We start from the raw sequence: 72,089 nt of genomic DNA on the forward strand, positions 1-72,089 counted from the left end.
GTGGCAATTTGCAGTTCAGGGTGGTGTTTATGCATGTGACTGAATAGATAGTGTACTAATGTTGAAGAGAAAGGGCTGTCTGTATCAAATTGCAGGCCCACACACCTGCACACACACAAAGAGAGAGAGAGAGAGAGAGAGAGAGAGAGAGAACGAAATTGGCCCTTTGTGACATCACAGAACTATTGACTGACAAAAATACTTTTAATGGGTGTCTATTATAAAAAATAAAAATTTAAACTTTAAATTTTATAATCTTAAATAATTTAATCAGGCCCCAAAAATGTATAAGATACTGTGACAGAACAGGAGTTTGGGAGATTGAAGAGGTGAGGTAGTGTTCTGACACAGCTCTGGCAGTGTGTGCACACATGTATATGTATGTTAATCAGGAAGACAGTGGAATAGCTGTAAATGCAGCTTGCTCAGAAAATAAAAATGACAATCCAACCTGATTAAAACCCAGGTCCACCAGGGCCACGTTAACCCTTGCCAAGGCCCTGGGCAGACACCCCCCGAGGCCCCACCCCCACCTGTTGTTAACTGCGCTCAGCAAATTTACCCCCTCAGACGTGCCTGTCTAACACAGAAACTTAAATAATGACAGTGGCACAATTAGAAATACTATTGAACGATAAAACTTTATATCCATCAACACCTATTTAATCGAGAAAAAGCAATGGTGAAATAGGCAATTGCATGGTGAAAAAAATCCATCAGACATCACGGTTAACAAGTCTGGTTAACTAAAGTTTAGCCTCAAGAAGCCTTTGAATGAGTGAGTCAATGAACAACATGTCAAGAACATAACCTAGGCCGACAACAGTTTCTTTAGTATTCAGAACAAGAACATTCATTTGGTATATAACCGTTCGTTTTCATTTTGGAATCCAGGCGACTTTTAACTTGTGAAAACAAAGAGCAATAACAAAGAAAGAAAAATATCTTGCTTCTCAGAAATAAATCTCAAAATGTTAGGCTATGTGAAACATTTCATCCTTTCACACACGTAATGTCCCAAACAGCAGTGGCACACAGCTTTGCGCATTCAGTTTGACAGCCATGGGTCAACTTACAAGGGCACTTTCCTACTTTTCTGGAAAGCGAAGTCTCATCCCATCTCATTATCTCTAGCCGCTTTATCCTTCTACAGGGTCGCAGGCAAGCTGGAGCCTATCCCAGCTGACTACGGGCGAAAGGCGGGGTACACCCTGGACAAGTCGCCAGGTCATCACAGGGCTGGGAAAGCAAAGTCATTAATTAAATCACTGAACTCAAGCTGGCGTAGCGTGTGAAGACATGGTGGACAGTGATCATATTGACAATGACGGGTGATTTATGCGACGGGACAAGGTGGGCTTCCTTACGGGTGGCAAAATGCATCAAAAATGTTATCAATATGATCAAAACTTCTGAAAATATAATTTCATATTTTCCGATCCCGCTACCTCCTAGGCCTCCTAGTGGCCAAGGCCCTGGGCAGCTGCCCATGAAGCCCATTAGGATAATGCAACCTTGAGGTCCACACCTCGAGCTTAATAACTGCCCAACAGCAACACTGCTTTAAGCAAGAAAAAAAAAAAGGCACAAGACCACCATCTGACATCAAAACAAAAAATTCCAGCAATTTGTTGTGACTGACTAGTACAATACTGTTCATCTCACAGATCTCACATGCATGTGTGCAAGTGTATGTATTCATGCACATATGAATCTGCCTGTGGAATCATGGTGGTTTAATGTTAAACTAGATAGTCAGTGAAGCTCCACCTGACATGCTAGCAAAATCTTTTCAAACTCGAAATCATATTGGGTAGTTAACATTACTAAAAAAGAGAGATTTCTACGTTTTGTTTATTTGGCAAGATTATGCTAAAACATTTCTGAAAGCACTACAGATAAGTTAATGTTATTCATGTTAGCATAACTCTGTTTTTACATGCTAACTAACAGTATCCAATTAACTAGCTGTGTGTTATCATTAGCTGTGGACAAGGTTAGGGCAACTTGGTGGGAAAATCCATAGAAAGTCATTTGACTAACCAGACTGCTATTGCAACATTATCGCTAGCTCTAAAAACACCTAAAACTTCATTGCAAGCTTTCTTTTGGAATAAAATGTTTACATACCTAAATACCGTATGCTTCTGCAGGTTGGACGGCAAGTTTTTGTAGGCTATGATGCGCTCCATTTTAGGCAAACAAAGCAAACAAACATTTAAAACAAAACCACTCTTTATTCCTTTCAGAAAACTGAAACATGGGTTCTAGCTGTAGAACCGTGGGTGCATGCATTCCCAAGAAGAACCGCCTCCTTCCGTTCTCCCATCAACTGATCATATTAAATAATGCTGTGGAGAAATCATTGATCTTGATTTTATCCAGTCTATGGACGTGACATGACCTGACCCTATTGATAGGCTGTCTCAGTGTCACCTGCGAAAAAACCAATCACGTTTTAGAAAAGAAAAGGAAAAAAAAACATCCACTTTCAAAACCACTTCATAGTAACGAGGACCTTGATAGAAATGTAGTGGAGTAAAAAGTATGATATTTGTCTTTCAAAGGTAGTGAAGTTAGAGTCATAAGTTGCCAAAAAATTAATACTCAAGTACAGATACTCAAAGTGTACTTAAGTACAGTACTCAAGTAAATGTACTTTGTTACTGTCCACCTCTGCTTTTGCTTAACTCTGTGCTTTTCAGTGGCTTTACTAGACAACAATCTCAGTCTGAGACACAACAACTTTAAAACACAGACATAGCTCTGTGCTGGATCACGACATCCCTTCTCTCTCTCTGGCTTTCAGCACTCTCCCCCTGTTATGCCTTCTGCCATTCACTGCAACACAGAGTACACGCATTAATGAGCCTTTTCCACTACCCTTTTTCAGCTCACTTCAGCTCACTTCAGCCCAACACGGCTCGCGTTTCAACTACCTCAGAGCAGCACGACTGAGCTCACTTCAGCCTTACTCAGCACCCAAAACTCGCACGGTTTTGGAGTGGGGCTGAAGTGAGCCCAACCGAGCCGAGTGGGGCTAGGGGCGTGAGGAGACACTCCCCTGTGCACTGATTGGTGAGGAGGAGTGTCCTCACATGCCCACGCATGCCCCGCGAGCACGCTGGGATCTGTAAACACCGTAAACCTGGAAGAAGAAGAATTACGACAAAGAAGAAGAAGAAGATCAGAAAACTAGAAGATGGAAGACCAACCCAACAAGCCACAGCACCAAGACCAGCAACACTAACGACTCCATGTCCTCCATGTTTATTGTTTACTATCCGGGTTGTGAGACTACTGCTTAAAAGGTCACTGATGTCACTGTTTGCACCACCTAACGACATCACGTGACGTCCACCCACTTTCGCTAACTCCACCCAATGTGTCCACCCACTTCCAGCCAGCACGGTTCAGCGCGGTTGTAGTCGAAATGGAACCCCAACAGCCCCACTCAGCTCGACTCAGCCCAACTCAGCACCGCATGGCTCAGCCCAACTCAGCCGTGTTGGTAGTGGAAAAGCCCCATAATTAAATCCATTGCAGGTGTCCTATATAGTAAAAAAAATGCAACTGTGTAACCAGGAAATTCATTCCAATTTTAATTTGAAGTCTATGTTTTTTAAGTTATCAACTGGTCATTGATGGTGACTTGAAATTATATTTCAATGTGCTGTATACTTGTACAGTATAGGGAAGTATTGACAAAGTTCTCTTGAATCATAGCAAAACTGCAAGTGTCCAGAGCCATCTTCTAATGGTATCTTTAGACTGTCCATATGGGGCCATCCTCCAGAGGAGTGAAGTAATGAGAACCTCAGCCAAAAGCAGGGCATCAAGATGGATCAGTATATATGGGGCCATCCACAGAGGAGCAAATGATAAACTCCAGCCAGAAGTAGGGCATAAGGTTGCATCAGGCCAGTCCAAAGAGCAGGAGAGGCCAACATTACTGGTATCTCAGAATTGACATATAACTTGACAGAGAGAGACAGAGAAAAACACCAGTAGTTAGGTATGCCTGTTGTCACTTGGTTGCCAATGGTTAAGAACAGTGTATATTGTGTGCTGAGTGTAAGCAGGGACTCTGGCAAGACTAACTATGACAGCATAACTGAAAAGGAGAACCAGAAGGTGACAAGGGTGCCATGGGACATAAAACAGTCAGCTACTTCACCATCAACAAAACTGAATGAATGTATGAGACTGGGGGGGGAGACAGCATCAATACATCCCAGTTTATCAAAGTACTCTATGCCCAAGAACCCTCCAGATCTGCCCCTTTACCTCATCTCATTCTCATCTCATTATCTCTAGCCGCTTTATCCTTCTACAGGGTCGCAGGCAAGCTGGAGCCTATCCCAGCTGACTACGGGCGAAAGGCGGGGTACACCCTGGACAAGTCGCCAGATCATCACAGGGCTGACACAGAGACACAGACAACCATTCACACTCACATTCACACCTACGGTCAATTTAGAGTCACCAGTTAACCTAACCTGCATGTCTTTGGACTGTGGGGGAAACCGGAGCACCCGGAGGAAACCCACGCGGACACGGGGAGAACATGCAAACTCCGCACAGAAAGGCCCTCGCCGGCCCTGGGGCTCGAACCCAGGACCTTCTTGCTGTGAGGCGACAGCGCTAACCACTACACCACCGTGCCGCCCGCCCCTTTACCTAATAAGCTATTAACAAAAGGCTTCAGTAAACTAATGTTTTCAGCCTAGACTTAAACACTGAGACTGTGTCTGAGTCCCGAAAACTATTTGGAAGGCTGCCACTTAACTGTGGGACTTTGTAAGTGAAGGCTCTGCCCCCTGATGTACCTTTCAGTCCATGAGGTACCAACAAATAGCCTGCACCTTTTGGTCCAAGTAGGTATGGCAGCTCATAAAAGACCAGAAGTTTGCTCAGGTACTGTGGCGTGAGACCATTCAGTGTTTTATAGGTAAATTGTAGTAGATTATAGCCAATGAAATTTGATTGGGAGCCAATGCAGTGTGAATAAGATGGGGTAATGTGGTCATATCTTCTAGTTCTAGTAAAGACACTTATTGCTGCATATTGAACTAACTGGAGCTTGTTTGTGCACCTTCTGGAATATCTAGACAGTAAGGCATTACAATAATTCAACCTAGGAGTAGCAAAGGCATGAACTAGTTTTTCTGCATCATGTAGTGACATATTTTGTGTCTTCGCAGTGTTTCTGAGATGAAAGAAGGCTACCCTCATAATATTATCGACATGAGTTTCAAATGAAAGACTGGAGTCAATGATCACCCCAAATTCTTTTACTGCTGCACATGAAGAAACAGAAAGGCCATCCAGAGTTAGTATGTAATCAGAAAATTTACTTCTAGCCGCATGTGGTCCAAGTGCAAATACTTTGTCTTGTCAGATTGAAGTAGAAGGAAATTAATTTGCATCCAATGTCTAATGTCCTTTACACATTCTTCAGTTTTATTAAGCTGGTGTATCTCATCTGGCTTTGCAGAAATGTACAACTGTGTGTCATCAGCATAACAGTGGAAGCTAATACCATGCTTACAAATAATATCACACAGAGATAGCAATATGTAAAGAAAAAAAGTCATGGGCCAAAGACAGATCCTTGCAGAACACCAAACTTTTCCTTAGTATGCATAGAAAAGCCACAATTTACATCAACAAACTGCTTATCAGTTAAAATGTGATGGGGAAGCCATGGCCTAAAGATTAGAGAAGCAGCTTTGGGATTAAAAGGTTGTCAGTTTGATTCCCTGGACCAACAGGAACTGCTGAAGTATCTTTGAGCAAGGCACCGAACCCCCAGCTGCTCCTCAGGCTGCCCACTGCTGTGGGTATGTCAGGGTCCTGTTGTACATTGGTCTTAATTACATTACATCTTAATTACTGTCTGCTAAATGCCTGTAATGTAATGTTAAATAAGACCCGAGCTAGAAAAGGGCTGTTCCCTTCCCTCCAAGGACATTTTCTACTCAATCAAGGAGTAGATGAACAATGTATGAAGTATGGAAGCAAGGAGTATGAACAATGGTATCAAAAGCTGCACGAAGGTTAAGCAATACAAGTAAGGAGACAGTCCTGTCAGAGCGCTGATCTTTAATCAGTGTTGTCTCTGTGGTATGATGAGGTCTAAATCCTGACTGATATAGTTCATGAACATAATGCCTATGTAGATATGAGCATAACTGCTCTGCCACAGCTTTCTCTAGGATCATGGAGATAAAGGAGTGGTTTGATATTGGCCTATAATTGGACAGCTGACAGGAGTTGAGGTCAGGTTTTTAATCAGGGGTTTGATTAAAGGATTTAGGTACATAGCCGGTATGAAGGGAAGAATTTATTATTTTATTAAAAGAGGTTTAATTGCGGGTGGCACGGTGGTGTAGTGGTTAGCGCTGTCGCCTCACAGCAAGAAGGTCCTGGGTTCGAGCCCCGGGGCCGGCGAGGGCCTTTCTGTGTGGAGTTTGCATGTTCTCCCCGTGTCCGCGTGGGTTTCCTCCGGGTGCTCCGGTTTCCCCCACAGTCCAAAGACATGCAGGTTAGGTTAACTGGTGACTCTAAATTGACCGTAGGTGTGAATGTGAGTGTGAATGGTTGTCTGTGTCTATGTGTCAGCCCTGTGATGACCTGGCGACTTGTCCAGGGTGTACCCCGCCTTTCGCCCGTAGTCAGCTGGGATAGGCTCCAGCTTGCCTGCGACCCTGTAGAAGGATAAAGTGGCTAGAGATAATGAGATGAGATGAGGTTTAATTGCTTCTGGCATTATCTGTTTGAAGAGTCATGTTGGTAAAGGATCTAGTACACAAGTTGAAGATTTTGAGTAGTAAATTAGTGAAGATTGTTTGATTTCTCTAAGAGGAGTAAAACATTCTTATTGCTGATTTGATAGAGTTAGGGTTTTTTTCTTTTTTAATATAAAATTTTTTTATCTGATTTTACAAGTAAGGTGGGAGAGAAACAGCATTTTGATTCTCCTATATGTCCTGGATATATCGTGAATTGACAATAAAAATCTTTGAATCTAAAGAGTGACTTATCAAAAACTGTCTGGCTTTTTTTTACCAGATGTTTTCAATTTTGCCATTGAAAATAATTAATGGTCTTTGCTACTACATATTGAAAGTGTGTGTGGCAGGATGATTGGTGGAGTCATCAATGGAAGAGGCAGAAACTGTTTTCCAGTAAAAAGTGCTCTTTTTTAATTGTCATTTTCTAATTTTTCTTGAAAAGGTGCAAATACATGCAGTGCAATGACAACAAAAAAAAACATCAGAAAAAATGACAAAACAACTGTACAAAACACAAAATAAATAGGCATAAAATTGCCAGGCTATGCTGCTAAAGGACCCTGCAGAAACTTTTCACCACCTTACAGACAACAGTACCTTCTTATTTAGCCACATCACACAGACTGGAGCCATGGCGTCTAATACAGCCTAAAGCTAGCTGTAGCCCCTCCCACTGGCTTACACCATTCACAAAAATAATCAATTAACCCAATGTCAACAAAATCCTCACAAAGTAACAAATCAAATAAGAAAACATAAAATAAACTAACAAGCAATATCATTTTTCACTCACCCAAAACATTTCTGTACAGTTAGGATCCCTACTATGGCAATAACTATGAAAACACCCCTTCCAAAATGGATCGTACCCTCAGGTCCCTGCCAAACACCCCTATTTCAGTGAATTGCATTGTCCTTTGGTTTGCCCCCAGAACCAGGAAGTGGATGCTGGAATGAACGTGAATGAACTGTTTAACAACTAGTATGAATATTTGCATTTGTGGAAACCAGCCAAAGTTAATACAGATGAGTGGTGAACATATTTCAGCAGAATATTATGACAAACAAACTGGTTGATTCAAATGCTGGTAGACTTTTCCTCACATTCATACACAACACAGTTGTTAGAATGGTAATGAAGTTATGGCAATTAGTGATAAATGAGAAAATGACCAGAAAACCAGTAATATGAAACAATGCAAATAGTATTTATAATATGAGGAGAATGCCAGTGACACTAGTGGCAAGTCAGCTTAGATGTTAAAGCACCAGCAGATGACTGACTGCACGCTAGGTGCGCAACTTGTAAGGGTCACAGTTCACTCCATGACAGTATGCATGTTTCTATGGTGGTCTTATTCCTAACTCAATTTGCTACAGTATTAAATAAGAATCAAGGATTATTTTGTTATCTTGTATTTGGGTGGAGAGATACATTGATCTAGCAGCACTAAAAGCTTTTCTGTAATTGCATAATCCAGTAGGACTTATACAAAATCATATCTTCATGCGGTCCAGTCTAATGGCTGGACAAGAGCCATGCTGATTTGTTCGAAGGGGCTCTCCTCAACAACACCTCACCTTCACATGATGTGCTGCCCCCAGTGCCTCACTTTGAGCCAGGTTTTGGTGAATTGAGGTCAGGTTGCAGCTTCGATTCATTCATCCATCCATTATCCATAAACGCTTATCCTGTGCAGGATCATGGGCAAGCTGGAGCCTACCCCAGCTAACTATGGGCAAGAGGTGGGGTACACCCTGGACAAGTCGCCAGATCACCGCAGGGCTAGGTTGCAACTTGAATTCATCAATGCATGGTATGTACCTCATTGAATACACACAGCTATGCAATACAGCTTGGCTCAAACAGGGATGGCATGTGGTGCATATGGGATCTGGACCAATGCCCTCACCTCCATCATCTGACATTAGTCTTGGAAGTACTCTTCTTCCCTGCAGTGCCAGCATACTGGCCGAGTCTTTCCTTTTGCAGTTGCAGTCACTCACCTGTGAGGCAGGGAACACAGACAAAGAAGAGAGAGAGAGGAACCCCAGGTTTGGGGAGCTGGCTTCAGGGGAGTGGGCCCACGCATCTCTGAGGAAAGGACAGGGGAGGAGCAGGGTGCCTGCCTACCTGCCTGCCTGGCAAGTGGTCCTCAACCAGCTGGATTGCCTCATTCAGTGACACTGGGCAATGGCCTTAAACCCACTCTGTTGATCATATTGGTAGCTGGGAAATGAATTGTTCCAATACAACCACATTGATGACCTCTATCCATGCTGCAATCTACTGCCAGTAAATCACCATTGACAGGTGTCCCGGAGCTGTTGCAGAAATGTGAATGGGCCAGTCTCCTTGATTGAAGGCCACTGTCTAGAACTGCTGCTGCTGATGTTCTGGGGTGTGGCCAACCCACTACATAATGGCCCATTTCAAACCCAGGTACAACAGCTGGTTAGCAGTGGGCAGCTGCTGCAGGGGCGGATCCAGAAAAATGGAACTAGGGGGCATCAACCCAGTAAGGCCAGAGGTCTGTGGGTCCACCAGAGGCCCCCAGAAACTCTGCAGTTTTTAAATGCATGGAGAGGCATTTTGAGCTGTCAGAGACATGTTGTAAATGAAATCTCTGAAAGAAAATTACCAGATCAAAAAATGTTTTAAAACTAGGAGCTTGCATTCCATCCATTATCCATAACCACTTATCCTATGCAGGGTTGCAGGCAAGCTGGAGCCTATCCCAGCTGACTGTAGGTGAGAGGCAGGGTACACCCTGGACAAGTTGCCAGGTCATCACAGGGCTGACACAGAGACACACAACCATTCATACCTATGGTCAATTTAGAGCCAGCAATTAGCCTAACTTGCATGTCTTTGGACTGTGGGGAAAACCATGCAGAGAAGGGGAGAACATGCAAACTCCACACAGAAAGGCCCCCCCATTGGCCACTGGGCTCAAACCCAGAACCTTCTTGCTTTGAGGTGACAGTGCTAACCACTACACCACCATGCCGCCACTAGAAACTTTCAAAACCATTTTATCAGTCACTGAAAATGATATTGTCAGAGTTGCAGGTAAATTCATAAAACATAATTACAACTGATACTGTATATGGTAATATCGATAAGTTGCATTGTCATATAATACATTACCACATGACACACTACAGTGTAGTACAGTGACCACAAAACACCTTATATCTCATCTCATTATCTCTAGCCGCTTTATCCTTCTACAGGGTCGCAGGCAAGCTGGAGCCTATCCCAGCTGACTACGGGCGAAAGGCGGGGTACACCCTGGACAAGTCGCCAGGTCATCACAGGGCTGACACATAGACACAGACAACCATTCACACTCACTTTAGAGTCACCAGTTAACCTAAACTGCATGTCTTTGGACTGTGGGGGAAACCGGAGCACCCGGAGGAAACCCACGCGGACAACATGCAAACTCTGGATAGAAAGGCCCTCGCCGGCCCCGGGGCTCGAACCCAGGACCTTCTTGCTGTGAGGCGACAGCGCTAACCACTACACCACCATGCCGCCCACACCTTATATCAATAAATTATTACTATTTTAGCAACTGCAATTTGAGCTCCTTCTCAGGACATTCAATGCACATATAAGACAGTGAAGATACTCAAATAAACTCATGGAATGTAAGTGGTCATTTAAAACAGAGCTTAATACCAAGATAAATATACAACCCCGATTCCAAAAAAGTTGGGACAAAGTACAAATTGTAAATAAAAATGGAATGCAATGAAGTGGAAGTTTCAAAATTCCATATTTTATTCAGAATAGAACATAGATGACATATCAAGGCAAGGCAAGGCAAGTTTATTTATATAGCACATTTCATACACAATGGCAGTTCAATGTGCTTTACAGAAGTAAAAACAAAAACAGTAAACAATAGAGAAAAAAAAATTACATAAAATAATTTTATTTTTAGGCGGCACGGTGGTGTAGTGGTTAGCGCTGTCGCCTCACAGCAAGGCCGAATCCCATTTCACCCCTTGGACCAACCCCTTGGCCCTTCCCCTCCATTTTGCGCATTCACGTGAAGGGGTAGGGGTATCCCAATCCCAGTTAACGCGGAGGGGTAGGGGAAGGGGGAGGGCTTCTGTACCCCTCCAAACGGAGATTTTCCTGGAGCTGACTCCGAACGAAGGGGTTTGAGTGATTTCCCACAATGCCATGCGGATTTCAGCGAGATTTCATGCGGATTTCAGAAAGATGGCGGTTCCCGCGGCGAAAGATTGTCATAAATGTATTTTCTCCATTATTTACGTGTTTTAAGTTGTTATCCAGAGGAAACACGCCGCTTGATTCGCTTTCGAGCTGAGAATGAGCAGCGATTTCTGAAATCCAAGCTGCTGCTAAAAAGCTTTGGGAGTGAGTATTGTTTTCGGTTGCTTGACTGCGTACGTTTTGTTCTGTTATTCTCGCTTTTATTGTTTACATGAGTGTTCTGACACCTCATTCTGTCGGATGTGGTGCACGAAGCGCCAAAGATATCCCATTCAGTGGTGTTAGCTCACAAATCACACCCTGCCAGCAGAGATCTCTGGCTCTGACTGTAGCGGCTGGTCGCAGCCAATGACGCATTTGGTCACGTTTTGCTAACGTAAACGCTGACGGAGGTACGCGATGATGTATGCGATCGTTGAAGGGCTATCCCAATACGTAAGGGTTGAATTTCAAGCCCTTGTAGCTCAGTTTCAAGGGGAAGGGCCAAGGGGAAGGCGGAGGGGAAGGCGGAGGGGTAGAAATTAGAATTGGGATTGGGCCCAAGAAGGTCCTGGGTTCGAGCCCCGGGGCTGGCGAGGGCCTTTCTGTGCGGAGTTTGCATGTTCTCCCCGTGTCCACGTGGGTTTCCTCCGGGTGCTCCAGTTTCCCCCACAGTCCAAAGACATGCAGGTTAGGTTAACTGGTGACTCTAAATTGACCGTAGGTGTGAGTGTGAATGGTTGTCTGTGTCTATGTGTCGGCCCTGTGATGACCTGGCGACTTGTCCAGGGTGTACCCCGCCTTTCGCCCGTAGTCAGCTGGGATAGGCTCCAGCTTGCCTGCGACCCTGTAGAAGGATAAAGCGGCTAGAGATAATGAGATGAGATGAATTTTATTTTTATTCTAAAACAATTAATTAAAAGAATTAAAAGAATTAAAAGAAAATAATAAGAATTAAACAATAGTAGAAATAAAATAATAAAATGCCAAAAAGAAAAAGGAGAAAAAGAAAAAGAAACCAGCGGAATAAAATAGAATAAGTTAAAGTAAAGTTAAAACATGCAGAGAAAGTAAAGATTATAAAAAATGTAAAAATATTAATTATTTAACAGAAAGCATCTGAAAACAGATGCTTTCTTTAACCTAGATTTGAAGCTGCCAACAGCAGAAGCATTTTTAATGTCCTCTGGCAGTTGGTTCCATAGGTGTACTGCATAGTAGCTAAAAGCTGCTTCACCACACTTTGTTTTAACAACTGGTTTTAATAGTAAATTTTTCTGTTGCGATCTGGTAGATCTGATTGGGTTAGGCCGCTGCAACATATCAGAGAGGTAATTGGGCCCTGTACCATTTAGAGATTTGTATACCAGCAGCAATACTTTAAAGTCAATATCAAATGTTTAAACTGAGAAAATGTATAATTTAAAGAGAAAAATTAGGTGATTTTAAATTTCATGACAACAACACATCTCAAAAAAGTTGGGACAAGGCCATGTTTACCACTGTGAGACATCCCCTTTTCTCTTTACAACAGTCTGTAAACATCTGGGGACTGAGGAGACAAGATGCTCAAGTTTAGGGATAGGAATGTTAACCCATTCTTGTCTAATGTAGGATTCTAGTTGCTCAACTGTCTTAGGTCTTTTTTGTCGTATCTTCCGTTTTATGATGCGCCAAATGTTTTCTATGGGTGAAAGATCTGGACTGCAGGCTGGCCAGTTCAGTACCCGGACCCTTCTTCTACGCAGCCATGATGCTGTAATTGATGCAGTATGTGGTTTGGCATTGTCATGTTGGAAAATGCAAGGTCTTCCCTGAAAGAGACGTCATCTGGATGGGAGCATATGTTGCTCTAGAACCTGGATATACCTTTCAGCATTGATGGTGTCTTTCCAGATGTGTAAGCTGCCCATGCCACACGCACTAATGCAACCCCATACCATCAGAGATGCAGGCTTCTGAACTGAGCGCTGATAACAACTTGGGTCGTCCTTCTCCTCTTTAGTCCGAATGACACGGCGTCCCTGATTTCCATAAAGAACTTCAAATTTTGATTCGTCTGACCACAGAACAGTTTTCCACTTTGCCACAGTCCATTTTAAATGAGCCTTGGCCCAGAGAAGACGTCTGCGCTTCTGGATCATGTTTAGATATGGCTTCTTCTTTGAACTATAGAGTTTTAGCTGGCAACGGCGGATGGCACGGTGAATTGTGTTCACAGATAATGTTCTCTGGAAATATTCCTGAGCCCATTTTGTGATTTCCCATACAGAAGCATGCCTGTATGTGATGCAGTGCCGTCTAAGGGCCCGAAGATCACGGGCACCCAGTATGGTTTTCCGGCCTTGACCCTTACGCACAGAGATTCTTCCAGATTCTCTGAATCTTTTGATGATATTATGTACTGTAGATGATGATATGTTCAAACTCTTTGCAATTTTACACTGTCGAACTCCTTTCTGATATTGCTCCACTATTTGTCGGCGCAGAATTAGGGGGATTGGTGATCCTCTTTTCATCTTTACTTCTGAGAGCTGCTGCCACTCCAAGATGCTCTTTTTATACCCAGTCATGTTAATGACCTGTTGCCAACTGACCTAATGAGTTGCAATTTGGTCCTCCAGCTGTTCCTTTTTTGTACCTTTAACTTTTCCAGCCTCTTACTGCCCCTGTCCCAACTTTTTTGAGATGTGTTGCTGTCATGAAATTTCAAATGAGCCAATATTTGGCATGAAATTTCAAAATGTCTCACTTTCGACATTTGATATGTTGTCTATGTTCTATTGTGAATACAATATCAGTTTTTGAGATTTGTAAATTATTGCATTCCATTTTTATTTACAATTTGTACTTTGTCCCAACTTTTCTGGAATCGGGGTTGTAAATAAAGACTGCAAGAGTTGCAGGTCTATAATACAAAGTCAGTAACTGCAATCTGAGCTCCTGAGTCTAAAAGACTGAGATAACTATGCAATGATTGTGTGAACTGCATGTGAACAAGTCCTATAATAAGCCTTAGGCTACTATCACACTGTCTCGTATCTTGCCATGTAAGTGGCGTGTTGGTCAAATGCCAAGAAATGAGGTGTATTTTGTCCAAATTAAAGTCCTGTGATGTACAAGGCGTATGTGTGGCGTTTCTGCGGCATTTCTGGGGTTTGTATGGGGTTCAAGGGACGTAAAGTTATGGTGTACTGAGGCATATGCATGGCATATAATATGTTGCCACAGCGTAACCATTTCGTTGCTTTCATTGGAATGGCATTTCTTTCTTACATGTGATGCTGCTGCGTACCTGCGGCGTTCACAGGTGGGTATAAAAGGGGGCCCCATGCTGCGTTCATTGTCATTTGTTCACAGTCATGAAAGCATCATGCCAGCAAAGAAGTCAGGACCCAAGAAGGGCAAGAGAAAAGGGAAGGCATCAGCCACATCCACCCAGCCAGCCCCGGAGCCACCTTCATCAGACACATGTCAACTAAAGTGTTTGCATGGCATAATAGGTGTTCGAGTAACGTTCCCACTGCGTCACTGCTACGTAGCTTTCATTTTTACGGCATACACGTGATGTATGTGTGATGTGTGAAATTACCAGCCGTTTACCTACTAATTTCACACACACACACACACAATATATATATATATATATATATATATATATATATATATATATATATATATATATATATATATATACACACACACACACACACACACACTTTTATATATGGCTACGCTATCCCGTTTGTTCATGACTATGTTTTGATTACTGCATTTTGTATTTTTCTTTTTTCTTTACTGTTCAGAATAAAGCAATCAGTCAATCAATATATTTTTATATATATTGATTCATATATTCATTTTTTTATGCTTTCTTTGTTCTTGCAGGGATTCCATTTCTAAGATAAAGACAGTAAAGACAGAGAGCCAGTGGAATTTGTTCCCTACCATGCCTCCACACTGAGAATTATTTAATTTAAATGAAGTAACTAGTTTTGGACTGGCTGTCATTTTGTACTGAACTAAATACAGACACCTTCAGTTCTACAATGGTGCTGAAATCTGAGAGGATTTCAGTGCTTTGGAAACATCACCAATTGATGAGAATTAAGTCTCTTGTCAGCCTCCACCAGACCCAACATTAGGCCCTCCTGGACCTGCACTGCAACCAGCAGCAGTGATTTGAAACTATCATGCAAGAGCAGGCCAACAACTGAAAAGGTGCTCCAGATGTTGCTGCAACCCATAACTCCCCCAGCTGCCTTCCCTTCATCAATGGCCACATCAGCCAGACCAGCCATAACCAGGGGCGTCGTAGTGGGGAGAAAAGGGGGACTGAGTTACCAGGGCCCCAAGTGGAGGGAGGGCCCTTAAGGAGTTTATAATTTTACTTTCCTTTAAATATCAATACCATTTAAAGATCACAATATATGTTGCTACAGTAACTAATGTAAATGTAATGTTTTGGGTAAATAAATCGTTTGATTAATGGATTGAATTGTGTGTCCTAGCCTACATATAGTGTCTGGGGACAAACCCCCCCCCCCCTTGCACGAAATGGCTTAGTCCGCTTTCACCGGGCTTTTTAACTCGGCGCATTTAAGGCAGCTGGGCCATAGAAGGTTCACGCTGCACGCTACACGTTCACGTGAAGAACCGGACCCTGGGCCATTAAACTTCATGCTTGGATGTTCACGTGTTGCGCCTGTTCTACTTTGACCGAGTAACCAACAATATGGACTCTTCGGATGACGACGATTGCCTCATTCTGCTTTTACTGAGACAGAGGAAGAGAAAAAGGAACAGAATTTGGAGCCGAGAACACTTCCTTCTGAGAGAAACCCGTGGTGAATTTCACCGAACATTCTATAATCTGCTTGACAATCCCGATGAAGAACTATTTTTCAATTATACCATTCAATTATATTTTTTCTGAAGTTTTCCCCTGAAAGCATAGAGTTATCTCCCTAGACCCGTTCTGATTGGCTGGCGCGGCGGTGACCGCATGCATTGACTGGAATTTCCATCTTCACGCCTAGAAAAAAGTGTGTATGTTCATTTCTCGCTTCACGCGTGAAGTGTGCAGCGTGCAACGTGAACGCCGTTCTATGGCCCAGAGCAAGTCATGCTACGTTTGTCCACTTTTCTTTACACGCGTGTAGCGTGCAGCATGCAGCGTGCAGCGTGAACCTTCTATGGCCCAGCTGCCTAACGTAGCGTCCATTCTGCTGAAGCAGCGCATGCGCATTGTAGGCTATCTGTGCTATGGAAGATGATGCACAAGAAAACAAAATCCGGTTTTCAGAAACGAAAAGAGAGGCAGGAAAGAGACAAGAAAAGAAATGAGGGAAAGCAATTGCTCACAAACTTCTTTCCCAAGAAAAGTGAGCCGAAATGTGAAAGCAAATAGCCTACATTAAATGAACACCCGCCGTGGTTATAAATGCTTCAATACCACCGCGATTGTCAGTGCTAAAAACTGCACAACACAAAATTAGAAATAACATGATGCCTTTTTTGTTTGCATTGCAATAGTATTCTAATCGAAAATTAAATTAATATTTATTATTGGGCCATTACATAATTAGGCTAATAGCCTAATTTAGTCTCAATGTCACAGGTTCATAAGGGTAGGCTGTCAAATTAGTAGCAAAGCTAACTTGTGAAACGCATGGCACTCAGTTTCAGAGACTGTTCTGTTTAATATACCGCTATTTGTAGTGCTGTGAAATGCAGAGTTATAAGGTTATTTGCAGTTCTCTGCTGCCATCTACTGGCAAATGTTGGTAGTGTTTCGCATTTAAGACGTCAACTGATGATGTCATATTCATTGGACATTATTCTACTTGGGAAACGGAGCATGGTGCTCCACTCTTGCTCAACAGTTCTAACGTTACAAGCCACAAGTTACAAGTTTGTCCTGTTTTCCTGAGCTTCAAGGTTGTTTTTGAAGGCATCGTTGTTAGGTTTGTAATTTATTAAATGCTTATGAATGACTTAGTTAACCTTTCAGTACAAGACTGTATGTTACGTTACATTCTGGCTAAGCTAACCTGGCCTTAACTAGCTCTGTTAAATCGCATTCTGAATGGATTGTATTTATTTCTTAGTTTTACCCTACTTCAGCGACCATAAAGAGTGAATTGGAACCTGTCGTCTGTGTGGTTTGATGGAGAGGGATTAACTAGCTGTTGACCCTGGCAAGGCGTTGGGGCAGAACAGTACAGTAAAACGACATCTTCTGGCGGGCTAATCTTTGTGCCTGGAGGATAGAACAACACTGTGGGAGCAACGCACCCAACAGAATCACCGCAGCCGGATTATCTTCTCAAGTGAGCATGGCAAGATCGATGTCAAGATGTCGGCAAAGGCTTCGACCACAGGATCCATTAAAACCAGATCCAGTGCATCTTGTTCATCTAAAAAGTCTTCAAGCTCCTCCACTAGCAAAATAGCTGCTGCTCAAGCACGGGCAGAAGCAGAGGTGGCAAAAACTGAAGCAGCATTTGCTGCAAAAGAGAATGAACTGAAATTGAAACAAGCAGAATTAGAGTTAGAAAATAAGCGTTTGGAAATGAAGCTGGATAAAGTTTGCCTTGATAAACGAGCTGCAGCTACGGCAGCCGAAGTAGAAGTCTTATGCCGCTTTTCCACTACCAACGCAGCTGAGTTGGGCTGAGTCGAGCTGAGTGGGGCTGTTGGAGTTGCATTTCGACTACAACCGCGCTGAACCGTGCTGGCTGGAAGTGGGTGGACACATTGGGTGGAGTTAGCGAAAGTGGGTGGACGTCACATGATGTCGTTAGGCGGCGCAAACAGTGACATCAGTGATCTTTTAAGCGGTAGTCTCACGACCTGGATAGTAAACAATAAACATGGAGGACATGGAGTCGTTAGTGTTGCTGGTCTTGGTGCTGTGGCTTGTTGTCACCGACAACGCCAACAGATACTGGCAAGAGCATATAGATGAGGCAAGGCGCATAAGGCTTCAGAAATTCTCGTAATTCGTAATTATTCTTCTTCCGGGTTTACGGTGTTTACGGATCCCAGCGTGCTCGCAGGGCGTGTGTGGGTGTGTGAGGACACTCCTCCTCACCAATCAGTGCACAGGGGAGTGTCTCCTCACGCCCCTAGCCCCACTCGGCTCGGTTTGGCTCGCTTCAGCCCTACTTACATGTTGATCCTGGGATTGAGATGCTGGCCTCTTCTGCCCCTCGGACCTGCTTGATCCATCCTGGTGCCCTGTGTCTGGTCGGAGTTTTATTGCCCCACTCCTGTGAAGGACGGCCCCATGAGGACAGTTGAGGGTTATACCTGTTAAAACTGTTAATATTATAGTCAGGCTGTCTGTTGTTGCCCAAATGAGGATGGGTTCCCTTTTGAGTCTGGTTCCTCTCGAGGTTTCTTCCTCATGTCGTCTGAGGGAGTTTTTCCTTGCCACCGTCGCCACAGGCTTGCTCATTGGGGATAGATTAGGGATAAAATTAGCTCATGTTTTAAGTTGTTCAAATTCTGTAAAGCTGCTTTGCGACAATGTTTATTGTTAAAAGCGCTGTACAAATAAACTTGATTTGATTTGATTTGATACTCCAAAACCGTGCGAGTTTTGGGTGCTAAGCAGGGCTGAAGCGAGCTGAGTCGTGCTGCTCTGAGGTAGTCGAAATGCGAGCCGTGTTGGGCTGAAGTGAGCTGAAGTGAGCTGAAGCAAGCTGAAAAAGGGTAGTGGAAAAGGGCCATTAGAGGCAGCAGCGCAACAGGAATTTGAGCAGGATTTCAGTGACATTGATGTGCCAACTGATGACTCGAAAGCACACACCAAAGACTATTTTGAAGGAGTTGCTAAATACACTTCAGCCGTGCACATACAGAGTGCTCCTGCTAGCATTCCAGACATGCAGACTTCTGAATATACACACACTGTTGTTTCTTACCACACTGTAAATAAATTACTCCCTCAGCAGAACTGTGCACTGCACTACACACAGCACGCCCAAACCACAACTCTGCCTATAGCCCTAGTGCAAGAACAGTGTGAGCCACAATTCCAGCAAACTGACTGCGTGCCTACAATGACACCCCACCCTGAGATGGTGCATCAGCCTTTAGGAAATGGCTATGGTAACACTGCATATAACAAGCCATTAGACAATCCCCACTCACTACCTAGCGCTGCTTACCAGCAGAGAAGCCCTGTGCATGCTAAGTTTAATGAAAACAGAGGAATGTCAGACTTTGTCAGATTCATGGCCCGGCTTGAGCTTATCTCCACTGGGCTTATGCAGTTCAATGACCGCCCTGAATGCTTTAGAGCTTGGAAAGCATCCTTCATGAACTCTATCAGAGACCTTAACCTACCAGCTAGTGAGCAGCTTGATCTTCTTGTGAAATGGTTAGACAAGGACTCAGCCGAACATGCTAGGCGCATGAGGACTGTTCATGTGAATCATCCAGAATATGGACTCAGGGCTGTGTGGGATCGGCTCTATGAGTACTATGGAGCACCAGAGGTCATCGAAAGCTCCTTGTTCAAGAGGCTTGAGAGCTTCCCCAAGGTACAGAACAAAGATGGGCGCAAACTAAGAGAACTGGGGGACTTACTGATGGAAGTACAGGCTGCCAAAGCTGATGGGGACCTGTTTGGCCTTGGCTATCTAGACACACCGCACGGGGTTAACCCTATCGTGCAGAAACTGCTATTCTACCTGCAGGAAAAGTGGTTCACGCAAGGGTTCAACTATAAGGAACAACATAGGACTCCCTACCCCCCATTTAGCTTCTTTGTGAACTTTGTGTGCCAACAGGCGAGAATGCACAATGGCCCCGGCTTTACGCTGGCTGAACCCAACAATGAACATCATGGTCATATCAAGCCGGCGCTAAAGTTAGAGAGTCAGAGGGCAGTAGCTGTTTTCAAGACTGGGGTGTCTCCTAATGACCCACACACACCCGCTGATTCCCCATCTGCAAGTATGTCCACTAGCAGAGAGGACCCAGCAAAACATTGTCTCCTGCACAACAAACCCCACCCCCTACACAAATGCCGTGGGTTTAGAGATAAGTCTATAGAGGAAAGAAAGGCACTCTTAAAGAAACATAGAGTGTGCTGCAAAGTCATACACTTGGCAAAGAACTGTAATGACGAGGTAAGCTGCACAGAGTGTGGAAGCAACATGCATGTTGCAGCGCTACACCCCGGCTCAGCACTGAAAGCCAACAGCTCGGCAGACCCTGCACCGGAGGGTTGCGGGGAGGCTGCTATCTCAGCTTCATGCACCAAGGTGTGTGGAAAAGACATCTCAGGACGCTCCTATTCGAAAATATGCCTTGTAAAGGTGTACCCAGACACTCACTCTGATGCGGCAGTCTGTATGTATGCCATATTAGATGACCAAAGTAACCGATCGCTTGCGCGATCTGAGTTCAGTGTTTTCAACATCTTAAGACGTCCCTCACCATACTCCCTGAAAACGTGCAGGAACGATAGAGACTGAAGGCAGACAAGTACGCGGCTTCATAGTAGAACCTGTAGATGGCAGCATTGCACTCTCACTACCACCGCTGATCGAATGTAACGAAATCCCGAACAATCGGACAGAAATTCCCACACCTGAGGTTGCCTCCAGCCACACCCACTTAAAACACCTGTCAAAGCACATCCCAGATCTTGATCCACAAGTTCCCATCTTACTCTTGTTGGGTCAAGACATTATCAGAGCCCACAAAGTGCGATGACAGGTGAACAGCCCACACAATGCACGCTATGCCCAGAAGCTGGACCTGGGTTGGGTGATTGTGGGGGATGTGTGCATTGGGGACATGCATAAGCCGCTCCTTGTCCATTCCTACTACACCAATGTGCTGAGAAACAGATGCCCTTCTCTCTTTCAGCCATGCCCAAACAGCTACACGGTGAAGGAGAGATACTGTGACACTGAACCCATCTCACACTCTCTCCTGCATGGATACAGTCACACAAAAGGAATACAGAACACCTCAGACAATGATGTGTTTCAAACAACCAAGGATGATGAAACAGAGGCCCCATCCATTGAGGACTTGCAGTTTCTGGGCATCATGAAGTCTACAAGGACGAGAGGAACAACTGGGTGGCTCCCCTGCCTTTCAGAGCTCACCGGTCACAGCTGCCTGACAATCGCGCACAAGCACTGGAACGCCTCAACTCACTGCAGCGTTCTTTCAAAAGAAAGCCTGAAATGAGAAAACAGTTTGTCACATTCATGGAAAAGATATTTCAGAATGGACATGCTGAAGAAGCTGTGTCCAGATGATAAGGGTGTTGTCCGAGACGTCCAAGTGAGGATTTGTCATAGCCGCCCCATCGGCCTGTCCCAAGCAAGGAAGGACAAGGAGCCGTGTCCTTCCACGATCTTACGCAGGGATGTCAGGAGGCTGGTGGTGTTACTGCCCGTAGAGGAGCAGGAGGGGGTTTCGCTTGCTCCCCTGGATACCTAAGAGGTGCTAGAATTGTGGACACTTGAATATGGGACTTACACTGAATCTGTTTTACTGAACAGTTATCTGCGGTTTCTTTATTTTGTCACCCGAGAGGTTTTGCATATTCTGTGTATTACATTGTTGTATTAATAATACAACCCCGAGTCCAAAAAAGTTGGGACAAAGTACAAATTGTAAATAAAAATGGAATGCAAGGATGTGGAAGTTTCAAAATTCAATATTTTATTCAGAATAGAACATAGATGACATATCACATTTTCACAGTTTAAACATTTATCATTTAAAGAGAAAAATTAGGTGATTTTAAATTTCATGACAACAACACATCTCAAAAAAGTTGGGACAAGGCCATGTTTACCACTGTGAGACATCCCCTTTTCTCTTTACAACAGTCTGTAAACGTCTGGGGACTGAGGAGACAAGTTGCTCAAGTTTAGGGATAGGAATGTTAACCCATTCTTGTCTAATGTAGGATTCTAGCTGCTCAACTGTCTTAGGTCTTTTTTGTCGTATCTTCTGTTTTATGATGCGCCAAATGTTTTCTATGGGTGAAAGATCTGGACTGCAGGCTGGCCGGTTCAGTACCCGGACCCTTCTTCTACGCAGCCATGATGCTGTAATTGATGCAGTATGTGGTTTGGAATTGTCACGTTGGAAAATGCAAGGTCTTCCCTGAAAGAGACGTCGTCTGGATGGGAGCATATGTTGCTCTAGAACCTGGATATACCTTTCAGCATTGATGGTGTCTTTCCAGATGTGTAAGCTGCCCATGCCACACGCACTAATGCAACCCCATACCATCAGAGATGCAGGCTTCTGAACTGAGCGCTGATAACAACTTGGGTCGTCCTTCTCCTCTTTAGTCCGAATGACATGGTGTCCCTGATTTCCATAAAGAACTTCAAATTTTCATTTGTCTGACCACAGAACAGTTTTCCATTTTGCCACAGTCCATTTTAAATGAGCCTTGGCCCAGAGAAGACGTCTGTGCTTCTGGATCGTGTTTAGATACAGCTTCTTCTTTGAACTATAGAGTTTTAGCTGGCAACGGTGGATGGCACAGTGAATTGTGTTCACAGATAATGTTCTCTGGAAATATTCCTGAACCCATTTTGTGATTTCCAATACAGAAGCATGCCTGTATGTGATGCAGTGCCGTCTAAGGGCCCGAAGATCACGGGCACCCAGTATGGTTTTCCGGCCTTGACCCTTACGCAGAGATTCTTCCAGATTATCTGAATCTTTTGATGTTATTATGCACTGTAGATGATGATATGTTCAAACTCTTTGCAATTTTAGACTGTCGAACTCCTTTCTGATATTGCTCCACTATTTGTCGGTGCAGAATTAGGGGGATTGGTGATCCTCTTCCCATCTTTACTTCTGAGAGCCGCTGCCACTCCACGATGCTCTTTTTATACCCAGTCATGTTGATGACCTATTGCCAATTGACCTAATGAGTTGCAATTTGGTCCTCCAGCTGTTCCTTTTTTGTACCTTTAACTTTTCCAGCCTCTTATTGCCCCTGTCCCAACTTTTTTGAGATGTGTTGCTGTCATGAAATTTCAAATGAGCCAATATTTGGCATGAAACTCCAAAATGTCTCACTTTCAACATTTGATATGTTGTCTATGTTCTATTGTGAATATGATATCAGTTTTTGAGATTTGTAAATTATTGCATTCCATTTTTATTTACAATTTGTACTTTGTCCCAACTTTTTTGGAATCGGGGTTGTAGTTATTGTAGCCTACTTGGTAAGGGACAAGTAGCCCAAGTGGGAGGTGTGAAGTTATCCCACATTTGTTTAATTTCATAGTGACCTCTTGTGGTAGCAATCCCCCCTGTAGGTTATTTGGGGCTGATGTAGTAACCTGCCGGATCTTCTTTTGAAAATATGCCATTGTTTTGACTGGTGAAGCTGAGCTGGTGAGTTAAGAGATGTATACAATGTGATTACAATTTATGTTGAATATTATAGTTATGTTAATGTATGCGGATTGTACAGTAGATAATATGTCCGTGTCATTAATATTGTGGCTTTGTTCATTTTGTGTCATTTCAGTTGATTACCTGGCGAACGGCACAGTTACTGTTCAGATGTCTGCTTATGGAAAAATAAACATGTGGAAGACAGTAATCGGATGTCCGAGCTTGAGTGTGACACTGTTTCATCAGTTAAGAACACCCTGTACGGTGGGAGTTATTAAATTAATGTAGTTAGTTTAATAAAACCATACACACAGGATTGATTGGATTTCAAACTCGCACACAACAACAGTGGCTGATATGAGCTACAGCCTCATTGAGGCTATTTTTTTTTTACCATGAACAATGAACTCAATACAGGTGAATGTTGACTAAGTGAAATGGCTCCTTTCTGCAGCAAGGAGTCAATAATCTCAGATCAGCCCTATAGGGTCTGTAATCAGATTTTCGTACAACAATCAGCAGTGCAGCATTTTTCATTACCCCAATATCAAAAGCATCTTTCACCCAGAGAGATTCTGGTATATGTGTCAGAAAAAGGAGTGAATCATCTGTGCCTGTGTGTACGAAAACCTCAGCCAAGAAAGAGGAAGCGTTTCTATAAATAGACTAACAGGCCTGCAAAACATTGACAACACAGAAAAATGGAAACTAGTATGTTTGTGAAGTTGGAGAGAAAAGTCTATTCTAGTTTTAACCTAGTCTGTCAGATTCAACAAAGATTGCAGCCATGGAATCTATATATTTCCAACTACCAGAAGCCTTTGTGAAATGTAAGGAGCACTGCTAAACTGTGAAAGATATGCTTACTGTTGATCAAGCAGCAGCACATGCATGCAAATGAATTGAGGTCTCCAACATTCATGGAATAAAATTAGGAAAAAGAGTCTTATCAGTGGGGACCAAAATGAATGAAAATTGGGGTAACTTCAGTGGGGCAAAAAAGTATTTAGTCAGTCACCAATTGTGCAAGTTCTCCCACTTAAAAAGATGAGAGAGGCCTGTAATTTTCATCATAGGTATACCTCAACTATGAGAGACAAAATGAGAAAAAAAAATCCAGAAAATCACATTGTCTGATTTTTAAAGAATTTATTTGCAAATTATGGTGGAAAATAAGTATTTGGTCAATAACAAAAGTTTATCTCAATACTTTGTTATATACCCTTTGTTGGCAATGACAGAGGTCAAACATTTTCTGTAAGTCTTCACAAGGTTTTCACACACTGTTGCTGGTATTTTGGCCCATTCCTCCATGCAGATCTCCTCTAGAGCAGTGATGTTTTGGGGCTGTCGCTGGGCAACACGGACTTTCAACTCCCTCCAAAGTTTTTCTATGGGGTGGAGATCTGGAGACTGGCTAGGCCACTCCAGGACCTTGAAATGCTTCTTACGAAGCCACTCCTTCATTGCCTGGGTGGTATGTTTGGGATTATTGCCATGCTGAAAGACCCAGCCACGTTTCATCTTCAATGCCCTTGCTGATGGAAGGAGGTTTTCACTCAAAATCTCACGATACATGGCCCCATTCATTCTTTCCTTTACACGGATCAGTCGTCCTGGTCCCTTTGCAGAAAAACAGCCCCAAAGCATGATGTTTCCACCCCCATGCTTCAAAGTAGGTATGGTGTTCTTTGGATGCAACTCAGCATTCTTTCTCCTTCAAACACGACAAGTTGAGTTTTTACCAAAAAGTTCTATTTTGGTTTCATCTGACCATATGACATTCTCCCAATCCTCTTCTGGATCATCCAAATGCTCTCTAGCAAACTTCAGACGGGCCTGGACATGTACTGGCTTAAGCAGGGGGACACGTCTGGCACTGCAGGATTTGAGTCCCTGGCGGCGTAGTGTGTTACTGATGGTAGCCTTTGTTACTTTGGTCCCAGCTCTCTGCAGGTCATTCACTAGGTCCCCCCGTGTGGTTCTGGGATTTTTGCTCACCGTTTTTGTGATCATTTTGACCCCACGGGGTGAGATCTTGCGTGGAGCCCCAAATCGAGGGAGATTATCAGTGGTCTTGTATGTCTTCCATTTTCTAATAATTGCTCCCACAGTTGATTTCTTCACACCAAGCTGCTTACCTATTGCAGATTCAGTCTTCCCAGCCTGGTGCAGTTTTACAAGTTTGTTTCTGGTGTCCTTTGACAGCTCTTTGGTCTTGGCCATAGTGGAGTTTGGAGTGTGACTGTTTGAGGTTGTGGACAGGTGTCTTTTATACTGATAACGAGTTCAAACAGGTGCCATTAATACAGGTAACAAGTGGAGGACAGAGGAGCCTCTTAAAGAAGTTGTTACAGGTCTGTGAGAGCCAGAAATCTTGGTTGTTTGTAGGTGACCAAATACTTATTTTACCGAGGAATTTACCAATTAATTCATTAAAAATCCTACAATGTGATTTCCTGGATTCTTTCCCCCCATTCTGTCTCTCATAGTTGAAGTGTACCTATGATGAAAATTACAGGCCTCTCTCATCTTTTTAAGTGGGAGAACTTGCACAATTGTGGCTGACTAAATACTTTTTTGCCCCACTGTATATGTCTTCTACAAAAACTGAGTTACTGTATCTATTTTAACAACTCATGGACTTATGGGGAAACAGAGGAACTGGAAACAGGCTTCAGAACAGATGAGTTCTTTTATTGAGCACACTTTTCAGTGACAGCTCAACACATAAACGTGCACACATGTGGGGTGATGCTGCTCTCTCTCTCATTCCTGACTGTCTGAAAGACACAGAGACACAGGTTAATAGACAGTCAGTAATTTGACATAGGTGCACCTCATCATGTTACCCGTTGGTACAACCTGCTTCCTCGCTGTTCACAGCCAAAGCTCGACCACATCCCCGCTGCCACACTATTTATTCTAAAAACTGCATAAGTGCAATAAATTATAACATTAAACTAACAGACATAATTCTGGCAGTATCACCACCCCTACTTGTACCTGTTCATCCTTGACTCAATGGTCTCCTTCTCCTCAAACTTTGTGAGGACCATTCCACACAAGCTTACTGATTGTATAAAAAATTCTTGACTATTCTCTATTCTTGACTAGCATGAAAGAAAAAAGAAAAATCTCCTACACTCATTAAATGCAGTTCATTGTCACGCTAGCCCTGAGAAGCTGCACCTCGCAAGAGTTCTGGCTTGAAAATTCCAGAGAGCACATCTAGCTACTCGCATCAGACTCCATATTCCAGCAGCCCTCAGACAGGATCACATGTCTATTACATGCATCTGTTTTTAGTTGGGACTTTGACTTCTTTGTTTATTTAATCCTCTGTTTTTGTTATGATTTTGTCTTGCATCAAATGTTACTTTTGGTTTCATGTCCATGCTGGATATTGTTCCTGTGATTGATCCTATTCTTGATCCTCATCTGTTTTGTTTATGTTTTAAGATTTTCTATTAAAGTTTGATCCACATATGCGTCCTCCTCCTGCTTCTATGCCTCCTTTGAAATACATGCCTCCTTTGAAATGTAAATGTTAAATTCATATTCCATTAAAACATGAAAAACTTTTAAGTGTGTCATTACCTAATGATGTTAGGAAGGCCAGTCTACTGTATTATTTTATTATACATGCACTATTATACATACAGGACATGCATTGCAAAAAAATGAAATCTTAGCAAGTGAAAATATCTTGAAAATAGTTGAAACGATCTAGCATTTCCTATTAGAAGAATACAAGACACCATGACTGAGATTATTAAACCTAGTTCTAGATTGCAACCAACTTATTCTAAGATGTTTTATCACGTAAAAATATCTGTCCATGCAGCAAGATAATTTCACTAGTATTAAGTAATTTTCTCCTCAAATTCAGTTTTCAATTTTTTGCAGCATACAGGACATTTTCAATGGAATAAAAACTTGTTTTCTATTCCCTTCTAGCAGGTTTCATTCATTTGGTTTGATACCAAGCAATATTGTTAGCATATCGCTTATCCTACGTGTATTACATTACTCTACCCAGTAGAGAATGACCGTTGAATATGGTTTACTACATTGCATGGTTGTCAAGACAACATGACGTCATACGTCGGAGATGTAAAACTTCCACACTAGCAAGCAACTGTGACAATTTATTAACAAACATGGCTGCCAGGTTTGCTTCATTAAATACGGAAGGTTTTGAGAGAATTTTGAAAGAGAAAGAAGCGTTGAACACCCGAAAGGAATGTGTATAATAATAACAACTCGTCTTTGACTCATTCAGTATCATACTAGCTGAATAGAATATATCTGATATACCACTCAGCACCAGCCAATATTATTTAGTTATATTATACAATGTTATATTATACAATGTATATTATTATATTGTACTATTTTGTATTATTGATATTTTGAGGCAATTAATATCTGTATTATTTTTAGGAAGACCAACTTCTTTTACATTGATATACAGTACACTCACCAACCACTTTATTAGATACACCCATACACCTGCTGTTTTATGCAGTTATCTAATCAGCCAATCCCTTGACAGCAACACAATGCATAAAGTCATGCAGATACAAATCAAGAGCTTCAGTTAATGTTCACTTCAAACATCAGAATGGGAAAAATTGTGATCTCTGTGACTTTCACTGTGGTATGAGTGATAGTGCTGGATGGACTGGTTTGAGTATTTCAGAAACTGCTGATCTCTTGGGATTTTCACACACAACAGTCTCTGGAGTTTACACAGAACAGTGAGGGGGGAAAAACATTGAGTGAGTGACAATTCTGTGCGAGGAAAATGGCTAGGTTGGTTTGAGCTCTTAGGAAGGATGTATAGCAACTCATATAATCACTCTTTACAACTGTGGTGAGCAGAAAAGCATCTTCTGCAACAGCAGACCACATTAGGTTCCACTCCTGCCAGCCAAAAACAGGAATCTTAGGGTGTATTCAGACCAGGATAGTTCGATAGTTCACTTGCTTTGGTCTGAACCAAATGTTTTTTTTATTTTTTCATTTTGGTGCGGTGCGCTTTCACACTGTACATTTTAGTAAGCGGACCAAAATCTGTCAACAAAGCCACGTGCCCTGAGGTCATTTAGCTATTGGTCAGAGACGGCACGCACACAAAGCGTTAAGTTCAAAAGTAGTCACGGAGGATAGCGCTGATGAGCGCACATCATGTTGTGACAGTTCTGGCTTTTCACGCAAGTCACTAGTACTGCCACTTTTTGAAAGAATGTCCCTGATTTTAATGTAGGTCTGACAGAGTTTGTTTCTTCACTTTTAGCCGACATTGTTCTGGGGAGCGCGTGAACCCCTTCTCCTTCATTTTCTCACTGAATACAGCAAACACGTCGGCATTTTTGTGTGTTCTCTCCAAAAGCTCAGATATGTGGACATCTGCCCGTATATCCACAAGGGTACGCATTTCTTCCTTGGCCCACGTTTGCCCCCTACTCATTTTTTGTACTCTGTAGTCTAGCCTACCACTGGTCTGAATGACTGAACGACTGTTGTAAGGTAGCCTGGCTAACGCGACTTCAAAGCTCTCTGAGCTATTGGTCTGGCCAAGATATTAAGCCCAACCGTTTCCCAGAGCCCGTGGTTGACCCGCCTCCCTGAAATGCCTCAGTTTGCTACTGGTCGAAGCCAGAAAAGGCTGTGATGAAGCTTAAACCAATCACATCACTCTTTCCTCTGACATATGCGACGCGACGGGGCTAACTGGTAGATTAAACTCTTACCGAAGCCGGTCGGGAGCAAGGCGAAAACGTCCTTCCTTTCAATAAATACCTCCAGGGCTGCTCTTTGCTCCGTTTTCAATGAGAACTTCCTGTTGAATGCTTTCAATACAGCATCTATGCATAATAGATGCGGAAGCGTGAATGAAGCGCTTCCGGCATAGATTCTGTAAACAATCTATGGCTTCCGGTCGCAGTCCTACTACGTCAGTGCCTTGAACACGCCTCTACCCAGGGCCGTTGGAGATACTCAAAGTTGATTGGTTCCCGATTTTTCGGGAGCTTGGAAGAGCTGTAGATAGCTTGCCTGGCCAGACTAAGCTCGCAACAGGCCCTCGTGTTGCGTCACGCTTAGGATGGGCGGGCCCAGGCTAGTTGTAAGGTTCCCTTGACAACCGAAACAGTGTTTGCACTTTGCGGTGGAGTGTCAAGACTCTGTTTCCCATAATGCTCGACAAACGATGGAAGCTCCCGAGGTACAAAAAAGCAAAACTGTTGGATTAGGTCTGGTCTGCTTTCACACCTCCAAAAGGTCTGCACCAGGGTTCCTTTGGTCCGGACCGAGTCCGACCTTGCAGCTCGGTCTGGGTCCGCTTGTTTGGTCCGGACCAGAGTTCGGTGGTTTGTATTCAGACCAACCCAAAAGGTCCGGACCAAGGGAAATTTGGTTCGTTTGGTCGTTTGGTCCGGACCAAACAACGTAGGTGTGAATACGCCCTTAGAATCACAAACAAGTTCCTATTAAAGTGGCCAGTGAGTGTAGTTTTATTTTGTGGCATATAGCCTACTGCCAGTTCCACCTTGATTGGCCTGTTTGAAAGGCATTCCAGTATTATTCAGACATGCAATTGAGCCTTGTTCTTGCATTGACATTTTTCTGTAAAGTGCTCTTTGGGCTGTTTTTCCAAGGCCTGATGTGTACTCCCTTGGATACTCGCTGGTATGCTGTATGTTTGTGCTCAATCAGGGAGGTCTGAGGCACATCAGGGATCTGGATCAGAGTTCAAACCTCCATGCAGGAAAACTGATACTGGAAATGTCTGGCTTCCCCACAGTGTCAACACACCTGCCCCAGAAGGTATCCCTCGTAGAGAGAGAGAGAGAGAGAGAGCAAGCATGGGGAGACATTAGAAAGGCAGGGAAAGAAAAGTGATGTGGAAACCTGGTCCAGGGTGTCAGTTTTAGGACCTCAGAACTTTGGTTCTGTGGAACTGAAAGTGTGGGATAAAAGGGGAGAGAAGTGAGAGAGCTAAAAACTAAAAACACCAGGCACATGGACTGCTGCCAAGTGATCCCCTGCCAGCTACACAGCTTAATCTAGGGATGTGGACCAGTGGCAGAAGGTCCCATTCTGCCATTCTTGTTTGGAGGCAAACAACGAATTGCTCCAGTACCACAAGCTCAATGATCTGTTCTGCATCCTGCTCCTCCACCATCAACCACTAGCAACAGGACTCCTTTAGCTGCTGCACATACAGTGGGGCAAAAAAGTATTTAGTCAGTCACCAATTGGGCAAGTTCTCCCACTTAAAAAGATGAGAGAGGCCTGTAATTTTCATCATAGGTATACTTCAACTATGAGAGACAAAATGAGAAAAAAAAATCCAAAAAATCACATTGTCTGATTTTTAAAGAATTTATTTGCAAATTATGGTGGAAAATAAGTATTTGGTCAATAACAAAAGTTCATCTCAATACTTTGTTATATACCCTTTGTTGGCAATGACAGAGGTCAAACGTTTTCTGTAAGTCTTCACAAGGTTTTCACACACTGTTGCTGGTATTTTGGCCCATTCCTCCATGCAGATCTCCTCTAGAGCAGTGATGTTTTGGGGCTGTCACTGGGCAACACGGACTTTCAACTCCCTCCAAAGATTTTCTATGGGGTTGAGATCTGGAGACTGGCTAGGCCACTCCAGGACCTTGAAATGCTTCTTACGAAGCCACTCCTTCGTTGCCCGGGTGGTGTGTTTGGGATCATTGTCATGCTGAAAGACCCAGCCACGTTTCATCTTCAATGCCCTTGCTGATGGAAGGAGGTTTTCACTCAAAGTCTCACGATACATGGCCCCATTCATTCTTTCCTTTACACGGATCAGTCGTCCTGGTCCCTTTGCAGAAAAACAGCCCCAAAGCATGATGTTTCCACCCCCATGCTCCACAGTAGGTATGGTGTTCTTTGGATGCAACTCAGCATTCTTTCTCCTCCAAACACGACAAGTTGAGTTTTTACCAAAAAGTTCTATTTTGGTTTCATCTGACCATATGACATTCTCCCAACCCTCTTCTGGATCATCCAAATGCGCTCTAGCAAACTTCAGACGGGCCTGGACATGTACTGGCTTAAGCAGGGGGACACATCTGGCACTGCAGGATTTGAGTCCCTGGCGGCATAGTGTGTTACTGATGGTAGCCTTTGTTACTTTGGTCCCAGCTCTCTGCAGGTCATTCACTAGGTCCCCCCATGTGGTTCTGGGATTTTTGCTCACTGTTCTTGTGATCATTTTGACCCCACGGGGTGAGATCTTGCGTGGAGCCCCAGATTGAGGGAGATTATCAGTGGTCTTGTCTGTCTTCCATTTTCTAATAATTGCTCCCACAGTTTATTTCTTCACACCAAGCTGCTTACCTATTGCAGATTCAGTCTTCCCAGCCTGGTGCAGTTTTACAAGTTTGTTTCTGGTGTCCTTTGACAGCTCTTTGGTCTTGGCCATAGTGGAGTTTGGAGTGTGACTGTTTGAGGTTGTGGACAGGTGTCTTTTATACTGATAACGAGTTCAAACAGGTGCCATTAATACAGGTAACGAGTGGAGGACAGAGGAGCCTCTTAAAGAAGTTGTTACAGGTCTGTGAGAGCCAGAAATCTTGGTTGTTTGTAGGTGACCAAATACTTATTTTACCAAGGAATTTACCAATTAATTCATTAAAAATCCTACAATGTGATTTCCTGGATTCTTTCCCCCCATTCTGTCTCTCATAGTTGAAGTGTACCTATGATGAAAATTACAGGCCTCTCTCATCTTTTTAAGTGGGTGAACTTGCACAATTGGTGGCTGACTAAATACTTTTTTGCCCCACTGTAGGTGAAGGCATGGATGAAATGGTTACCAGTTTCATGATGGTAAACTGTGATAAAATTCCCAATGATTTGTATTATCATTTCAAATTTTAATTATCATTAAAACCACAGTTGATTACCACAGTTTGAAAAGCTCTCATTAATGTCTGTGTAAAGCAAATTCATAGAAAATAGATGTGGGAAAATAATCACTGAAAAACACATGAAAAGACTATGAACTATGTTGTAGTGAATTGTGGAGTTAGTCTGTTTGCATCGGTTTGCGTTTATTTTTTGGTCGGATCAGAAATCATGGCTTGATGACCAACTTGAGCCAAACTTAACCCATATTTTAATTTGGGGCATAACCCCTTTTAATGGTTAATTTGATTGTATTTTCAAGTTCACACCCACCCACCATTAGGAATCACTGTTTTCTTTCAAAATGCCAAGTTATCAACTTAATGCTAGCAAAACAGAGGTTCTATTAGTAGGTACCAAAAGGCAGGTTCTGAACTTCTCCAATTTCACGATTGATGTTGATGGTGTGTCTATTAGTCCTTCCCAAGTTATAAAAAACCTTGGAGTTTTCTTTGACTCCACCCTTACGTTTGAACCCCATTTTAAACTCATTACTAAGAATGCTTTCTTTCACCTCTGCAATATTGCACTTCTCCGCCCTCTTCTCTTGAAAACTGATGCCAAAATGTTGGTCAATGCATTTATCTTTTCTCATCTTGACTATTGCAGTTCTCTCTTTTATGGTCTCCCTGCCACATTGCTCAATCGCCTGCAGTACATCCAAAACTCAGCAGCTAGAGTCCTCACACTCACCAAGCGCACTGCTCACATTACTCCTATTTTACAGCAACTGCATTGGTTGACAGTTATTTCTCGGATCAAATACAAAATCTTGCTTTTAACCTATAAAGCTCTTCATGGTTTCGCCCCTTCCTATCTCTGTGAGCTAATTCATTTGTACCGTCCCTCCCGCTCCCTCAGATCTTCTGTCTATGGACTTCTGACTGTTCCACGTTTTAAACTGGCATCTATGGGTGGCAGATCATTCAGTGTTGCTGCTCCTAAACTTTGGAACTCATTACCACAATCACTTCATGATGGTTCCACTCTCTCTTCCTTCAAAGCTAACTTGAAAACTTTCCTCTTTACCTCACACTACTCTTCCTAGTGTGGCCTTCTTTTTTTTGTAACTCCTGTGTAAAGCGTCCTTGGGTTTGTGAAAGGCACTGTATAAATTGAAATTCATCTCATCTCATTATCTGTAGACGCTTTATCCTGTTCTACAGGGTCGCAGGCAAGCTGGAGCCTATCCCAGGTGACTACGGGCGAAAGGCGGGGTACACCCTGGACAAGTCGCCAGGTCATCACAGGGCTGACACATAGACACAGACAACCATTCACACTCACATTCACACCTACGGTCAATTTAGAGTCGCCAGTTAACCTAACCTGCATGTCTTTGGACTGTGGGGGAAACCGGAGCACCCGGAGGAAACCCACGCAGACACAGGGATAACATGCAAACTCTGCACAGAAAGGCCCTTGCCGGCCACGGGGCTCAAACCCGGACCTTCTTGCTGTGAGGCGACAGCGCTAACCACTACACCACCGTGCCGCCCCTAAATTGAAATTATTATTATTATTATTATTACCACCACTCTTATTTCCATGGAACTACCAAAATATGTGTTGTTTTTTTATTTTTACCCAGTTTTCTTCCTAAGTTAGATGTGGCTAATTCCCACCCATCAGATAGGTCTCCCCTATCACACAACAGCTACCAACCAGGGAGGGTGAAGGTCATCACATGCTTCCTCCAAGACACATGACACCAGCCAACTGCGTTTTTTCATACTGCTGCTCATAATAAGAATGATACATATATACATATACTGTATACTAATCCAAAAAAAGAGAAATCAAATTAAAAAACAAAACAACATGCAGCAACGAAAAATCTGATGATAATTATAATAACAGCATGTAATGCAGCACAGAACTATAAGCATCTGTTGTGTGCTAGAGAAAATTTTTTTTTTACCAAGATTACATTGTTCATTTAGACTGGTACAGTTTCTAACATCTTTGGGAAGGGAATTAAATATCTTAGATGCACTATCTTGAAAAGTACCTGATATTAAAAGTACCTTAAAGGGCACATCTTGGGTAAATTCAGGAGCAGGATCAATGTAATTCTCCTATTTTATATTAAACTTTGGTCAAATATCTGTCACATTTTGCATTTTGTGCAATTTTTTTACCTTGCGCAATACCAGAAAAATTCAGTTGAAATCAAGCCATTTGAGGCGAATTGGTCCGCCTCTGGAAAAAACTTATTTGAATTTCCCGGCAAACATTGATTTTCATGACGTCACGTGCGGGACGCCTCCCTCTGAATCCTACGTCAGCGCTGGTTTGTGAAATGAGAAAACGACCTGGTGGTTTTCTGCAAATTTCTTCAACGTTATCACGTAATTATTTAAATGGTTAAGAGACGTATCATAGGAGGGTGTAGCAACACCAATCATGATGGGATTAGTACTCAGCGCTTTCCAAAAGACCGGACAATGAGAGAGAAATGGGAGCGCTTCCTCTACACAGGCTGTGCACTGAGACTGCGCAAAGCTCGCGCAGGCTGCTCGCACTTCCTCTACACAGGCTGTGCAATGAGACTGTGCAAAGCTTGCACAGCCTGCGCCTGCTCTCTCAGCCTGCTGGTGGTTCCGCAGGTAACGTCACGAATCTGGCTCCAGACTCCCTTGGGATTTTTCCAGACGCGCTTTGTTATTTTATTTTTTTCTGCTGTAGACAGATGACCTTGTGCAAAATTACCCTTCTGGATGAGTGTGTAAAGGGACATACTTTCATATAAAAAAAAACGAAATTGGTCCAGGATATGCACTTTAAGCATAAGCTTACTAGATGAGTGGAGAGACCGAGCTGATACATGTTGTTCTAACTTAATGACTAGAATGCAATGCCTTAAATACTAACTTCCACAAATGAAATTCTCTATGCTCCACAATAGAGAGTCAGCCTAGTTTAAAGTGCATATTCTGGACCAATTTCGGGGTTTTTTTTTATATGAAACTATCTCCCTTTACACACTCATCCAGAAGGGTAATTTTGCACAAGGCCATCTGTCTACAGCAGAAAAAAATAAAATAACAAAATGCATCTGGAAAAATTCCAAGGGAGTCTGAAGCCAGATTTGTGACGTTACCTGCGGAAGCACCAGCAGGCTGCGCGAGCTTGCCCAGTTTCAGTACACAGCCTATGTAGACCAAGCGCTCCCATTTCTCTCTCATTGTCCAGTCTTTTGAAAAACAATGAGTACTAATCCCATCAAGATTGGTGTTGCTACACCCTCCTACGATACATCTGTTAACCATTTTAATAATTACGCGATAACGTTGAAGAAATTTGCAAAAAACCACCAGGTCGTTTTCTCATAAACAAACCAGCGCTGACATAGGATTCAGAAGGAGGTGTCCCGCATGTGACATCACAAAAGTCAATGTTTGCCAGGAAATCCAAATGTCAAATTTTTTCAGAGGCGGACCAATTCGCCTCAAATGGCTTGATTTCAACTGAATTTTTCTGGTATTGCACAAGGTAAAAAAATTGCACAAAATGCAAAATGTGACAGATATTTGACCAAAGTTTAATATAAAATAGGAGAATTACATTGATCTTGCTCCTGAATTTTACCAGTGATATGCACTTTAAGGATATCAGATGTTTGTGAAATATAATGCCTAGTTACAAAACTTGCAGCAGCCAGCTGCAGGTGCAAGGAAAGTCATGGCCTAAAGGTTAGAGAAGCAGCTTTGGGACCAAAAGGTCACTAGTTTGATTCCCTGGACCAGCAGGAATGGCTGAAGTACAACCCTGATTCCAAAAAAGTTGGGACAAATTGTAAATAAAAATGGAATGCAATGATGTGGAAGTTTCAAAATGCCATATTTTATTCAGAATAGGACATAGATGACATATCAAATGTTTAAACTGAGAAAATGTATCATTTAAAGAGAAAAATTAGGTGATTTTAAATTTCATGACAACAACACATCTCAAAAAAGTTGGGACAAGGCCATGTTTACCACTGTGAGACATCCCCTTTTCTCTTTACAACAGTCTGTAAACGTCTGGGGACTGAGGAGACAAGTTGCTCAAGTTTAGGGATAGGAATGTTAACCCATTCTTGTCTAATGTAGGATTCTAGTTGCTCAACTGTCTTAGGTCTTTTTTGTCGTATCTTCCATTTTATGATGCGCCAAATGTTTTCTATGGGTGAAAGATCTGGACTGCAGGCTGGCCAGTTCAGTACCCGGACCCTTCTTCTACGCAGCCATGATGCTGTAATTGATGCAGTATGTGGTTTGGCATTGTCATGTTGGAAAATGCAAGGTCTTCCCTGAAAGAGACGTCGTCTGGATGGGAGCATATGTTGCTCTAGAACCTGGATATACCTTTCAGCATTGATGGTGTCTTTCCAGATGTGCAAGCTGCCCATGCCACACGCACTAATGCAACTCCATACCATCAGAGATGCAGGCTTCTGAACTGAGCGCTGATAACAACTTGGTTCATCCTTCTCCTCTTTAGTCTGAATGACACGGCGTCCCTGATTTCCATAAAGAACTTCAAATTTTGATTCGTCTGACCACAGAACAGTTTTCCACTTTGCCACAGTCCATTTTAAATGAGCCTTGGCCCAGAGAAGACGTCTGCGCTTCTGGATCATGTTTAGATATGGCTTCTTCTTTGAACTATAGAGTTTTAGCTGGCAACGGCGGATGGCACGGTGAATTGTGTTCACAGATAATGTTCTCTGGAAATATTCCTGAGCCCATTTTGTGATTTCCAATACAGAAGCATGCCTGTATGTGATGCAGTGCCGTCTAAGGGCCCGAAGATCATGGGCACCCAGTATGGTTTTCCGGCCTTGACCCTTACGCACAGAGATTCTTCAAGATTCTCTGAATCTTTTGATGATATTATGCACTGTAGATGATGATATGTTCAAACTCTTTGCAATTTTACACTGTCAAACTCCTTTCTGATATTGCTCCACTATTTGTCGGCACAGAATTAGGGGGATTGGTGATCCTCTTCCCATCTTTACTTCTGAGAGCCGCTGCCACTCCAAGATGATCTTTTTATACCCAGTCATGTTAATGACCTATTGCCAATTGACCTAATGAGTTGCAATTTGGTCCTCCAGCTGTTCCTTTTTTGTACCTTTAACTTTTTCAGCCTCTTATTGCCCCTGTCCCAACTTTTTTGAGATGTGTTGCTGTCATGAAATTTCAAATGAGCCAATATTTGGCATGAAATTTCAAAATGTCTCACTTTCGACATTTGATATGTTGTTTATGTTCTATTGTGAATACAATATCAGTTTTTGAGATTTGTAAATTATTGCATTCCATTTTTATTTACAATTTGTACTTTGTCCCAACTTTTTTGGAATCGGGGTTGTACCCTTGAGCAAGGCACCTAACCCCCAACTGCTCCCTAGGCTGCTCTGGGTATGTTGTGCATTGCTCTGGAGAAGAGCATCTGCTAAATGCATGTAATGTAAATGCTTAACAAGATAATAAGGCATGGGATAAGATACCGAATCATTAAAATCTATTTTAGACAAGATAAGAGATTCGATTAACTGTTTCCTTATGTGAAATGGAGCAAAGTTAAGTTTTCTAAGAACAGCTAATGTCTCATAGCAATTTGAGATTTTTGAGTTGATATCACCAGTCCACTGCAAATTTTGATAGATCTCAGTTCCAAGGAGATAAGCTGTGGTAATCCATTCAAGCTAGTCCATTAACAGAGAGGTTGGCTTGGTAGTCATCAAGCTGGTGAGCACATGCAACTTGTTGAGTAGACAGCAGAATATACTTGGTTTTCTGTGGGTTTAAGGCAAGATTGTTGCCATGAGACCAAGATGACAGCTGACCAAGAGCATGTTTAATCACTCCTCATAGTCTTTCATGTCATCTGGCTTAGCATGTGATTAAGTGTCATTGTCAGCATATTGGTGAGACAAAACTGAGTCAAGCTCATCTGAGAGATCATTAACATAAAGATTGAACAAAATGGGACTGAAAATCGAACCCTGAGGAACACCCAAAACAGGTTGGGGACTAGGATGAAGAATTCTATGAATAACTCTCCACACCTCCTTTGGCTTACAGGACGATAGAGCCTTGTGATAGAACTCACGCTTTGCTTCATTTTCTGAGATTTTAATTTGTTCCAAGCGTCTTTATACTTATTCCAAGCAGGCTCACTCTTTTTCTCATGTGCCCTTTCACGGACAGACCGACAGCTTTCTTGGAGACGTGGTATGTTAAGGTTCTTCCTCCAGGGTGCAGGTGGACGAGTAACTTTAGTGCACTTAAGTGGAGCATGTCGATCCAAACATTCACGAATGAGTGAGTTGAGTAACTCGACTTGCATATCGGGATCATCGGTTGAATGTATCAAGTTCAAAGGAAATTCCCCAAAGTCTCTGATGAACACCTGTTTGTTGAAATGATATTCATGACAAATTAACTTGTACCTGAGCATAAAATGAGTGACTTGAACATTGACGCATACATAATGAGCATCACGGTCTCTTATCAGTAGACAAGGAGGTACTCCAGAATGAATGATGTGCTTTGGCCTGTTGGTGATAATATGATCCATTAACGTAGCAGAATGTAAGGTAGTGTGGGTTGCTGTGCTAACAAGTTGTTTTAAGTTTAAAGTAGTTAATATGTCCATATATTTCACTGTAGCTGGTTTGTCAGGGAGGAGCAAGTGACGTTAAAATCACCAGTAAGAAGAAGCATTCCATCCCATGAGATGACGAGGTCACTAAGTAATGACGCAAAGTTGTCCAGCCAATCTGCAAACAGCTACACAGTATCAGACCAGTAGACTGTTCCAAGGAGAACTTTACTGTGTTTGTTCCTGCCTTCTATCTCAAACCATTGAGGCTCCATTATTGGATATCTTTTTTCGATATCAGATCTTCTTTTAAAGTTTAATGAATCCTTGATGTAGATGCTAACTCCACCACCTTTCATCTTGTCTCTGTTGTTGAAAACACACACATGCAACGTTAGGGGGTGGTTTAACACACTCAGAGGAAAGTGCTATCCACCCAATTCCATATGCATGAGCTCACAGATGGCTATGACTGGTTTGCATTGCTGTAATTGACAAAGAATTGACACTATGCCACCCCTCCCTTCCTGAGAGCACAGGCCAATTTTGCTCACTTGAGCTTGGTCACTGAGATCCAAAGTAGTGATCTCTGGATGATAGGGTAAACGCTTTTCTGTGGCACCACTCAGGAGGGAAAAATATTTTATGTTTGTTTGTTTGTTTGTTTTAAATCTAATGCTCTCCCTTAGAGACAGGATGAGAAGTTTTGTCATTCAGGAGAGACTCAGAGTAGAACCCCGCTTCCTCCACATCAAAAGGAGTTAGTTGAGATGGTTTGGGCACCTTGTTAGGATGCCCACTGGACGCCTCCCAGGGGAGGTTCTCTGGGCATGCCCCACCAGGAGAAGACCAGGGGCAGACCCAGGACACGCTGGAGAGATTACATCTCTCGGCTGGCCTGGGAACGCCTTGGTATTCCCCTGGAAGTCTGGGCTACTCTGCTTAGGCTGCTACCCCCGTGACCCAGACAAGTGGTAGAAAATGGATGGATGGATGGATGGATGGATGGATGGATGTTTTTGTTAATCTAAACGCTTGTTGCCATTTTTCATGTTCAGCCACAATACAGGTGCACTCCGTTTTTTGTGCTGTGTTGCTAAATGTTAGAAAATGGATTCATTCATAGATTGGCGGACTTCAACAGAAAAGTAGTAAAAGAAAATAATGTTTTGGGTTTTTTTTATCTAATGTACATGGGCTTAAGTTACTGGGGGGATGAACCCCCCTCCAATAATACAAACTGGCCAAAACAACCCCCCAAATAATCAAATCATCATGATGAATGAAAAAATATTAACTGTTTTAAAATATGATAAATGGCTTGTTTTACCAACTTAGTGTAAGTAGCAAGACTTGGTGACACACAACCAATTCTTTTCTCCCTGCACCTTCTCACAAGCTGGAGTGAGTGGTAGCAAGCTGGCATTTAAAATGAAAAGAGGCACAAAAGACCAATCAACAGTTTTAACTTGTTGGTCGAATAAAAACAGAAAAACCTCTTCCCAACAGGAGGTATGCTACTGTAATGGCACTACCACTTATCAGTCAAATAATTGAATGAAAGACTTATTTTCTGCTGTGGTTTTATTGTATTAGGTGAACTGTTAGCTGATGAGCATCAATAACGCTTTTTCTGAGGTCCTCAGAAATCTCCTTTGTTGATGCTAGCTTTTATCAGCATACTTACTGAGTACCATGCTAGATTTGCTTGCCACCTTTATTAATAAAACTAATAACTGCATTTGCTTCCCTCTTCTGACACTATTTTAATGTGCAACCTAGTTTCTGTTTTCCTTTTTTGACCCACACTTATTATTCTGATTTATGAAAATAAATTGTCTTTTGTTCTATTTGATTGAAATTATTACATGAATTCAATCACTATTTTATGTTATGAACTTTAATAAAATGCACTTATGATGGTTTGTTTTGTGACAATAGCAACTACAGTTAAAAAGATTTAGAAATTACCACACTGATGCAGGGCATCTCCATTGCTTAGTCATTACAAAGAAATCCAACTGAACAGATTTTCTGCTTTATAGGCAAGGGAGTTTCCCTGTCTTTCTTAGAAGAAAAAGAAAAACTCACGATACCCATCAGAGATAAGGAACAACACTGATCCATTACTAGTATGTGGTTAAACAGGAAGCTCACACAAAATGGTTCCAGCTGAGTAACAATTCTTCATAATTATGCACACATGACCATTTTCACGGGGTGAGGCATTAATGTAAAGCATTTATTCATTCTAGACTATGTTACAAATGCATTATAAATAAACTAATTACTAAATCAAACGTATAGCAGCCTGGGAAAGCCTTTAATATGGTGAGATCTTAACAGTTCTTATTATACAGTGGTGCTTGAAAGTTTGTGAACCCTTTAGAATTTTCTATATTTCTGCATAAATATGACATCATCAGAAAACATCATCAGATTTTCACACAAGTCCTAAAAGTAGATAAAGAGAACCCAGTTAAACAAATGAGACAAAAATATTATACTTGGTAATTTATTTATTGAGGAAAACGATCCAATATTACATATCTGTGAGTGGCAAAAGTATGTGAACCTCTAGGATTAGCAGTTAATTTGAAGGTGAAATTAGAGGCAGGTGTTTTCAATCAATGGGATGACAATCAGGTGTAGTGGGCACCTGTTTTATTTAAAATAAAACAGGGATCTATCAATGTCTAAGCTTCACAACACGTTTGTGGAAGTGTATTGGCACGAACAAAGGAAATTTCTGAGGACCTCAGAAAAAGAGTTATTGATGCTCATCAGGCTGGAAAAGGTTACAAAACCATCTCTAAAGAGTTTGGACTCCACCAATCCACAGTCAGACAGATTGTGTACAAATGAAGGAAATTCAAGACCATTGTTACCCTCCCCAGGAGTGGTCGACCAACAAAGATCACTCCAAGAGCAAGGCGTGTAATAGTCGGCAAGGTCACAAAGGACCCCAGGGTAACTTCTAAGCAACTGAAGGCCTCTCTCACATTGGCTAATGTTAATGTTCATGAGTCCACCATCAGGAGAACATTGAACAACAATGGTGTGCATGGCAGGGTTGCAAGGAGAAAGCCACTGCTCTCCAAAAAGAACATTACTGCTTGTCTGCTGTTTGCTAATGATCACATGGACAAGCCAGAAGGCTATTGGAAAAATGTTTTGTGGATGGATGAGACCAAAATAGAACTTTTTGGTTTGAATGAGAAGTGTTATGTTTGGAGAAAGCAAAATGCTGCATTCCAGCATTTGTACACATTCCAGCAGTTATCCCATCTGTGAAACATGGTGGTGGTAGTATCATGGTTTGGGCCTGTTTTGCTGCATCTGGGCCAGGATGGCTTGCCATCATTGATGGAACAATTAATTCTGAATTATACCAGCAAATTCTAAAGGAAAATGTCAGGACATCTGTCCATGAACTGAATCTCAAGAGAAGGTGTGTCATGCAGCAAGACAACAACCCTAAGCACATGAGTTGTTCTACCAAAGAATGGTCAAAGAAGAATAAAGTTAATGTTTTGGAATGGCCAACTCAAAGTCCTGACCTTAATCCAGTGGAAATGTTGTGGAAGGACCTGAAGCGAGCAGTTCATGTGAGGAAACCCACCAACATCCCAGAGTTGAAGATGTTCTGTATGGAGGAATGGGCTAAAATTCCTCCAAGCCAGTGTGCAGGACTGATCAACAGTTACTGGAAACATTTAGTTGCAGTTATTGCTGCACAAGGGGATCACACCAGATACTGAAAGCAAAGGTTCACATACTTTTGCCACTCACAGATATGTAATATTGGATCATTTTCCCCAATAAATAAATGACCAAGTATAATATTTTTGTCTCATTTGTTTAACTGGGTTCTTTTTATCTACTTTTAGGACTTGTGTGAAAATCTGATGATGTTTTAGGTCATATTTATGCAGAAATATAGAAAATTCTAAAGGGTTCACAAACTTTCAAGCACCACTGTATAGCATTCTTAAATTTAACTTTAATATGTTTCTCTTTTGCACAAATCTAAGACAAGTTAAGAGTATTTTAAAATTTGGTTACCTCCAAATGTGAAAATTTAGAAAATGGCATTTAAAGATTCTGTTCATTTGAGATTGTATAAAAAGCCACTGTTATTAATTGATTTAATATATAATAAATAAATAAATAAATAAATAAATATAATATAACAGTGAAAACTACAGATTAAATATAATTTGTAAACTAAATAGAAAATGCATTTTAATAGTTTCAAGCATGAAACAGTCTTGTTTATTGGCAGATACTAATAGTCTATTTTCTGTTTGCTAATTTAAGCATTTATTTCTACAAAAAGAGTAAAATTATCTGCCAATAGAATAAAAAAATGTAAACCTTGAAATTACAATGAATGAATGAATGAATGAATGAAAGTCTAGAAATGAGTTTAATTTTAGATTTTTTTTTTGTAATCTTACAATAGGACATACTAGTTAAATATAATCTCATTCAAAATACTTTCACTCAATTTCTTTTTTTTTTTTTTTGCAGTGTTGTTTTGAGTACCACAAAACAGTATTTTGCCAAATAAGGCCCTTCTTTTTGAAAACTTTAAATCTTTATTTTAAGAGTAAATGTAAGATCATATATCATTTTCATTCATTCATTCATTCATTCATTCATTCATCTTCAGTAACTCCTTTATTCGGTTTGGGGTGGCAGTGGATCTGGAGCCCTGATGGAACACCTAATGTGAGGTGTAAATACATCCTGGATGGGAATCCTTGACCTTGACCATGTGAGGCATCAATGCTGCACCCCATACAACCCTATATAATTTTCAATTATCTAAAATTCAATGGACCTTTGAAAGAAGCTTCTCAGCTATTTACAAATTTTGATTCTGATTAGCTTATTCAGACTGGGGTTCAGGGCAAAAACCTCCCTGTATGTAATCATTCACCTACCAAAGCACAAATTTACTGTAAATGTAATACATGAAATGTCAAATAGAGCCCCATTGGAGATATGGAAATAATAGCATCATTATGATGCAGCTAAAATAGCAGCTGGGTGATTCAAGGCAGTAGAAGATAATAATAAGATAAGTGGTTAGCATGAGTCTGAAAAGCATTGTAAAAGTTTTCCTTACCACTTGGGTAAAACTGCCTTTTTGTGGCTATAGTATGAGAAATAACTATAGTGCAATATACAGTCAAAGGAATTTCCCTCTCCCATGGAATTTATATTTGGGAGTTTTAAAAGCTGCATCACTCAACTGATAAAACACGGGCTGAATAGAACTCAAAGACATAGAAGGGACAATGAATGCTGTTCCAGGCTTCATCTTTTTGCTGTCATTGATTGCAAGTTGTCACTTTTTTCCATTGACAGAGTTTGACATCGACTTGCAAGAAATTGAAAGACTAAACCCGGTAAGTTATACACTTGCTTTATTGAATGTATAGAAAACTATACATTAAATAAAAAACTTTACTAGTTTAAGAAGCTTAATAATTTATGCATTTGTTTTTAATAGAACTGTACAGATGGCCACCAAAAGCCAATGGTAAGTACTCTCAGGATATCTAAATCAGTTAAATTTAATTGTTTTAATAAAGTGAGCAAAAGCAATCCAATATTTAAGCAATGTTAAAATATTTTTATCTGATTTGAAATGGTAAGACGATGCACTGTGAATGTGTTTCAAACAACTCTTATCTGATCATAGATTGTATCACACTCAAGCATTGCAGTGACTTCCTTCCAATAATATTCTTTGTAGTGTTATGCAGTGCATGTATATAATTCCCATTGGAGAAATACACTTTTATTTGTAGGATGCAAGGATTTGGGTTAGTTTTATTTTAGCTTCTACACGGACACTGCCCTCGAATAATCTGTGAAGCAGGTTCACTGTCAAAATGTAAAGTCTGTGTGTTCAAACAACCTGGATTAAGTTACTCGTTTCTATGATTATAGGAACCTAACTGCCAGTGGCTAAACATTTCCCGCACAATGGTAAGTGCTTATCTATCTATCTATCTATCTATCTATCTATCTATCTATCTATCTATCTATCTATCTATCTATCTATCTATCTATCTATCTATCTCTTGATGAATGACTATAAGGAAAATGTAGTGCTACAGACTGCAACAATTTTTGGATACAGTGCAGCTAAACTAGGCATACCAGTGTGACTTGCAAATATGCCCCCCATTTAAAAAAATATTCATCATGTATCATGTGAAACACTAGAAGGGAGCGATTCAGGTTGTATGGGGCAAAATTCACTCTTGTTGGGTGAAATTTGTCTGGTTGGTGAATAACTAGAAGTAGTGTTGCACTGCAACTCAGGGAAACCTGGTTGTTTTTACTGAGTTGTCAGGCCACTGCCGGATATGACGTCACACCAACCAGAGCAAAAGGAGCAAATTCAGTAAGGCAAGTGAAATTATGATGGCAAATTCTCAGCTTCGTGCAAATGAGAACCACAAGAGTTCTCGCACAACCATAAGTTCTCGCATGTGATATGTTTGGTGCATGATGTTCTGTAGAGAGACAGGAGTCATAAAAAAAAGTCTGACCAAGATGGCAGAGGCTAAAGGTTAGATGTAGCATGAAAATGTTATGTTGCATTGCATGTCGATTTAACTGGTGCTCCTAAAATTTTCAGTAAGGAGCAACAGTACTACTAGTGGAAAAGGTTAGACTTGAGCCATGACATGTGCATTGGTTATTGGTTATCTATATTTCTATTCTAATAGTATAGAATAAGAATAAATAGTGTATATATATATATATATATATATATATATATATATATATATATATATATACACACACACACATTATAATCTAAAATTATTTATCTATTTATTTCCTTTTAAGAGCTGCACTGATCTTATTGAACAAGGACTATGCAAACTAAACATGGTTTGCAACATTTCTGACAGCAAGACACATAAAACATGTCGAATCCTTGAAAGACTTCAGGTAAGGATAGATTTAATTTGAAGAATTTTTTTTATATTTCGTAATAGTTGGAATTATTATGAGGAGAAACTAAAAGACTCTTGTTTTAGAAGTCTCTGGTTTTATTTTGAATGATTACTTAGAATATAATTATGGACATTTTTATTTTCAATAAGTAACCCACTTATCACAGAGCATGCCAAATTGTTCAGTTGTTAATTCAAATATTTAATTAAAATAATTAAAATAAAATCAAATTCCAATGTTTAATTTACAGAATTAAAATGCTAATTTGTGAAACAGTATAAACAGTATCTTTTATTTGGCTTTTTGCTATGCAAAGCACCTCCAATTGCCTCATACAAGGGGTTACAATGTGCTATAATATAAATAAGCTTGCTTTGCCTAACATACACACATTTACCTACTAAAACCGTGCATCTGGGTGTCTTGACTAAATTTCTGTTGTTTTTTTTTCCCCCCTCTAGAATCTTGTGACCACTGACCAAACACTGTGTAAACTCCCAATGCCTCAGTGCCAGTTTTTGAATTACATCAGAACGGTGTACCAAAGAGCAAACAGTATTCCAGTATCACAATCAGGAAAAAGTTAGGATAATCAGAAATTAGGAAAAATATAATTATATACTACTAAAACTTTAATTATTTCTTTATTTAATAATGTAGATATAGACAAGTATTTTGGTTTCCAGTCAATGTTTCACAGTGGTACAATTAATTAAGGAGATAATTTCCTATTTCTAGACCAAGTGTGGCAACACAGTGGTTAGCATCCTCACCTCACAGCAAGCAGGTTCTGGGTTCAAACCTTGCAGCCGAATGGGGCCTTTCTGTGTGGAGTTTGCATGTTCTCCCACTGCCTGCATGGATTTCCTCCCACAGTTCAAAGACATATGGACTAAGTCAACTGGTTACTCTAAATTTCCCATAGGTGTGAAAGTGATTATGAATGGTTGTTCATCTCTGTTCGCCCTGCAAGAATTTGGTGACCTGCCTAGGGTCTACCTTTGGTACTCTCGCCTGAAGTCAGCTGAGATTGGCTTCAGTTTCCAGCTTGTGTTTCATTTTCAGTCCATATGTACAGTATTATGCTAACTCAGAAGGCAAACATTTTTATACACATTTTGCTCTGTGTTCAGGAGGCTGTACATTTCATTATTTGTTCTTGTTTGAAATTATAGCAGACATAATATTTAAATAGGTACACGTTTCTGTACACATCTAGTCATATTTATCATTTCTAAATCTTATTAATAACATGATTTCTGCTTTATTTCTATTATGTATTTTTTTTCCTCAAAACTCTATCAAACCAGCCATGTTTCTGTTTTGACGGTTAAAAATAATCAGTCATAATCAGCCTCTGGTTTGTAATAATATCCATCTGTACAGGCTAATTGTTCCTTCAAAAATCACACTGTGATGTTATGCTTTAATCTATCTTTCATTTTCTAAAATTGTCAAGAAGGGGTAGAAAACAAGCATTTACATTCTAGGTTTTCAGTCATGTTTAATTCAGGAAATCAAAATTACCATTCAAAATTCTGATTCTGTTGTATGAGAATTTTCTCTCTGGACCAGATAAATTGGGTCTTTGTCATCATGAAAAATTGTCAGAAAAAAACTGACATTGTGGTCAGTTTGTTAATCTCTTTTTATCTACAATAAAATGGCTCTGGTGATTAACATTTTCATTGCTAGCCATCATCTTGGTGCTAATACCCTTAGTTTGCTTGTAATGTATGCACTAGATGGGTAGGCCAAAAGTGCTTAGATTCAGCATGTTCTTTATTAATTATGCCAAACCAGGAATCATTATCAAAGTCTGTAAAAAACGTTCAAAATAAAAGCAGGCATCAATATCCAAAATTCATAATCCATATTTATAAACCATGAATACAAATGAACATTAAAAAATCAGAAAGACTAGACATGAACAAGAACAAAGAATCAAGGCTCAGAAATGTATGATACAATCAACAATGAAATAAAAGTGCTTAAGTACATCGACTAATCAGGGCATGAACTATTCACAGATGAAAGTAATAATGACACATGAGGAAGACAAGCAAAGACAAGATGGGGCAGAGAAGTCCATCCCATCCATCCATTATCTGTAGCCACTTATCCTGTACAGGGTTGCAGACAAACTAGAGCCTATCCCAGCTGACTATGGGCAAGATAGGGTACACCCTGGACAAGTCACCAGGTCATCGCAGAGCTAACACATAGAGACAAACAACCATTCACACTCACATTCACACCTATGGTCAATTTAGAGCCACCAATTAGCCTAATCTGCATGTCTTTGGATTGTGGGGGAAACCGGAGCACCCAGAGGAAACCCACACAGACACAGGGAGAACATGCAAACTCCACATAGAAAGGTCCTTGTCGACCGCTGGGTTCAAACCCAGGGCCTTCTTGCTGTGAGGCAACAGTGCTAAACACTACACCACCATGCTGCCCACAGAGAAGTCCTGAAGCATAAAGTTAACATTGAGAGCTGCAGCATGCACTGAGAAAAGGGATATTTGACAGAACCTGCTCCATAGGCAGAACTTCTGAATCGCTGCATGAGTTAACACCCATGGGTAAAATGTCTGCAGTTTGCCCAAGGTCCTATGGTAGGCATGGCCCAGAAAGAACAACATCCTCCCTGGAGCCAGGAGGCAAAGCACCTCCTTACTGGAGCCAGGAGGTGAAATGGCGATGTCCTCATTGGACTCATGAGGTGGACTGTGGTGACATCCTTACTGGAGTCAAGAGGCAGATCAGTGATGTCCTTGCTAGAGTCAGAAGGTGGATAGGGCTGGCCATGAAAAAGGTTGGGCTTAGCTGGAACGTTCATGTTTTCCAGATTGAGATGTCTTTGGGCAACCAGGTTTTCAGCCGATTGGTGTGCTCACCAGGGAGAATTAAGTGCCTTTTTAGGCCATTCAACTAGTGCAGCATGTTCTGCTCGTATATGCAGACCTGAAGCAAGCCATCCTGCAGTGTGTCAACTGCTCCCCAGAACAACATCGCTTCCGGACGCTGACATTGGAGGAGGTCAACTGGCCATTTGCATTCGGTCAACAGCTCTGGGATGCCTGCCAGCATTGGCTGAGGGTTGACGACTGCCGGCGGTGGCTGAGGGCAGCATATACTGTACCTGGTGACACTGGAGCAGTTCGTCCCATGACTTCCGAAAGGAACAGCATAGTGGGTCCAGTTTCGCTGCCTGGCATCGCTGGATCAAGCCATCAAATTGGTGGAAGACCACCTGGCAGCAGTTTTGGCTGCAAGCGGACATGTCGCCTCTTCTCTTTTTCTCTCCCCTTCTCCTTCCCTCTCCTCTCCCCATCCTCGCCCTGTTCCCCCACAGTGGAGGTGGGGGCCGACTCCCCCCCCAGCCTGCCCACTGCACCTGTGGTGTCCTCCCATCTTCCCCTTCCGTGTCTGTCTTCTCTCCACCCCCCGTGAGTGACACCCATAACACTGGTGCAGAGGTGAAGCCTGGGCTGGTATGCTGGTGCTGTGGGGAGCCTGGGCATCTCCAGAGTCAGTGTTCTGTGATGGAGGTGGGAACAGTGGTCCAGATCCCTGATGTGCCACAGACTACCCTCAACTGAGCCGGAGCGTATCGTATACTGGTGAGTGTTCAAGGGGATATGTATCACACGCTGGTGGGTTCCAACTATAATCAGTCTTCAATCCACCAAAGCCTGGTGCAAGGTGAGGCATTGGAGAGAGCACAACTGGTGAAAGTTGTGTGTGTGCACGGGGATGTTCACAATTACCCATTAGTGTCCATCCACATTCTATTTTGGGGAGAAAATCATAGCATAAAGGTGGCAGTTAATCCGAGTCTCACCCACCTGCTGATTCTGGGGACTGATTGACCAGGGTTCAGAGGCTTATTGGAACACATAGTAAGGGGTGGGTCCTGTGATAGTACATCATGGGGTATCCCAGTGTGGCATTAACTGGGGAAGCTGTCACAAAGCTGTCTACGTCAGCACCACGTCAGGGTGATACAAGGAGTGAGGAGCAGCTTGCTCCCTCTCTGGGGATTCCTCCCTCTCTGGGGATTCCCTTGAGGATTTCCCATTAAGCAGTCATGAGATGAGACTCTGCATCATGCATTTGACCAAGTGAGAATAATCGATGGTCAAACTCTCCAACCAAATGTGACATCCTCCTTCCCATATTTCGCTATTATTAAGGATAGGCTGTATTGAGTGATGCAGTACACTCAAACCGGTGAACAGTTAACCCAGTTGTTAATCCCAAAGAGCCGTCGGGAACTCGTATTCCATGTGGCTCACTTTAATCCAATGGTTGGATACTCATCCATGTTCAGTTTCCAAGATGGCGGCACGTACACACGCAGCGGCTCCTCTCTGTCCCGATAGAATGGTGTTTTTGTGTTTTTTGTGTTTTAAAACAGTGTGTATCTGTTCGTCTTTGTCGCGTCCAACAGTCTTAAGGCACACATACTCCCGTGAGTTTCTGCTCAACATCCGCAGAACTATATCCATGGATATAAATCCAGCGGACGCGGAAGTGTTATGCGACTACGGTTTGCTCCGGAGGCCTGCTCAACCACCGACCCCCACTCCTGCATCCAGCCCACAGTGGAAGCGCCACAAGCGGAACATGCGGAAGCAGAAGAGGGGCAAGCGTGGAGGTATCCGGGCTAGGCTAGTGGCTAGCCCTCACCGGCTGGCTATCCCTACCATCATTCTGGCCAATGTACGCTCGCTGGACAACAAGCTGGATTATGTCCACCTGCTCCGCTCATCTAAGTCTGTGAGTGAGTGTTGTGTGTTTGTGGAAACATGGCTTAATGACAGCATCCCGGACTGTGCCATTCAGCTAGCCCAGCTAACATGCTACCGGTCAGACAGAGCGCTAGTCGGGGGGGGAAGACTCGCGGTGGAGGACTCAGTATTTACATCAGTGATGCTTGGTGCCATGATGCTGTCGTGGTCTGCAAACACTGCTCACCACTGGTGGAGTTTATAATTATTAAGTGACGGCCATTCTACCTGCCAAGGGAATTTACAGCCATATTGCTGGTAGCAATATACATCCCTCCTGGCTCCAATAACAACAGGAGTGAAGCACTGAATGAACTCTATCAGCACATCAGTGAGCAGCAGACAGCCCACCCAGATGCTTTTCTCATCCTGGCTGGGGATTTCAATCATGCAAACCCCAAGAGTGTGTTTCCAAAACTCTATGGACATATCAACTTTCCCACATGTGGAAACAATACTCTGGACAATGTTTACACCATGCATAAAGACGCCTACAAAGCCCTCCCCCTCCCCCACCTTGGGGCCTCAGATCACTCCACTGTTATGCTAATGCCAGCATACAGGCCACTGGTTAAAATCACCAAACCAGCTACAAAGCAGATACGTGTGTGGCCAGAGGGATCCTCAGAGGCACTCCAGGACTGTTTTTCCACCACTGACTGGAGCATGTTCAGACAGATGGCCACCTACAACAACATCACAGATCTCCAGGAGTACATGGAGACCGTCACTGCCTACATGAGGAAGTGCATGGATGACGTTACAGTCACCAGAACCATCTCCACTTGGGCCAATCAGAAGTCATGGCTGACAGGGGAAATCCACAGGATCCTGTGGGCTCGGAACGCCGCCTTCAGAGCTGGGGATGAGGTGGGCCTGAGGACAGCTAGGGCCAACCTGTCATGAGGCATCAGAGTGGCCAAGAGACAGTATTCCAGGTACATTGCTGACTATTTCAACGACAGCAGAGACACCAGGAACCTGTGGCGGGGGATTCAGACCATCACAGACTACAAGCCCTTGCCGCAGACCTTGACAACTCTATGTTTCTGCTGAATCAGTTGAATGACTTCTTCGCTTGCTTTGAGGCAGACAACAGCACCACGGCACAGAAGACCCCACCACCTCCCGGCGACCAGGTGTTGACGCTGTCCCCAGACAGCATGAGGAGAGCTCTCAGGACGACAAATGCATGAAAAGTCCCGGGTCCTGATAACATTCCTGGTCGTGTCCTGAGAGACTGTGCCGAGGAGCTCACAGATGTCTTTACAGACATCTTCAACATCTCGTTGAGCCAGGATGTTGTCCCCATGTGCCTCAAAGCCACCACCATCATCCCGGTCCTGAAGAAGCCGTCTCCCTCCTGCTTCAATGACTACCGCCCTGTCACACTCACTCCCATCCTCATGAAGTGCTTCGAGCGGCTAGTCATGCGGCATATCAAGTCTGCCCTCCCCCCCGCCCTGAACCCTTTCCAGTTTGCATATCAGTCCAACCGTTCGACCGATGACGCCATCTCCACTGCCCTCCACTCAGCTCTCACCCACCTGGAGACAAAAGACTCGTATGTCAGAATGCTGTTCATAGAATTTAGCTCAGCATTCAACACAATCATTCCTCAGCAGCTCATTCATAAACTGGACCAGCTGGCACTCAACACCTCCCTGTGCAACTGGCTGCTGGACTTCCTGACGGGGAGACCACAGGCTGTACGGGTCAGCAGCAACTCCTCCAGCACCACCACATTGAACACGGGGGCCCCCCAAGGATGTGTACTGAGCCCCCTCCTCTTCACTCTGCTGACCCACGACCGCACACCAACATCCAACTCTAATCTCTTCATTAAGTTTGTGGATGACATGACTGTGGTGGGTCTCATCAACAATGGCGATGAGACAATCTACAGGAATGAGGTGAGCCGCTTGGCCATGTGGTGCAAGGACAACAATCCCCGTCTGAACATGGAGAGGACGAAGAAGATTGTTGTGGACTTCAGGAGAGTGCACACCCGGCATGCTCCACTATCTATCGATGGTGCTGCAGTGGAGAAGGTGAGCAGCACCAAGTTTCTGGGTGTGCACATCTCTGAAGACCTGTCCTGAAGCAACAACACCACATCACTGGCCAAAAAAGCCCAACAGCATCTGTACTTCCTCCGCAAACTGAGGAGAGCAAGAGTCCCAGCCCCCATCATGCACACATTCTACAGAGGCACCATCGAGAACATCCTGACCAGCTGCATCACCGTGTGGTACGGTGCCTGCACCGTGTCCTGCTGCAAGACTCTGCAGCGCATTGTGAGAGCAGCTGAGAGGATCATTGGTGTCTCTCTCCCTTCTCTTATGGATATCTATAACTCCCACCTCACTCACAAAGCCATCAGGATTGCAGGTGACCCCACCCCCCCATCTCACAGCCTCTTCAGTCTGCTGCCGTCGGGGAGGAGACTGCAGAGTCTCGGGGCCAAAACCAGCAGGCTCAAGGACAGTTTCTTTCACCAGGCGGTCAGGAGGCTCAACTCCCTCCCTGTTCTGCCCCTCCTCCCCCCTCTGCTCCCTGCCACAGATTCTGCACGCACACACCCCTGCCCCCCATTCAGCATCTGACACGTCACCCTCACAGTTCCCCCCACACACACACATTCTCAATGTTCATTAACACATTGACCTCAGGGACTGCACATTTCACTTTACCTCGCTCATTTGCACTATTCTGCACTACCTCACCTTAACAGCTATTAGTTTATTGTTTATACTGCTTATTTCATGTTTACCTGCTATACCTCAAGTGCCCTTGACTGTTTATTTGCACCAATTTATGTGTGTATATATATATATATATATATATATATATATATATATATATATATATATATATGAGTGTTTAGTCTATGTCTAGTTCTTATCTAGAGTGTTTATACTGTTTATATTGTTTATTTCAATTATTCTATTTTTATTTATTGCATTGCCTGTTTGTACCATGGGTCAGAAAGGACTGAAATTTCATCTGTGCTGTATGTTGAGCATGTATAGCATATTTGACAATAAAGTTGACTTGACTTAGGGCAGGATAAATCACTAGCCCAAATAATGGCCCGGTTTTATTGGCCAGGGCTTCATGGGGATGTCCATCGGTGGTGTGCGGCATGCCAAGAATGCTAATTAGTAAATCCCACAGCCACTCCAGAAGCACCTTTGTGCCCTCTCCCTCTAATCGAGACCCCCTTTGAGATAATTGGCATGGATCTCATGGGGCCATTAGATCAGTCAGCATGAGGATCTCATCTCATCTCATTATCTCTAGCCGCTTTATCCTTCTACAGGGTCGCAGGCAAGCTGGAGCCTATCCCAGCTGACTACGGGCGAAAGGCGGGGTACACCCTGGACAAGTCACTAGGTCATCACAGGGCTGACACATAGACACAGACAACCATTCACACTCACATTCACACCTACGGTCAATTTAGAGTCACCAGTTAACCTAACCTGCATGTCTTTGGACTGTGGGGGAAACCGGAGCACCCGGAGGAAACCCACGCGGACACAGGGAGAACATGCAAACTCCACACAGAAAGGCCCTCGCCGGCCCCGGGGCTCGAACCCAGGACCTTCTTGCTGTGAGGCGACAGTGCTAACCACTACACCACCGTGCCGCCCCAGCATGAGGATATCGCTTTATTTTAGTTCTGGTGGACTATGCACTGTGATATCTGGAACCAGTGCCTCTCCGCAATATTTCAGCACACAATATTGCGGAAGTGCTCTTCTGTGTTATCTTCCATGTTATATTTCGGTCAGGATTCCGAAAGAAATCCTGACAAACCAAGGCACTACATTTATGTCATGCACACTGTGTGAACTGTATGGGTTATTGGGAATTAAATCTATCCACACCAGCATCTGTCACCCACAAACAGATGGCTTCATGGAACGATTCAATCAGACACTCAAAAATTTAATTTGGAAACTTGTAAGTGAAGATGCACAAAATTGGGATAAATGGCTTGAGCCCGTTATTCGCAGTACGAGAGGTCCCACAGGTCTCCATGGGATTTTCACCATTTGAATTATTATATGGGTGTAAGCCTTGTAGCATTTTGGACATGCTGTGGGAAAACTGGGAGGAGGGACCTTCACCTAGTAAAAATGAAATTCAATACATTCTCAACCTGTGTGCAAAGCTGCACACCACACACTTAACCCAAGAGAATTTATGGCAGGCACAAGAATGTCAAGCCCAGCTTATGACAGGGGCACACACCTTAGAGAGTTCACTCCGGGAGACAAAATACTCATGTTATTGCCCATGTCAAGCTCCAAATTAGTCGCCAAGTTGCAAGGGCCCTTCAAGGTCACACAGTGAGTCGAGGATGTCGACTATGAGGTGAGGTGAATGGATAGGTGTGGGGTACTGCAACTATACCACCTCAACCTCTTAAACCATTGGAATGAGTGGGTCCCTGTGGCATTAGCATTGATAGTTCTGGAGAAGGCGGCACTGGGGCCGGAGGTAAAAACAAAAGTAAAGACTCAAACCACTCTGGTCCCTTGTGGAGACAACCTCTCACCAGTCCAACTCACAGAGGTTGCCAAGTTGCAAAAGGAATTTTCAAATGTGTTCTCGCCCCTTCCTGGCTGCACCCACCTCATAGAACACCACATTGAAATGTCCCCAGGAGTGGTGGTGCATAGCAGCCCTTACCGCTTACCCAAACACAAAAAAAGTAGTTCAGGATGAACTCAAGGCCATGCTTGAAATGGGCATAATCGAGGAGTCACACAGTGACTGGAGCAGCCCGGTGGTCCTGGTTTCCAGGACCGACAGGTTTGTCCAGTTCTGTGTGGACTATAGAAAAGTCAATGTGGGGGGTGTCGTGGCTCAGGTGGATAAGGCGCCATACCATAAATCCGGGGACCCAGGTTCGAGTCCGACCCGAGGTAATTTCCCGATCCCTCCCTGTCTCTCTCTCCCACTCATTTCCTGTCTCTACACTGTCCTATCCAATAAAGGTGAAAAAAGCCCAAAAAAAATTTTAAAAAGAAAAGTCAATGTGGTGTCTAAATTTGATGCATATCCAATGCCTCGCATTGATGAGTTGCTCAATCAATTAGGTGCTGCTTGATTTTATTTGACACTGGCTTTAACAAAGGGACATTGGCAGATCCGCTTGGCTCCTCTATCTAGAGAAAATGGCCTTTTCCACACCATTTGGAATACACCAATTTGTCATGTTTCCTTTTGGGTTATTTGGGGCTCTTGCTACATTCCAGCAGCTCATAGACAAGATCCTCTGCCCCCATGCTGCCTACACAGCGGCTTACCTTGATGACATCATTATTTCCAGCAGCAATTGGCCGCGGCACCTCAAACACCTTAGGGCCATCCTTGAGTCGCTGAGGCACGCTGGGCTCACAACAAACCCAAAGAAATGTGTGATTGGGCGGGTGGAAGTACAGTATCTGGGTTTCCACTTGGGTCATGTGCAGGTGCGTCCCCAAATTGACAAGACTGCAGTGATTGTGGCCTGCCCAAGGCCCAAGACCAAAAAGGGGGTGAGACAGTTTTGGGGGTTGGCTGGTTACTATTATAGGTTCATACCTAATTATTTGGACATCACCTGATGTCTGACTGATGACAGTTTTTAGTGAGGTCACTCTGTGGGCTGGTTACGTCCAAAAATTAGGCATGAACTGCTTATAATAGCCAGCCAGTCCCAGGAACCACCTCACCCCCTTTTTGGTCTTAGGTCATGGCCAGGCTGCAATCACTGCAGTCTTATCAATTTGGGGATGCACCTGCCCATGACCCAAGTGGAAGCCTAGATACTGTACTTCCACCCATCCCATTGCACACTTCTTCGGGTTTGCTGTGAGCCCAGCGTACCTCAGTGACCTCAGAACCACCTTCAGATGTTGTAGGTGATGCTCCCAATCATTACTATAAATGATTGTCATCTAAGTAGACCGCTGTATATGCATTGTGGGGATGGAGAATTCGGGCCATGAGATGCTGAAATGTCGCTGGAGCCCCAAACAACCTGAAAGGAAGGGTGACAAATTGGTGTAAGCCAAATGGAGTGGAAAAGGCCATTTTCTCGTGGGATAATGGAGTCAAGGGGATCTGCCAATATTGCTTTGTTAAATCCAGTGTTGAGTAAAAGCAAGCCGTACCTAACTGATTGAGCAGTTCATCAATGCAAGGTATTGGATATGCATCAAATTTAGACACCGCGTTGACTTTTCTGTAGTCTACACAGAACTGGACTGACCCATCAGTCTTGGGTACCTAGACCAACAGGCTGTTCCGGTCACTGTGCGACTCCTTGATTACTCACATCTTAAGCATAGCCTGGAGTTCATCTCGAACCACATTTTTCTTGTGTTCGGGGAGCCGATATGGGTGGCTGCACACCACCACCCCGAGGGAGTCCCAGTGTGGTGTTCTATGAAGTCAGTGTGACCAGGGAGGTGTGAGGACACATCAGAGAATTCCTCCTGCAACCTAATTACCTGTGCTCTCTGGAACAGTGAGAGGTGGTCTCCACAAGGGACTGGAGTGAATTGGGCCATACTTTTTAGACTTATCTTGGGTCCCAGCTCTGCCCTCTCCAGAACTACCATCACCAGCACCACAGGAACCTCCTCTCTCCATGGTTTTAGGAGATTGAAGTGGTAAATTTGACATATGTCACCCCTGTCTGGCCATTTGACCTCATAGATACCTCCCCAATTCACCGTGTGCCCTCAAAGGGCTCCTGCCACTTGGCAAGCAATTTTGAACTTGAGGTGGGCAGAAAAATGAGGACTTTATCTCCCGGTGCAAATTCCCTTAGCCACACATCTCTGTTGTACAGGTGAGCTTGATGTTCTTGGGCCTGTAGTAAATTCTCCTGGGTTATGTGACTCAGTGGGTGGAGTTTTGCTTTCAGGTCAAGAATGTAATGAATTTCATTTTTGCTTTGAGAAGACCCCTCCTCCCAATTTTCTCTAATGATGTCTAAGACACCACTGGGCTTGCACCCATACAGTAATTCAAAAGGGAAAAACCTGATGGAGGTTTGTGGGACCTCACGCACTGCAAACAACAGAGGGTTGAGCCACCTATCCCAATTTTTAGCATCCCCATGAATGAACTTACAAATCATGTTCTTAAGTGTTTGGCTAAATCATTTGACTAGCCTATCAATTTGCGGATGATAAACATGAGTTCAAATCAATTTAATCCGCAATAATTTGTAAAATTTGCATAGTGTGAGTGGCATAAAAGTAGTGCCTTGATCAGTTAGGATTTTTTTTGGAATCCCAACTTGGGAAATAACGTGGAAGAGTGCCTCCACAACACTGTGTGCTGAGATATTGTGGATTGACACTGCTTCCGGATATCATGTTGCATGATCCACTTATGACTAATACAAAGTGATACATGCATGCAGATCGATCTAATGGGCCTGATGAAATCCATACCAATTATTTCAAAGGGGATCTCCATCAATGGCAATGGGTGCAATGGTGCTTTTGGTGTGGCCGCTGGATTTACTAGCTGGCACTTGCAACATGCAGCACACCACCTGCGGACATCTGTGCAAATCCTTGGCCAATAGAAATGGGCCATGAGATGATTTGTTTTATCCTGCCCCAAATGCCCAGCCAAAGGATTATGATGAGCTGCATGGAATATAAGTTCCCTGTGGCTCTTCGGGACCAACAACTGTGTCATCTTTTCTTTAGTTTGAGTGTTCCACGTCACTCAATACAGCCTATGCTCAATAATACAAAAGTATGGGGAGGAAAGTGCAATGTTAGGTTGGAGGATTTGGCCATCAATTACTTTCACTTGGTCAAAAGTGTCTCTCACACACTCCTCACATGCCTGCTCCAATGAGAAGTCCCCTAAGGGTTTCCCCAGAGAGGGGGGAAGGCTCTCCCCACTCTGTGTCATCATGATGTGGTGTTGACGCAGATGGCCCTGGGACTGCCTCCCCAGCTAATGTTGCAGCAGGATTCCCCTGTGATGTGCTACTGCAGGACCCACCCACTACTATATCTGTGAAGATACTCAGTCGTCCAGGTACATAGTAATCTGTGGTTGGTAGAAGAGAGCAACTGGACTTGCTTGAAAAGTCTTGAAGACGTTTCGCCTCTCGTCCGAAAGGCATCATCAGTTCTGTCTGTCTAATAGGGAGTATCAAGTATTTATCCTCTCATGGATCATAATAGAATCCAAATCAGAATGCTGATGGCTGCATTGAAGGTGGCTGATAGATGTCATAGACACCCACCTCTGTTCAGTGATGGTCGTTCCAGGCTGACAAAATTGAACGATCCTCTCTGGCTAAGATGTCTGCCAGTTTTCTGGAAGTCCTCTCATACTCCCGCACTAGTCGAAGGGAACTCATCCCAAAGTGCGTAGAAACATATCTGTGAAGATACTCAGTCGTCCAGGTACATAGTAATCTGTGGTTGGTAGAAGAGAGCAACTGGACTTGCTTGAAAAGTCTTGAAGACGTTTCGCCTCTCGTCCGAAAGGCATCATCAGTTCTGTCTGTCTAATAGGGAGTATCAAGTATTTATCCTCTCATGGATCATAATAGAATCCAAATCAGAATGCTGATGGCTGCATTGAAGGTGGCTGATAGATGTCATAGACACCCACCTCTGTTCAGTGATGGTCGTTCCAGGCTGACAAAATTGAACGATCCTCTCTGGCTAAGATGTCTGCCAGTTTTCTGGAAGTCCTCTCATACTCCCGCACTAGTCGAAGGGAACTCATCCCAAAGTGTGTAGAAACATATCTGTGAAGATACTCAGTCGTCCAGGTACATAGTAATCTGTGGTTGGTAGAAGAGAGCAACTGGACTTGCTTGCTCCCTATTAGACAGACAGAACTGATGATGCCTTTCGGACGAGAGGCGAAACGTCTTCAAGACTTTTCAAGCAAGTCCAGTTGCTCTCTTCTACCAACCACAGATCACCCACTACTATCTGCTTCATTAATGTTTTAAACCCTGCCCAATCTGTTCTCAGGATCAGTGGATGAGTGAGGCTTGGACTACCCACAGCTTCCACACTATTTTTTGCTCCCTGGAAATGAACAGTGATAGACTGGTACCAAAATCCAGAATTGTGACACCCAAAGGCATTTTTGAGAGAAAGTCGGCAAACAGTCTTTTGTCAATTTGGGTGTGCCGAATTCAAATCTGCAATATGCCAAGCTCTATCTGACCTCTGTTGACCTCTAGAGGTCATTGAACTTTGGGCCTGTAAACGTCTCAGCTGAACCCAGTTTCTCAGCTTTCTAAGGAATGAAATGTACTAAAATGATTAATGAAGTTAGCAAATGGCCTTGTTTGTTAAATGTTTGGGTGCTGAATTCATTTTTCATTTGTAAAACGACATATGACCTCTGATAACCTCAAGGTCATTAAACTTGGCCTATAGGCCTATGCATTTAATGGCATTTTTAAACTGACTTTACTCCCCCAAAAAGAATATGAACAGACAAAAAACAAATAGAAAGGAACAAATACAACATTTAATGCCAGTCCATGTGACTTTTTTCACAATGAGAATGCCTAGGCGATCGCCTTACATAACATTGCATTACATTTAGCAGTTATTGTTTATACAAAGCTACTGAAAAAAGGACAGATTCAGCAGCATACAAAATGTGGGGGCATACAGGGTATACAGGTTAATCAGGGTTAGTATATATATATATGAGAGGTTTTTTTCTTTGTTGTTTGTTTTTTGTAAAGGCTTTACCCCGTTTAAAACAAAACAAAAAACAAACAAGAAAAAAACTCTCATATATACTAACCCTGATTAACCTGTTATACCCCCACATTTTGTATGCTGCTGAATCTGTCCTTTTTTCAGTAGCTTTGCATAAACAATAACCGCTAAATGTAATGCAATGTTATGTAAGGTGATCGCCTAGGCGTTCTCATTGTGAAAAGTAAGTCACATGTACATGGACTGGCATTTAATGTTGTATTTGTTCCTATTTGTTTTTGTCTGTTCATATTCTTTTTGGGGGAGTAAAGTCAGTTTAAAAATGCCGTTAAATGCATAGGCCTATAGGCCAAGTTTAATGACCTTGAGGTTATCAGAGGTCATATGTCGTTTTACAAATAAAAAATGAATTCAGCACCCAAACATTTAACAAACAAGGCCATTTGCTAACTTCATTAATCATTTTAGTACATTTCATTCCTTAGAAAGCTGAGAAACTGGGTTCAGCTGAGACGTTTACAGGCCCAAAGTTCAATGACCCCTAGAGGTCAACAGAGGTCAGATAGCGCTCGGCATATTGCAGATTTGAATTCGGCACACCCAAATTGACAAAATAAGACTGTTTGCCGACTTTCTCTCAAAAATGCCTTTAACTCCTTAAATAAGCACTTTTTTGAATTTTCGTACCAGTCTGACAGGGATTAGTGAAGATTTGTGCATATCTGTCAGAAATGGCGAGCCGAGGTGAAGTGAAGACCCAAGAGCAGACTCAAAAGCAGGCAGTGTACAGAAAATAACTTCTTTAATGAAGTTGAGGGCAGAAGTACAATAGGGCTAAGGCAAAAATCAGTGATCAAAGAATGGGCCAAGAGGTCAAAACACAGATGAGCAGGCAGGCACAGCTAGGGACAAAAACAGGACAGAAAAATCTTCACAAAAACTGAAGAAAACAGGGACAAGGGAAACCCAGGCAGAGGAAGCAAAAAAAAAAAAAAAACACAATCCAGATGAACAGGCAGGTAAAACAGGGGCAAAAAACTGGACAGAAAACTAGACAAAAAACATGGAACAATACAGGCAGGGGGAATTGAGAAGTCACAATACCAAAGGGCTGTAGTGAGGTGAGGAAAGTCTGCAAGAGGACAGTCTGGCAAATGGAGTAGCTCCAAACAGTTCTTAAAAAGCCCTGGCTGATGGGAGAGGAATGATAGCAGGTGTGGGAGTGCCGCTTCCAGGAAAATGGCCTACAGCAGGGCAGGACTGAATTCCTGTCCTGGATCTGGCCTGGAGCCGGCATGGAGGTCCCACAAACTCAGGCATGGATGGACTGGACCAGACTGTGACAGTATCACTGTGTACACACTGAACCTTCACCAAATGTGCATTTCCCAGTGTCCCGCATTGAGTCAGGCTTTGATATATGGAGGTCTGATTACAACCCAAATCCATCAAAGCCTGATGTGTGCCTCTTTGCTGTTCACAGCCAATGCTTGACCATGCCCCTGCTGCCACAATATCAAATTAGCAATATTAGGATTTCAGCTTGTCCACTTTAATGTGTTGTATTTCAGTTGCATGTTTCTTTATACATGGATCATTCCGCTGTGCCATAGAATGGGAAGACCAAGAAATGTTACATGTTGACAGTAAATTCTTGGGAAATAGTTGGTAATTGCTTAAAATATGTTTACCTAACATGTTTATGTGAATTATTATTTTATAAAGGGTTTTCTGACATGATTTTTAAAAAATGTATAAACAGATTTATTTCAATTCGGATTTAGATAGAAATTGCTTAGACAGGTTATATGCCAATTACAGGCCAATTATAGGCCAATATCAAACCTCGCTTTTATCTCCAAGATCCCAGAAAAAGCTGTGGCACAGCAGTTATGCTCATATCTACATTGGAATAATATCCATGAAGTGTATCAGTCAGGCTTTAGACCTCATTCTGACACAGAGACAGCACTGTTTAAAGTAGTAAACGACCTACTACTGGCCTCTGATCAGGGCTATCTCTCCTTGCTTGTATTGACCTTAGTGCTAGGGGGGGTTGTTATTTTAAGAATTTTGACTTTTCCATGTTTTACCCCCCTAGAAATAGGAAGATGGTCCATCTATGTGGGAAAATGTCAAATTTTATTAAATTGAACCTTGCTAACCCCCCTATACATACCCTTTGAAAGTTTCCATTCTTACAATATCAAAATACATTACAGTGCTGTTTGATATTAGAATGCTGCTTTTTTAAATGTGTTTTAAAGTTATCGATGAATGCGAACCTCTTCAGGTATGCCACTAGGTACAACTACAACATTTTCAGTGCAGATGATCATTGTTTTAAGGTAATAAGCTTAGTGGTAAGTACATGTAACCTTACATTCAAGTAAATTAAACATATGGTAATTCTGCTCTTTTTCAGCAAGTTTTAAAGTTATTGATGAATGTCACACTCTTTAGTAATACCTCAAATATGAACTATTTTTAAGCACAGAGGATCATTACTTAAGGTTACTAATTTAGTTTTAAGAACCAGTATGCACAAATTATTCATATCTGAATTATATCTCCCAATGTATTAAATAGTCATTATTTGTATTCTTGCAGGTAAATAATGGCTTCTGTTGCAACACGGTCAAAAGCTAAGAAGATACTAGGTGTAGTAGAGTACATAGAGCAGGCTGAGTTCCCTTCTGGGATGCTTCCAACAGGGAAGGACATCATTCAGAATATGCTCTATCTGCTGCGGCCGAAGCGTGCTGGTCAAGCACAGAGATCCAGGGATGCTGCTGCTCAGTTGCTGGCAGAACTTGTTCAAGAGCACTGGTTATTTTGTAACTTATACACCATCCACACCTGATAAAGAAGCATATCTTGAAACTTTATGGAGAATTTGTTACTCTGATTCAAACCAGTAAACAGAGACAAAATGAGGGTTTCTAACAACTCTTTTTGTGAGAAATAAATGTTATTACTGTGATTTTTGATGTTATATTTAAGAGTTATTTCTGTTAAGGAATGCTTATATTAGTGAAAAAGGCAGTTTTTGATTATTTGGAGGGGTTATTAACTTCAGAGGGTATGTACAGGGGGGTTAGCATTTTCAGTTGGCCAAATATTGGTATTTCCATACTTAGATAGATCATCTCCATATTTTGGAGGGGGTAGAAAAAAATTTTTGGTCTAACACCCCCCCCCCCCCCCCCCCCCCATTAGTGCACCCTTTGACACCATTGATCATTGCATTCTCATGGATGGATGGATGGATGGATGGATGGAGCTGGGAAACTGTTACAGCAGCAAGTTATTAGACATGCGAAAAGAAAAAGACACACTGCATAACATAAAATAGAATTTTTAAAAAATTTAAAAATTTAAAAATTCACAAACTACAGGCCTGTTTCTTTACTCCCCCAGTTCTCCAAAATACTCAAAAAACTTTTTTCAGATAGACTGGACAAATTCATTGAAAAACACAACCTCCTTATGGACAGTCAATATGGATTCAGAACAGAGAGATCAACATCGATGGCACTACTGGAACTAATAGAGGAAATCACAAACTGTATAGACAATAAAAAAATAGCAATTGGAGTATTTGTGGACCTAAAAAAAGCATTCAATACCGTTGATCCATGGGCGATTGCTCTAAGACAACGAGGGAGGCTCAGCCTCCTCTAAAAATGACAAACATCGTGTAGGATGAATTGCGCTAGGCTTATGTTATAGCCAACCTTATAACATTGCTATTTCAGATCCAGAATCATAGAAATATATGTGCTCAACCCAACTACAGTGCAAAATCATTCCGTTATAACTTTCCCCAGTTCGCCTAATGTGTGCGTGAGTTTTTCCCCCTCGTGACAGCGCGATGCAGCCCAGCCTCAGTGGACTTCAATGGCATCTGGGAGCTATGCGCTTTTCAATATAAAAATGCAAGTCGATTATTGGACAAATACTGCCCGCCCCTGGAGTCTCACAGACTCCCAGCCTCAGTGGACTTCAATGGCATTTGGGAGCTATGCGCTTTTCAATCTCAAAATGCAAGACGGTTATTGAACAAATACTGCGAAAATGCCCGCCCACGGACTCCAAGCCTCACAGTGGGAGGGACATGGCAGTTTCCGCAAGGAGACTGGTGATTGATGAAAGCGGCCGGATATTTTCTTTGATTGACAGCTCGTTTCAAATATAGACAGGCAGCGGTGAATCTCAGTTCAGTCCCATGCGGATTCGCAAGTGCTGTGGTGTATTGTAAGAGATCAGCTTACATTTCGATTTCATTCATTACATACGGTTTCTACCAGCTTTTTTAGTTTGTATATATTTTCATTGTAAATAAAGTGTAAATATAGTGTTGTCAAGTTTGCTATCTTAGTTCCAGAAATTTTGTTTATTTGAGTGACTGAACTTGAACTTGAGGGGGCTAGTCAGCTAGCAAGAAAACTGCGCACGGATGCCAAGCATTGCTGATTTAATTTTGGCGAAGCCTTTGTCAGTCTTCCTTTCAAGGAAAAAATTAAAATTAAAGATCAGGGTAGACCAACGCCTCAAATTGACTTGGTGAAAAAGGTAGGGAATAATACTTGTTCCTTTCAGCTCTCCTGGTACGAGAAAGTGAATTGGCTAACAGCAAGTGACCCACATCAACAACAGTAAATAGGCTACTTTAGTAATATGTCATGGATGGAACAAAAATATAGAATCTATTTAAAATGTTTATGCTGAGTATATTATACTGGAATACAACCCGGATTCCAAAAAAGTTGGGACAAAGTACAAAATTGTAAATAAAAACGGAATGCAATGATGTGGAAGTTTCAAAATTCCATATTTTATTCAGAATAGAACATAGATGACATATCAAATGTTTAAACTGAGAAAATGTATCATTTAAAGAGAAAAATTAGGTGATTTTAAATTTCATGACAACAACACATGTCAAAAAAGTTGGGACAAGGCCATGTTTACCACTGTGAGACATCCCCTTTTCTCTTTACAACAGTCTGTAAACGTCTGTGGACTGAGGAGACAAGTTGCTCAAGTTTAGGGATAGGAATGTTAACCCATTCTTGTCTAATGTAGGATTCTAGTTGCTCAACTGTCTTAGGTCTTTTTTGTCGTATCTTCCGTTTTATGATGCGCCAAATGTTTTCTATGGGTGAAAGATCTGGACTGCAGGCTGGCCGGTTCAGTACCCGGACCCTTCTTCTACGCAGCCATGATGCTGTAATTGATGCAGTATGTGGTTTGGCATTGTCATGTTGGAAAATGCAGGGTCTTCCCTGAAAGAGACGTCGTCTGGATGGGAGCATATGTTGCTCTAGAACCTGGATATACCTTTCAGCATTGATGGTGTCTTTCCAGATGTGTAAGCTGCCCATGCCACACGCGCTAATGCAACCCCATACCATCAGAGATGCAGGCTTCTGAACTGAGTGCTGATAACAACTTGGGTCGTCCTTCTCCTCTTTAGTCCGAATGACACGGTGTCCCTGATTTCCATAAAGAACTTCAAATTTTGATTCGTCTGACCACAGAACAGTTTTCCACTTTGCCACAGTCCATTTTAAATGAGGCTTGGCCCAGAGAAGACGTCTGCGCTTCTGGATCATGTTTAGATACTTCTTCTTTGAACTATAGAGTTTTAGCTGGCAACGGCGGATGGCACGGTGAATTGTGTTTACAGATAATGTTCTCTGAAAATATTCCTGAGCCCATTTTGTGATTTCCAATACAGAAGCATGCCTGTATGTGATGCAGTGCCGTCTAAGGGCCCGAAGATCATGGGCACCCAGTATGGTTTTCCGGCCTTGACCCTTACACACAGAGATTCTTCAAGATTCTCTGAATCTTTTGATGATATTATGCACTGTAGATGATGATATGTTCAAACTCTTTGCAATTTTACACTGTCGAACTCCTTTCTGATATTGCTCCACTATTCGTCGGCGCAGAATTAGGGGGATTGGTGATCCTCTTCCCAGCTTTACTTCTGAGAGCCGCTGCCACTCCAAGATGCTCTTTTTATACCCAGTCATGTTAATGACCTATTGCCAATTGACCTAATGAGTTGCAATTTGGTCCTCCAGCTGTTCCTTTTTTGTACCTTTAACTTTTTCAGCCTCTTATTGCCCCTGTCCCAACTTTTTTGAGATGTGTTGCTGTCATGAAATTTCAAATGAGCCAATATTTGGCATGAAATTTCAAAATGTCTCACTTTCGACATTTGATATGTTGTCTATGTTCTATTGTGAATATGATATCAGTTTTTGAGATTTGTAAATTATTGCATTCCGTTTTTATTTACAATTTGTACTTTGTCCCAACTTTTTTGGAATTGGGGTTGTATATATTTTTCTGGATATGAATTAAACACAGCTACAATTTGGAAAACATTTTTAAACAAAAACACAACCGAGAACATTTCACACTACAGACCTGGATTAAAAGTGAAGGGTTATCAAAATTGTCAATAAAACATTTCTCAGTCAAAATAAGTAAAATATAGGGAAAGTGTCATTGAATGAAATGTGTGGCACCCGGCTCTATATTTGGCTCCCCAAGGTCAGTGCTTGTGCCTATTCCAGAACACTCTGCTGTTAATGCTGAGGTTCCTGACAAAGAGCTGCTTTCAATAATGATCAATTTTTAAACAACATGCCACATGCCACAATTTTAAAATATAAAATGTTAAAATATACCCCCCAACACCACCATCATGTATATTGGACAGTAGGCTAATGGTCCAAAAGAACCTGTTATTTTACAGTTTGTGACCCTGCCAACAATCAGCCAGATCAGAGGCAAGAGTATGGGCAAAATTGATGTGTTTTTTCTTTTAAAATCTGGAAATATCGTAACCGACCAGCCTCCCCTGTTTGAAAGACTACCAGCCGCCACTGCACTGATCATAGTATATTATTAAGTAAACTAGAAAAGTGTGGTGTTAGGGGAGTTGGGTGGAGCTGGCTGTCAAGCTATCTAAGAAACAGGCAACAGTTTGTGCAGATAGGTGACCATAAATCTCATTTCATGAACATTGCATGCGGGGTACCACAGGGGTCAATATTAGGTCCAAAATTATTCATATTATATATCAATGACATATGTAGAGTTTCACAAGTACTGAAATTTGTTTTGTTTGCAGACGACACCAATATTTTTTGTTCTGGTGAGAATTTGCAGCAGACTTTGGAGACAATTACAACTGAAATAAATAAACTAAAACTATGGTTTGACAAAAATAAATTATCATTAAATCTAAGCAAAACAAAGATCATGTCGTTTGGGAGACACAAAATAGATTGTAATGTAGAATTGATAATAGACAATACTAAGATAGAAATGATACAGGAAATTAAATTTCTTGGTGTGATTTTGGATCATAAAGTCTGCTGGAAATCTCATGTAGGATACATACAAGCAAAACTGGCAAAGTGCTCGGCAATTCTGTGGAAAACAAAACATACTCTTGATTGCAAATCTTTGCGTACTCTATATTACTCATTATTTTTGCCATATCTGACTTACTGTGTCGAAGTCTGGGGAAACACCTACAAAACCACTCTGCAGCCGATATGTACAATACAGAAAAGAGCAATAAGGACAATAAACAAAACCGGATACAGAGATCACACAAACTCACTATTCATAAAATCACACATGTTGAAATTTATGGATCTGGTCAAATTCAGAACAGCACAAATAATGTACAAAGCAAGAAATAATCTATTGCCAAAAAATATACAAGGAATGTTTAGTGAGAGAGAGGGGGGATATAATCTAAGGGGAGACCTAAATTAAAAAAAAAACAAAGGTTCGAACAAATATGAAAAGCATGTGCATATCGAGCTGTGGGGTGACTTTATGGAACAGACTGGAGACAGAAATAAAACAAAGTGCAAATATAAATCTGTTTAAAAAAGGTAAAAAAAAATTTTAAACAAGTATATGGAAGATGAGATACCGTATGTTAACGGAGGATGATGAGGGATAAATCTATAAATAGAATAGGGTTGATTGTTATATTAGAACTAACTTAGTATATGGTATATATGTGTAGAGCTCTCTGAGGTGTGGGTGGAGCACAGAGGACGGCAGGACAAAGCTTCAGGTACGAATAGGCTTTTATTGCCAGACTTTTCAGTATAACAACACAGCTTTATTCTGGTAAATACACACACACACACACGCTGTGTTCTTGTCCCGGGAAGAGCTCTCCTCTGCTCTCCCTCTGCCTCCTTAAATAGGGTGCGGCTACTGGGAAGACACACAAACACAGGTTAATTACCATCAGGTGTAGTGATTCTGCCACTCACCTTCCCTGGCTCCGCCCTCCTGTCACAGACCGGCGCTTGACCACGCCCCCGCTGCCACATACCCCCACCGCCCGACTTAGGCCGGGCGCCTGTCCGGCCCGCAGCCGACTCCCCCCCCCCTTGACGGGAGAGGAAGTCCGCCACGACCATCTGCGCCCCCGGCCTGTGGACCACCTTGAAATTGAAGGGTTGGAGTGCCAGATACCAACGGGTGATCCGCGCGTTGGCATCTTTCATGCGGTGGAGCCACTGGAGGGGCGCGTGGTCCGAACAGAGGGCGAAAGGGCGCCCCAGCAGGTAGTAACGGAGGGCGAGGACCGCCCACTTGATTGCCAGGCATTCCTTCTCAATAGTGCTGTAGCGCCCCTCACGCACCGACAGCTTCCTGCTAATGTACAGGATGGGGCGGTCCTCCCCCTCCACCTCCTGGGACAACACCGCCCCCAGCCCTCTGTCCGACGCATCGGTCTGCAACACAAAAGGGAGAGAGAAGTCAGGGGAGTGTAATAGTGGCCCCCCACACAGTGCAGCCTTTACCTCAGAGAAAGCCCGCTGGCACTGCTTCGTCCACTGGACCGGATCTGGTGCCCCCTTTTTAGTGAGGTCAGTCAGTGGGCTGGTGACATCCGAATAATTAGGTATAAACCTACGATAGTAGCCAGCCAGCCCCAGGAACTGTCTCACCCCCTTTTTGGTCTTGGGCCTCGGGCAGGCCGCAATCGCTGCTGTCATATTAATTTGGGGACGCACCTGCCCGTTGCCCAAGTGGAAGCCCAGATACCATACTTCCACCCACCCAATCCCACACTTCTTCGGGTTGGCAGTGAGACCCGCCCGCCTCAGCGACCTAAGGACGGCCCTCAGGTGTTGCAGGTGCCACTGCCAGTCGTTACTATAAATGATTATGTCATCAAGATATGTGGCCGCATAGGTGGCGTGGGGCCGGAGGACCCTGTCCATCAGCCGCTGAAACGTAGCGGGCGCTCCAAACAGCCCAAATGGAAGGGTGACAAATTGGTGTAAGCCGAACGGTGTGGAAAAGGCCATTTTCTCCCGGGATAATGGAGTCAAGGGGATCTGCCAATATCCCTTCGTCAAATCCAGTGTCGAGTAAAAGCGAGCTGTGCCTAGTCGATCGAGCAGCTCATCAATACGAGGCATTGGGTACGCGTCGAATTTAGACACCGCGTTGACTTTTCTATAGTCCACACAGAACCGGACCGACCCGTCGGCCTTGGGTACCAAGACCACCGGGCTGCTCCAGTCACTGCGGGACTCCTCAACGATGCCCATTTCGAGCATGGTCTGAAGTTCTTCCCGAACCACCTTTTTTTTGTGTTTGGGTAGCCTGTAAGGGCGGTGTTAGGTTTATATAAGTATTAATTCTTGGCCAATAATTCAGCAAAATTATTCTGTGTCAAAATTATATTAGTTGAAACAACCTTAGGTCCAGCTGGACATTGTTTGGGAACATTTTGTTTATGAAATGTGTATTTTGAACAGAGAAGTGTCTGAAGGTCTGTTTTGGTGTCAGATCGACTCACACACACCCTGAAATGGTAGAATTAAAGTTCATGTTTATGTTAATCCATTCAGTTGAAACTTAGGTCATAGCTTCATAAAAGCTATGAAATATACTGAAATATATTGAAATATACTATGGTAGTGATTTGGATCCCGTAATTAATGAATGCATTCCGTGATTAATGTTAGTTTTATAGTTTTAGATTAGTTTCATAATGACATTATAATTATAGTTAAGATCTTATGATTCTAAGGGTTTTTAGTTTAAAAGCATTAACCTAATTTAGTTATGAGTTTAATCCTGTTAGTTGTTTAATTGTTCTCTCTCTTTCAGACATATTCTCATTGTTCTTGTGGTTAAGTTGTTCTTATTTTTAATGTTTATTTTCTTATAACATTCTTTGTTTTAGCATTGTTTTAGACATATTGTTATTTGTTATTTTGCTTATGTTGATGAAATCAAGATGTAATTTACTGACTTAACACACATTTATGTGTTAAGGAGTTATGTTAAATTATTAGATCCTTTCTGTGCAAACGTGTCTTTGACCTTCTCTGAATAGACTCCGTAGACTAGACATTCTGTGTTTAGACATTCCATGCTGATATCTATCTGTACCTTACTGTCATCAGAAATATGTTTTTATATTATGATTGATTCAAGATCATTACACACTTCCACATAGACACACACCCATTACACACACACACACATGAAGACAAAACATAAACACAGAAACACTATAAGACGTTTCCAAAGATGTTTTCATTTTGACGAAGTGACTGTGCGAATAAACTGACATGTGAATCTCTGATTCTGATTGTCTGTTTCTCTCGACCTGATCATTCTCGTCCTCGGCCGAGGGTGGCCCACGAAGGAATCGGGGTCTCTTTCTGGGTGAACCCAACAATTTGGTGTCAGAAGTGGGATACTGCCAACCAGGTGAGTAAATTATTTGAATTTTATAATTGGTTATTGATTGGTCACCGCCTGGTTGGTAGTAATTTCAAAAAAAAAAAAAAATAGAGACCCGTAAATTCAGGTTGGTAATCCTCGTGTGGAGGCACGGGACGTAAGGAACCTCGTAGACTGAAGATTAGATTAGACACCTTTATTTATTTTAGACTCTTGTTTACGGGACGAGACGGGGCTAGTAGAGCCACGGGATTGGGCTGGTAAACCTCGTAATTTGTTTACGGGACGGTGAGCCTCGTGAAGACACTCCAAGGAGGAGAACTGTCACGAGAAGAGCGCGCTTTTAATCTTTGATTCCTTCGTGCAGCCACCATGGGGGGAAAAATTGTATTATATTAATTGTATTATTGTATTAAGGTACCCGGACCCCGAGAAAAAAAACCCACGGGATTGGATGTGGTTTAGCATTCTACACAGATTCTAGACAATTTGGCCGGCTCAGTTTTGATTTATCCTCATCCAGGTATTTGCAATCTCTAGGAGCTGTGTAATGTATCTTTAATTGTTTTAGCATTTATATAAGGCATTACTGGATATGCACAAAATAATGAAACAACAAATCAGTACTCTGGACATGAACAGTTAGAACTGTGTTCCTGGTGTGCATAAATGTGAAACCTTTGGTCAATCAAACCTGTATAACCAACTTCCAAAGTCCTTATTCCCTTTATAAAGTCCTTATAAGATGCAAATTAAAATGATTTACCTAAAATTTGAATGATAATTAACAATGATATATCCCAGGTACTTTTTAATA

At 42.5% G+C, this 72,089-nt stretch overlaps 1 long non-coding RNA gene across 1 annotated transcript; it reads left to right on the forward strand.

The window, feature by feature from the left end:
* The first annotated feature begins 16,882 nt into the window (after window positions 1-16,882).
* On the forward strand, window positions 16,883-23,644 carry LOC132890107 (uncharacterized). Its single transcript, XR_009655158.1, has 2 exons — window positions 16,883-16,994; window positions 23,570-23,644. It is a non-coding gene; the product is annotated as an uncharacterized LOC132890107 (long non-coding RNA).
* The last annotated feature ends 48,445 nt before the right edge of the window (window positions 23,645-72,089 follow it).

The sequence above is a fragment of the Neoarius graeffei genome, chromosome 8 (assembly GCF_027579695.1).
Source record: "Neoarius graeffei isolate fNeoGra1 chromosome 8, fNeoGra1.pri, whole genome shotgun sequence".
Taxonomy (NCBI): domain Eukaryota; kingdom Metazoa; phylum Chordata; class Actinopteri; order Siluriformes; family Ariidae; genus Neoarius; species Neoarius graeffei.